The sequence below is a fragment of the Sinocyclocheilus grahami genome, unplaced genomic scaffold (genome assembly GCF_001515645.1).
Source record: "Sinocyclocheilus grahami isolate Dianchi unplaced genomic scaffold, SAMN03320097.WGS_v1.1 scaffold366.1, whole genome shotgun sequence".
Lineage (NCBI taxonomy): Eukaryota > Metazoa > Chordata > Actinopteri > Cypriniformes > Cyprinidae > Sinocyclocheilus > Sinocyclocheilus grahami.
In genome coordinates this window covers 503-67,879 of record NW_015505545.1, presented here as the reverse complement: position 1 = coordinate 67,879, position 67,377 = coordinate 503, and the positions used below count along the sequence as shown (strand labels likewise).

The following is a 67,377-nucleotide window of genomic DNA, read 5'->3' as shown; positions in this document are numbered from 1 at the left end:
TAAAATAACGAAGGAGTGGCTTCACAACAACTCTCTGACTGTTCTTGAATGTATTTTGCGATTAATTAGAATAATGAATCGACACATCATGTAATTAATTAGATTAGGCATTCGTTGCATTCAGTGGGGACATAATTATGGATTATAATGACTTATACTATCTTTTTACGCATTGCGTTTCATCGCATCGCGCCATGTAAACATAAAACCATGTCTGCATTTGTGATTGGAGAAATGACAAAGAACAAGCCTTACTTTACACTGCCCAAAAAACTTGCTTTAAATATATAAAATATAAAAACTCTTTAAATATAAAAAACGTACTTGCAGTCTTTGAGTCAGAACAGCCGGCATTGTAGTCTACTCTCCCAGGATCAGGAAACGGTCCTCCATAAAATGTGCTGCACACATCTGAATATTTGGGATGAAGTGTTCTGGAACAGTGTTCAAAAAGTTGTAGTATTTCCTCAGCAACCAGCACGGATCAGCTCTAGGCATGACGAAGCAGATATCGTCCTCTTTTGGAAGGCCTAACAAAGTAGTTTTGCTTTCACAACGAACCACACAGCGCCTTCACGACATGGCGGCGGCAGCAACAACAATACTACAGCGAAAATAAAAGTTACGCCTTCTTCTTTGCGTGAACATTTGGGCGGCATTATGTAAATCTTCCTACATAGTGATGTAGATATGTGGGGGTGTGTTAGAACGAGCTGTTTTAGTTAGGCGTGGCTGACTCTTAACTTTTATCTCTTTGGATTTGAGACTTTAGTCTTTGCAACTTTACAGATCTTCTTTATGCACCAAGAGCTTGTAACACTCTAAAGAGAAAGGAAAAATTTAAATCACATCATATGACCCCTTTAATTACATTAACGTTTATATAAAAATCCATAACAACAAACCTTTACTCTTAGCAGATTTTTATTCAAAAAAGATTTGAAAATTTACCAGCCCTAAATATTTTCCATAAAACTGTATTTTGCATGTGTAATGTCACTATAACAATATTTAGCTGTTTATTCCCTTATAAGGCTACAAGCCAACTGGCAAGTCATTCCATTTTATTTACTTGTAAAAGCCCATTTTTACTCACACTTGGTTCTTTTCGAGAGTTAATTTTGTACCCAGACTCCCATCTACGAATAAATTATCAAGCACTGTTAGTCGAGATGCTTAATGGATAGCAGAGCAGAGATAATGCGATTGATGTAGTAGTTAAACTGCTGATTAGTGAGCCTGTATGCTTTTTTGGTGCTTGCTGTGACAATGCAATTACTGTTCCCTACATCCACTAATAACCACTGAAATATCTTCTGAGGTAAACGGGTTTCCTCAGAAACGTGTGCATAAGAGATCGTGAAAACAGCTGCGGTGAAGCAGTGTCCAGGGAGACAAAGCAGTTCTGCTGGAGCAGGGAATGTTTGGGATTGGCCCAATAAATTGAAGTGTAGTTTATTTTGGTGTCTGCAAGAAGGAAACGGAAAGGGAAAGCATGAATAATTCTGTTATTATGCAGTACTGGCTCTCATTCTACTGTTTTGGGTGGTGAAAAACACGGAGAATGAGTCTCCCCTCCACTCTCCAAGTGTCAGAGGGATATTATTTTGTTTCCGCCATATTAAATTTACCCCGTTACAGACTTATCAGCTGAATTAAAATTAGCTCGCTTGTTGTACCATCACTGTATTCCTTGGCTTCTCACTTGTCTTTCTTCATCGCCCACTAAAATCCACACACACACACACAGAATCTCTCTGTAGAAATCTTCTAGTTCATCGAGTACATCAGCAGCTGCATTGACAGTGACAGGTAACATAACTCATATAAAAACCTCTCTCTTGAAGTTTGTTTATTGCAGTAGTGTGGCTAAATGTCAGAACACCCTGAAAAATCTCCAGGCTTTAATTAGTACTCTCAATGGATGGCTTCTCCTCAGCTTTGTACTCAAAATTAGAGCTCCACAACAACTTCATGCATACATTCACAACAACAGCAATATACACGCGCACACACACACACACACACACATAATTGTGATCCACTACACAGTAATTCATCTTGACACACAAATCATGAATAAAGACACATAGCTCTGGGATAAAAACAGTAAGGTGAGATGTAAGCATACTAGGGATGCACAATTTATTGGATACATTTCTTATCATATACATTACTGGCTGATAATAGATTTATCTGTAACAGGATATTTAAAGGGATAGTTCACCCAAAAATGAAAATTCTGTCATTAATTACTCACGCTCATGTCGTTCCAAACCCGTAAGACCTTCATTCATCTTCGGAACACAAATTAAGATTTTTTAATGCATTCTGAGAGCTCTCTAACCCTTCCATAGACAGCAATATAATTACCATGGTCAAGGTCCAGAAACGTAGCAAAGAGATTGGTAAAATAATCCATGTGACATCAGGGGCTCAATCGTAATTTTACGAAGCTATGAGAATACTTTTTGTACCAAAAAAAAAAAACTAAATATTTTTATTGAACAATTCATCTCCGCATCACCCTAGCGCCATTTTGGAGAGTATCCACTGAACATAAACAGCGTATGCTGTTCTGTGTCAGCTGCACCATGCGGATACGTTTTCCATGTTGTTTACTAGGGATGCGCCGATCCGATATTCATATCGTGTATCGGCTCCGATAGTGCCATTTTTCTCGGATCGGGTATCGGTCAGAGAGGGCCGATCCAAATCCGAGATTTTTTTTTTTCCCCGATTGTGCGAATTATTCTGTGTTACTTCTGAAGCCATACGATAGCTTAATGTGAGCTACTTATGAATATTTAAGCCCTTACATTAAAGTAAACACAAACTCTTTTCTCTGCTGTGGCTGTCAGTCATTCGTTCAGACTTTAAACCCTGGTTGCATTCGGTTACAGCAGTCAGCTCGGTAAAGCTCTCTCCAAGATCATTCTGTGTTCCCATTATACTTGATTTGTAAATACATGTCTATGATTTTGCAAAAAGGACTTTATCTTCTTGCCGGAGTTTAATGTTATTTTGTTACTTGCTACTGGGTGTCTGTGAGAACAAAACACGGGCATAGAAAAGACTATAAATAGTTTTTAACGTGCACAGTAACTGAAATTTAAAACTGTTAAAAGAAAGGCTCAATAACTGTTGCACAGATATAATACACTACACATAAATTTATCTTCCATTTGTGCTTTGCAGTTTTTAACACGAAGCGCTTACAATGTGCGCATCCGGTGTGCAAAATGATGCACTTGAAGCAACACGGCGTCACGGCATCTTCACCTCTTACTGTAGCAACTCACTGTTACAACTACTGTATAGTAACTGGCCTCCCAATTTCACCTAGAGAAGATTTTTACTCAACACAAGAACACACAACCTCAAGCATACTAACATATCTAAAATAAAATAAATGTTATTTTTAATGTTTACAAATTACAGTTTCTATTTTAATATATTTTAGGGGAAAATGGCACCTTGAATATGATTCAAATTAGATTTTTATTTTTTTTTTTTTTACTACATGAGTCAGCTGCCTCTGGTTTTCGGACAACGCAAGACTGAGATATGGATCGGTGGTTTGAGATGATAATTTAAATGATATTCTTGCTTTATCAGCTTCATATTCATTCCTCAAATGAAGCTTATCATTAACCATTGTTATTAGAAAAGATTTTCTTGGAAAGACAGAGAGTGAATAAGGCACCTTAGAGACAGATGTGAATGCGTTCCTCTGTCCCCCTCCCTCTCTCTCCTCTAGACCCATTTAGAAACACTTACAGGCCATTAACAATCATTCCCCCTGATTAGAATGGCCTTTGAGTGCCTGGATAAATTGCTTTCAAACATGTTAGAAAATCTTCAAGCCATTTAGACTATATTTTCTAGTACCCAGCCAGACCCATTCTGTCATTCTCTCTGCCTTTCACCAACCCTGTTAAAACAGTGTGAGGCTGAGATACTTTGAGCTGTGTCAGCCTCAGGCTCTCTCTCTCTCTTACACTTTTTCTTTCTCTCTCATTCTATCCTCTACCTCACCTTTCTTTTAATTCATTGCATAATTACAGTAAGTGAGGGCCATTAATGAACATCCAATTCTGCCTACGGTTTGAAAACAATGGATTCTCGTCTATTCTTACTTCCTCCCACGCTATGTCAGGATTTTTTTCAGCTTAAAAGCAAAAAGACTGGAGGCACAGGGAACCGCTGTTATGTGCCGCTGTGCGTATGCAAATGTAGGATGACCTCTTTGATTAATTAGACTCTCGTAAAGCATTTAATCAGTTAATCGGGCAAATTAGCACTGCAGAAATGACCCACAAATGTGTTTAAGTGAAAAGGGTCCATCTGTGTGTGTGTTAAGTGAAGTCTGTGTGTTTGTGTGCATGCTTTTGTTTGTATTTTTCTGCACCGTAAGCCGAAAGGAGAGAGTGATTCATTAGCGTTCCTGTGTGATTAGAGCTCCCTGGCCGTGTTAACGTCAGGACCCCAACACAAAGAGTTTCAGACAGGCAAGCTCGGAGGACGGCTGCGCCCGGGCCTGGGGCTGAATATTAAACGCCGCCTGCTACACTCCATTAGCACAGCAACAGCGCTAACGCTCCTCAAAAAGAGCTGAGCTAAGTACAGCAGTAGCCACTCATTAGCAGAATATCCGGAATCATTAGTAAGCCATTTGCAATGTAAGATCAAATCAAATTTGATGTAAGAACAAATAAAGTATCAAATTAACCTTTAAACATTCGAAACACAACTTATTTTAGAGCCATATAACAGCACTAACTATAACGTTATATATATACTGTAACACTGAACCACAAAATCACATGCCAAAAAAAGATATCCAAGCTTGTAAACTGAGTAAATATGATGGCCAAGGCGATTTTCATGTGCATTGAGACAGGAAAGTGTATATTATAGTGTGTATGTGTATATATATATATATATATATATATATACACACATACATACATACATACACGGTATATATGGGTCATTGACGTATAAGGATTTTCGACAGGCCAATTTTAAAATACCAAAAATAATAATAATGAAGTAAATAATTAAATAATAAAAAAATTAATAATTAAGAATGTTGTGTACACAAATTCATATTAAAATTTAAAATGAAGTGATTTTAGTGTTTTTTCATCTAGATGAATTGGCCGTAGCCTTAAAAAAAATGTCATGTGGTGCGACCATGATTTATATTAAAATTAAATAATTTCCTTAACATACTTAACATTTTTTTTTTAAATGTTCTCAGTAATTAAAGTGTTTAGAAACAAAGTACTTGCATTTAATTTGAGTTTTTGTAAATAATGATCTCTTATTTTTGTTCTATAATTTCAGAGTTGCCTTCTTAAATGTAGTTAACGTCTCGGTTACATATGTAACCCTCATTCCCTGAAGGAGGGAACAGAGACGTCCCGTAGGTGACCGACGAATTGGGATTTCGCTTAGAGAGACCAATCCACTTAGAGTGTAAACTAAACGAGCCAATGCACATTGGCATGCGATGATTGCATCCAGCTGCTGCTGATCACAGCGTGAACATAAAAAGGCAGCCGGTGCAGCGCATACCATGTTTTCGCTGAGGAGCCGAGCCGGTAACCCGGCTGCTCAGCGGTGGTACAGCAACCGTGGCGACGGGACATCTCCGTTCCCTCCTTCAGGTCGGTCACTCCGAGTCATGTCGGTAACCGACGAATTGGGATCCCTACCAAAGCGCCATGGATGCTGCCCCTTCCAGTGTCCTGTGCGAGCCGCCTGCGCCCCTATTGTGGTGTAGGCCGGGGCTCGCAAAACAAGAAGACCAGTCACTGTTGTCATAGCACTACCCACTCAGTGAGATTGGATAACACTGGGAAAACGTACCCATTCCACTTGGAACGGGAACGTTGCGGAAGCCCCATCCTTCCCGAAGAAGGTTTCGGAAGCGCTTACACATATGACATCCGTTTAGGTGCATATGGAAGGTTAGAGGTGATTGTAACCCTCATGGAAATGGCAGAAGTCTGCCGGGGAAACACGGGCTCTGAGGCTATACCGTGGACTTCACACATATGGGAACCACTTAGGCCTCTACATATGGAACCAGCCCTCTACCGGTTCTCACAGATTCAGCGAGCGAGGGCCTGGCGCCGGACGTTCCGCCACGTCTGGCAGCCGAGGGGACGGAGGAGCTCGACAGGGCCTACAGTACGGACACTCTGGAGCAGCTTTAGCAGGCCGACACTAAACCGGGGCCTCTCAGCACCTCTACCCATTTGAGGTGAGAAACCAGGAGGATACCATCTCCACACGAAGGCTATAGAATCTAGCGAACGTGTTGGGGGTCGCCCAGCTAGCAGCTCAACAAATATCTGTGCCACGAGCCAGCACCCAGGAGGATGCAACACTCCTAGTAGAGTGAGCTTGCAACCTGAGCGGGCAGGGCACACCCTGTGCCTGATAAGCCAGGGTGATGGCATCCACAATCCAGTGGGCCATCCTATGCTTAGAGACGGCATTCCCCTTCTGCCGGCCTCTGTAACAGACCAAGAGCTGGTCTGAGGTCCTAAAGCTTTGTGTCCGGTCTACGTAGCATCTCAAGGCTTGGACGGGTCAGAGCAAAGCTAGAGCTGGGTCTGCCTCCTCCGGGGGCAGCGCTTGCAGGCTCACCACCTGATCCCTGAAGGGAGTAGTGGGAACCTTGGGCACATAGCCGGGCCAGGGCCTCAGGACTACCGGCGAGTCAGCCGGCCCAAACTCTAGGCACGAATCGTCGACCGAAAATGCGTGCAGGTCCCCTACCCTCTTGATGGAGGCCAGTACAAGCAGGAGCAGAGTTTTCATTGAAAGAAACTTTAACTCGACTAACTGCAAAGGCTTAAATGGGCCCTGCTGTAGTGCTTTCGTTTTTTCTTTTTTAGCGACATAGACTTAAAGGGTGGAGGGAGACAGCCTTCACTCCAACCCTTGCTGAAAAAAGGAAAGCACTACCCTGATCGGGCGTCTTCTTGGTGAGAAGAACATCACTCGATGAACAGGTGTGATGATGTCAACTACCTCTTGGGGTAGGTCACCTAGAACCTCCTCGTCCCATCCAGGGACCAGACTTGAAGTTTCCAGAGGTCTGGACGTGGGTGCCACAGGGCGCCCCGTCTCGGATTCAGTAGATCCTTCCTCAGAGGAATCTGCCAGGGAGGGGCTGTCGCGAAGAGCATTAGTTCGGGGAACCAGGTCCGAGTGGGCCAATACGACGCCACAAGCAGGACCTGCTCCTCATTCTCCCTGACCTTGCACAGCATCTGTACGAGAAGGCTCACTGGGGGAAACACATACTTACACAGGCCCCGTGGCCAGCTGTGTGCCAATGCGTCCATGCCGAGTGTTCCCTCGGTCAGGGAGTAGAACAACTGGCAGTGAGAGGTTTCTGGAGAGGCAAACAGGTCTACCTGAGTGGCTCCGAAACATCTCCAAAACAGCTGGACCGTCTGGGGATGGAGTCTCCATTCTCCCGGGAGCGTAGCTCATGACAGCTCGTCGGCCATACGGTTGAGCAGACCCGGAATGTGAAGGGCACGAAGTGACCTCAGAACCTTCTGACTCCAAAGGAGGAGGTGGCGGGTGAGTTACGGCATGCGACGGGAGCGCAGACCACCTTGTCGGTTGATGGACGCGGCGTTCGCCATGTTGTCCGATCGCGGCAGAGGCAATGGAGCTCCACCCCCCTGGAGGAAACGGAGCCTGGCCTGCAGATCCGAGATGGTCATCTTCCCGCAATGGGAACATGACTCATCCACGAATGCCACCTCAGCGTGTTTAATGCCCAGACACGTGAGGCAGCGATCGTGACCATCACCTGGCACCAGGTAACGACCGCACCCAGAAATGCACGGGTGAAACGGCATCTTTAAAAAGACGATCCGTCGTCTTTACAAAGACGCGCCCGCTTATTGTACTCTTTTAGAGAAATTGGCTCTTTTAGGGAAATGCTCTTTTACGTGCTGAGATGCACAGGGGAAATGGCCGTTTGCAGCACGACAGGGGGTAGTCCAGCCTGAAGTGCGCAACCCACTCGACACAGGAACGACCACCGCTAAAGCGCCGTCCGCCAACACAAAAAGCTCCCGAGAGCGCGCTAGACTCGTCACACACGAAGCAGTTTGGTAGGAGCAGAACGATGTTGCCGGCGGCACCTGGATGCAATCATCACATGCCAATGTGCATTGGCTGGTTTAGTTTACACTCGAAGTGGATTGGTCTCTCTAAGCGAGATCCCAATTCGTCGGTTACCGACGTGACCGACTGAAAGGGAACAGACTTATTTTTCCTGTAAATTGCATAAAACTGATAAAAGTGTTTTAAAAATACCATTCACTTAAGCATACTGTAGCAGTGATTCAAATTTCAACCACAGAAATTAGATATTTTATTTTTTATTTAATACAGTTATTGCTATTATTGGTCGCACCACATGAGTGGTTGCTCCAAATGACACAAAGACCTTATATCATTAAAAATATATTTAAAGACACGTGTGAAAAGTGCAGCGCATGGCATTAACTGCAGGCATTTCTTTAGCCCCAGTTATTTCTGTACTTTGCCCAATTTTGGCTGCTCACTTGACCCTTTCGCCGGGAGTTTGATTAGCAGGCAGTCTGACATATTATAATGCAGAATCCGTAATTTGTCCAACAAACAAACCAGACAGGAGAGTAGATTAACGTTAATGGACTTGAACTTGAAAAATATTGTATTGACATCTTTTCACGGTTGAAACAAGATACCTTCTGATGTTCATTCATGTTTACTTCGTGCTATGAATAGCAAAGATGAAGAGATGATCAGTTCATGTGCCACTTGAACTGAGGCACCACAGCGATCTGTCACAACACGTTAAAGAGCCACAAAACAGTATTTGTTGTTTGAATTTCTTTTTTTTTTTAAAGACAAAATTTGAACACTGAGACTTTGTTTCATACTAAAAGTAACCAGCTCTGTCTTGTCTGTCAGCTCATTGTCGGTGTCCTCTTTGCTCCGTGATGTATTTTTCAATGTATGAGAACATGATGTATGGCATAAAAGTGCCATAGTTTGTCGGACGTAGCAACAGTAACTAAGGGGGGCAGGTCTTTGCGAAAGGTCAATTTAGAGTAGGGGGAGGTTGCTGGCTCAGGTTCTGAGATAACAACATGAACATCTTTCTTATAGTAGAAAATGACATCTGGAGTTTGTGCTAGAGTGCAGGGTCAGAATTAACATGATGTCTATGGTGAGTGTTTATTTTACTTTGCTTGGCAGTGGAATCTGTCAGAATAGATTTAAATAGTTATTAATAAATAAATAATAAATTACTAATAAATGCATAATTGCCCAACTAAAATGACATGCTCTGAATAATTTTTTTTTTGCATTTTTTCTCATATTGTCCAAAGATTAAACAAACCGTCTGAAATGACCCAAATTGCATAAAAATCTATTCCAAATTATACTAAAATAAGATATTTTATGTATATAAACCATCAATTTAATATAAAAGCACAAAAGCCAATCTGGGACATATATCTATAATGGAAAACACTCTGCAGTGGTCGCACCACATGATGTTTTCAAATTCAGTAAAAATTTACAAGCACAGAATTGGCCACCTAAACAAAACAAGCTAGCTTCCCACAAAAGGTCACTATGGAATTTGTAATGAAAATAAATACTTGCAGAAATAACTTAATATTCATTATTTTTTGAGGTCATACCACATGATATCCAAATGTGGCAACTACATACCAGCCATTAAAAAGGTTCTTTTTTTCCAAATTTGAAAGAGACTTATAAACCTGCTTGATGTTTCCATGGGTCCTTAGCAAATTGGTATATGATACAAAGTCCTATCTTTGAATGGATTTCAACATAAAAGTCCCAAAATGGTAGTTCCTTGATGGTTGCACCACATGATATTTCATAAAATGGAAATTATCAGTTTGTTTGTATATTATGATGGAAATATAAATACAAATGCTTTGCAATTTTACACAGGATTACAAAACACTTTGGAAATCATGCCAAATAGTGCATAAAATTAATCTGAATAAATGTAGGGTAATTTCAAAGACGTTTACAAAAAAATTATGGCCGGACTGTCGCACCACATGATATTTTGACACTTTGAATAACAGAAATATTACAAATAACTAATATTTTTTGAAAAGTTAAAGTGAGTTCATACATGGGAGAGGTCCTTCATATATATGGCAGCTTTTTTATGCATTTAAACCAATTTTTAACTGAAAAAATGCAATCTGACAGAAAATGTAGGCGTCACGTCATTGACCCATATTATATATATATATATCTATATACAGTGGGTACGGAAAGTATTCAGACCCCCTACGTATGAGTGTTGCCAGCATTGCTGCAGAGGTTGAGGGGTGGGGGGTCAGCCTGTCAGTGCTCAGACCATACGCCGCACACTGCATGAAATTGGTCTGCATGGCTGTCGTCCCAGAAGGAAGCCTCTTCTAAAGATGATGCACAGGAAAGCCCGCAAACAGTTTGCTGAAGACAAGCTGACTAAGGACATGGATTACTGGAACCATGTCCTGTGGTCTGATGAGACCAAGATAAACTTATTTGGTTCAGATGGTGTCAAGCGTGTGTGGCGGCAACCTGGTGAGGAGTACAAAGACAAGTGTGTCTTGCCTACAGTCAAGCATGGTGGTGGGAGTGTCATGGTCTGGGGCTGCATGAGTGCTGCCGGCACTGGGGAGCTACGGTTCATTGAGGGAACCATGAATGCCAACATGTATTGTGACATACTGAAGCAGAGCATGATCCCCTCCCTTTGGAGACTGGGCCGCAGGGCAGTATTCCAACATGATAACGACCCCAAACACACCTCCAAAATGACCACTGCCTTGCTAAAGAAGCTGAGGGTAAAGGTCTTCAGACCTAAACCCTATTAAGCATCTCAATGTCTCTAACATCCACCTGCTCCGTGATGTCATCATGGAGGAGTGGAAAAGGACTCCAGTGGCAACCTGTGTAGCTCTGGTGAACTCCATGCCCAAGAGGGTTAAAGCAGTGATGGAAAATAATGGTGGCCACACAAAATATTGTCACTTTGGGCCCGATTTGGACATTTTCACTTAGGGGTGTACTCACTTTTGTGGCCAGCGGTTTAGACATTAATGGCTGTGTGTTGAGTTATTTTGAGGGGACAGCAAATTTACACTGTTATACAAGCTGTACACTCACTATTTTACATTGTAGCAAAGTGTCATTTCTTCAGTGTTGTCACATGAAATGATATAATCAAATATTTACAAAAATGTGAGGGGTGTACTCACTTCTGTGAGATACTGTATATATATATATATATAAAGCAACTAAGTCATCTTATATCTGGACTAATTTAAAAAAAAAAACTACTACAGTATACGCTCATTAGTGTGTGTTTGTAGTGTGCACTTGGACAACTGCCTCTCCACATGACAGCCCTATGGGGCCAAAAGAAACTTAGGAGCACCTGTTCGTTTTTAATTAATTTCTTTATTTGGTACTGTGTCAAAATGCAAGTTGTGGCATCACAGATAACAGTTTCTCTGGCAGCTCTTAACTAGAAAGCACAGAGTGCTATCTATCTAGGAGTGCACATTTTAATCATTATTTTCGATATGCATTTTGACCACATCATTTTGTGGAAAACAGTTTAAATGTTAGTTATAACAAAAGTGAAACATTTTTATTAAAAATATACACCACCATTTAAAAGTTTGGATCCATTAACATATATTATTTTTTTAAATTATTAAAATACTGCTATTCAACTAGAATGCAGTAAATTGATCAAAAGACACAATAAAGACATTATTTAGGGGTGTAACGATTAACCGCGAGCTGGTTGAAAATCGATTTAAATGTGTGACGATTCAAATCGGTTGAGATGCTAAACAAATCGCGATTCAGCTAGGTGTAGGAGTTTATATGAATGTATGTCTGAGGGGAACTTACTGTCTTTAGAAAAGTTTAGATGGTATTTTTTCCTTTTCATCTTGCCTCTGTATAAAGCATATTAAAGTTCATAAGTACAGCGCTGCTTTGTTTACAGCGGAAACCAAGGAAACACTTTAAGCGCCACCTCCTGGCAGAGAGTGAATCTGCATCTCATTCATCTCGTTCGGTCCTAATGCACGGTGAGGAGGAGAGTTTGAGTGGCTAAAGACTCTCCAAGGACCACAGCTGGAGAATTGCAGAAAATGGTTGAGTCTCAGGGTCAGAAAACCTTTAAAAAAATTTTTTTAAATCAAACAGCACCTACGCCACATGTTGTTTGGGAGGGTTTCAAGAAAGAAAATCAAGAAAAGAAAATGCTCTCATCCAAAAACAATCCCCAGCATATTCTGTTGTCAGACACGACTGGAACTTCAAATGGGACTGGCTTCTATGGTCAGATGTAACTAAAAAATGAGCGTTTTAGCAACAAACACTCAAGATGGGTTTGGTGCACACAGGGATAAAAAGTGCCCCATGTACAATTAAATATATTGCTGTATTTTTAATGTTGTGGGCCTATATTTATGCTGGAGGTCCTGGACATCTTGTTTAGATACATGGCATCTTTGATTCTATCAACTACCAACAGATAAAAAAATCAAAAAGTGACTGACTCTGTTAGAAATCTTATAATGGGCCATGTTTGGATCTTCCAACCGGACAATAATCCAAAAACAAACCTTAAAAACAACACAAAAATGGGTCACTGGGCACAAAACCAAGCTTCTGCTATGGCCATTCCAGTTCCCTGACCTGAACCCTATAGAAAATTATTGTGGTGAACTGAAGAGGAGAAGCACCGACATGGAGCTGGGAATCTGAAGGGTCTGGAGAGATTCTGGATGAAGGAATTGTCTCTGATCTCTCGTCAGGTGTTCTCTAACCTCATCAGGCATTATAGGAGAAAACTCAGAGCTCTTATGCCAAATGGAGGTTTCAAAAAGTATTGAATAAAAGGGTGCCGTTAATTGTGTCCAATGTGTATTAAATGTTTTTCTCTATGTCATAATGATATTTCCCCCCATTTTAAATTCTTATTCTCCAACGAAAGGTTAGATTTATGTGATTTTTTTTTTTAATAAAAGATCAAAATTATTAACAATGCAGATTTATTTTCACAGCCTTCTTTGATCATATTTACCAAGGATGCCAATAATTCTGACCACAACTGTATTTATTTGATTTGGGGCTTGTTTTAAAATTTAAATTTAGTTTTGTTATTTACATTTACATTATATTTAAATTTGGTCATTTAGCAGATGCTTTTATCCAAAGCGACATACAAATAAGGACAATAGAAGCAATCAAAATCAACAAAAGAGCAATAATATGCAAGTGCTATATTAGTATATTATTATAGTGTTATATTTCAATTTCACAAAGAAATGTGCAGCATTTTGTCCAAGCAATAATAAAAGGACACATTTAATTTATAATTTGCCTTAAATTTCATTTTGTTAAAAAAAAATTGTGAATCGAATCATGAATCGAATCGTGAGTTGAGTGAATCGTTACATCCCTACATATTATGTTACAAAAGATTTCTATTTTAAATAAATGCAAAGAAAAAAACCGGGTGATCCCCCTGAAAAATTGCATTTTTGAAAAATCTTAATATAATGCACACAAACCAATGAAGAAATGCCTCTTTATCTCAGCAGCAGCTAGCACAAACCGACAAGCCCCTTCACTCTAACGCAATAGCTACAATGTTTCAGAACTAATTAAAACTCATTGACTCTGCACATAAATTGTGCATTTGTGTCTCACTCATGCTGGCAGACCTATCAACATATGCCTCTTCAGTGGCATACATGTTTTAAAAATGCGGTGGGAGATGGCAATTTGGAATGCAAACCGGGTCCCTGCTGCAGCTCAACATCAAACATCCACACAGCGTCATGGGCGGAGTGAGAGGGAATAACCCAGATACTGAGCGAGTTCAGCATAAGATCTGCTTGGAGCCTCTCCACAAAAAGCTGAGATGGAGCCCCATAAGACGAGCTTGATGGTACTGGCTGAACCACAGGGCATACGAACAGGTGTTGACTGCTGTAGCGGAAAGCTGATCCAAATAACTACTCTGGGACACCTCACTGAGACTGAGACATTCCAGTTCAATGAGTTAAACAGGAGACTCAATGATGGGGAACATTTCGGTAAGGTTTAGTTTTGGTCTTAAGGCTACTACGCCATGGGAAACAAAGGAAGATTCAGCTGTTTTTTGCTGTTCTAAAGACATTAATGAGCAGAATCTGCACAGAATCTCTCATTTATGGCAATGTATTCTGGTCTAGAGGGGAGAGAACTTGGATTAATCAAAGAATACATAAAAAAATGCAATTCATACATGCAAGAGCTTCCAAAAGAAAGAAAGGAAAAAAGTTCTGCGATTATTGTAGGTACAAAATTAATAGTGGGGTTTTGCATACACTTCGTTAGAGAAATCAGTACAAAATTTAATTTAATATTATTTTTTTAGCTTTTTCTAAAGCTGACGTTTGCAGATCAACCAAAATCTTTGCACACAGGTAATCTGTGGCTCAGCTGCGGCATGTTTTTTTTTTTTTTGAAGGAAGATAGAGAACAGCCTCTATTCACAAAATGTGCTGTCAAACGAAGAGATAGGGTACAATTTTTGCCTTGTGGTGTCCAGTACTTATGTTTTAAATTCATTTGTTTCTATAAACTACAGAATATGTGGAAGACTGAGTCCATGCAGGACTTAAAACTTTCTTAATATTCTGGAATAGCGACAGTAAAAATGTTAATAATGTATGTTTCTGCTTCAATTCATAATTTAAATTTGAGAATCAAAATGTTCTTGATATTTACACATATAACAGGTTACTCTACAATAAAAACATACTTCATGTTTCAAAACTCAAAATTAATCCTCCAGTTTAAAATATGAATTATTCTGTCTACCTTTCTGAAGCTTCCGGATCTGAAATGGGGAGAATCGTATCTTCAGTCTACCAGTGATTTGATTTCTGCATTTTCACCTAAACTCCCTTTATAATCATTGACAAAGCTGACACTGCTCAACGAGTCTCTTATTTACATTGTGTTTTCACTAGGTTAGTTATAATAAAAATATAGGTGAAATCACGTTGCAATAAGGAGATTATAAGGAAATGATCTGTAGACATGACTGTGTTCGGCTCCAGTGAAGCACTGCAACATTTGATGCTACAGGAGTAGTTCTAAGAATAAGGCTGTAATTAACACTGGCAGCTGTTACAGTAAAAGCACAACAACAACTTTCAAGAGAGTTTCACATGTAATACTCATTTCATATGCAAAGATGTTAGCCAATCATAGCAATGGGCATTTACAGTGAAGTCTCACAGAAGACACGCCCCTTCCAATGGAGCGATCAAATCTAAATTTATAATTGAAAATGACCATTTATAATCAAAATTATGACCATTTTTTATGAAAAAAAGGTATCCTAAGATTATAAGTGCACCTCAGGAAACATTCTAAAATAATTTTAAAAATGCATTTCAAGACCCATGACCTGCCATGTGATTTAATCTAGATTTTTCCTTTTCTTCATTGAACCTTGAACAAAAACCTGACAACTTTGCACCAGTGAGGTGCCCTCTAGTGCTGGGCTAGAGAACAACTGGAGCATGACATGCCCATTTTTTGAATCACCACCAATGTTTCTTCCTCTATAAATGAGAACAGTTCCCACAGCTTTCTTACAGCTCCTAATCGTTTTACACAAAGCACCCTAAATGTTGTATAGTGCCCGGATTATTATGTTAAAGACATTTAGCAAAGCTTAGATGATTTATTGCATATCTGACATTTTTAGAGCACATCGCTGCAACATATGCAAACAATTATTAATGTGCATGTGATGAAAGACAACAGAGGCTGTCAGCCAGAGCGGCTGAGAATCCCGAGCATGTCATTCTGCCATCTTTGTATGTTTGAATATGTGCCTGCGTGATCGTGTGTGTGTGTGTGTGTGTGTGTGTGTCCTCCTCGTGCTTTGAGTTAGAGTGAACATGGCACTCTGATTTAAGCTGGAGCAAATGCACCCTTCACAACACCTGCTCTGAAATTACCCATCAAAACTATCACCACTGAGCCCAGCTTCTTTCCAATCAGCCTGCACTGTCTGTCCGTCCTATCGGGCAGACCAAGTAGAAAACACACACACACACACTTACCTATCACAAGGTACAACAGGTACAAGTCTCAATTTGTGTATGCTGGGTTTTGAACAAGTAATAGTCTTCATTAGTATATATAATTTCCCTGGACCGGACACAAAGTTTAGGCTCATACAACAGCAGAGCCTCAATTAAGCATGTGAATGGAATGGATTATAATGCTGGCTGAAATGGCAGGTGAAACTACCAGAAAAAGACAAAAATGTTTTCTCTCACCTCTTGTTTCTATCTGCTCTCTTTTGGCTATAGAAGCACTAAGCATCCTGTTTTGTCCTCATTTCATCTCATATAATTTCTGATTAGCTGTGCGTTCTTTTTGAAGCATAAAACAACAAATGGAGACTTTAAAGTCATTCAATATGCTGACTAAACAACTACAATTTCATCAGCAGAAGAGGCCAATGATGCCCTCCAAAGAATTATACATACATATGGATGACAAATACAGCTAAATGATTTTTCAAAGTTGTAAAAAAAAAATTGTATGTTTACAAGAAAAAATTTTTTTAGCCTTCCTAAAATTTTGTTACATTCAATCTGTCATATGCCATTTGCCTTTTTACAAGCAATTTCTGAGTGAAACTGTTTCAAAGTAAATACTATACCAATTTTTTTCAGTGTACCCTGTCATTTTTTATGTTGTAAATAAAAGAAAGATTATTGGATTATTTTTTATGAAGAAAAAGAATTAGTCATCTTACTTCATGTCAGAATGTCATGTTTAATTGTATTGTATTTAATTGTAAATGTGTTACTTGCCGTTTCTTTGTAATTATTTGTGCAATTTATGAGTGAAAACAGTTTCTAGACCAAATTTTTGTTTTTAGTGTAGTTTTTAGTGTTGGTGACAACCTCAAATATGACAGACACACACTCTGTTTTAGGATGGTTAGGATCATCAGTGAATTTCCCAATCAGTTGCTGAAGCTTCTAAGCACGGTGTTGTGGCATCCATAGGTGGGTTAGTACCAGAACAGTGCTTTAGGTCAAAGTTTAACATACAGCTCAATAGTCTGAGCCCAACAGAGCAAGACCTGCCATCAGTCTCTGTTAACAGAGCGTCAGGGGTCTGTGATCACAGCACAATAAAGTCACAAATGCCTCATAGACTCACAAGCCTGACATCTAATATATATATAGAGTGATGCTTTACGCATTGCATACATACAGTAAACTCCCTCATCCCTACTACATAAAACAAAATGCTTTTAGGATTTCACTGTCTAGTGCAGTTTACAAGTGAAGGTCATGTTGATGGCATGAGTTTCATAGGTCATTAAATCCTCTCTTCTTTACATTTCATTCAAAGGTGTTCCCACGTAAGTATATGTCCAGATTTTGTCACATGCGTTTTATAAACATACTTTAACTTAGACAACTGGGAACTAAAACGTAATCACAATACAAATCAATAAAGTGTGCTTAATGAGTTCCTAATAGCGCATCGTGCTGATATCTTTAATAAACAAAAGCAACGATTGAGTATTATTACCGGTGATTCGCCTCCGGTGGTTTTGCAGAGCGGACCCCGGAAAACTCCTTTGATTCTCCGGTAGTGGCCATTGCTGAGGTGCGTGGAGCTGATCACAAGATAGTAACACGCCATCCGGTCCAGCGTCACCCATGAGCGGGCTCCAGGGACGGCCAGGCGATCAAGTTAGTTTGGAGGTGATCTCGCAGGGGTTACACCGAGCGGAAGAAGCCGGAGGACGCTGGTCTGCGCGCTGGTCCGGTCGCTTCAGTCAGTACAGGACGGCGTTACAAGGACAAGCCGATAAAATACGAATCTGCTGTGATTGCTAATCGGAAGCACTGTTTCAGTGTCTGATTCAAACACTGATTTAGTGTGGTGATTCAGTGTCTTTCAGGAAATCACTGTTCAAGGAAATACTCGTGTCACATCCTCTGTCTGTTTTCCTCTTTAAGAAGAGACAAGCACCTGCTCTCCAGCCCAGACGTCGTTATTGGATGTTGCTCTGGAGTTACTCTTCAGTCCCACAGACTCAAGCGTTTAGCATTATTGTTTATATCCAGTAGTATAAGAAACACTTCAACTGAGTTCATGTCTTCCTCAAACAGCCTCCAAAAAGTCAGGTCTGTAGAGTGATGGGAAAATAGACATTCCAGTGCTAATTCATTACTGTGGTACTTTTTAATCTGAGTTATGTTTTAGCTCGCTTGATTTCAAACGAGTACGCGCGTCTTCAAATGACCGGTCTCTGACGAATTTGCTGCATGTCCGATCGCAGATGCTCTTTCCCTGCGCCGAAACGATCCGCACTCTGAGCCGAGTCCAAATGAGTGTAAAGCAGAGGTTTCCTCTGTTTCTCTCTCTCTCTGCTAAGGGGGGATTTGAGGGAGAGTAGCCTAAAGAAGCTTTCAGCGGAACGTGGGCAGTTTTTGGCGCTGCAATGCAATCAGTGCGTTAAGAAAACCCCTTCACACACATGTAAGCATTTTAATATCTATCTATCTATCATCTATCTGTAATTAGTAAATCTGTGGTAACTATTGTCTTACAAATAATACACTTAATCTTAGAGGGTCATGATGCTGATGCAGAAAAGCTAGTTCATGCATTCATGACCTCTAGACTGGACTACTGTAATGCACTGCTAGCTGGTTGTCATGCATCTTTAATAAACAAGCTACAGGTAGTCCAAAATGCAGCGGCTAGAGTCCTTACCAGGTCAAGAAAATATTATAGCACTGGCTACCTATTAAGTTCAGTATCAGCTACAAAATATTATTACTTACCTATAAGGCCCTTAATGGGTTAGCTCCTGTGTACCTAACTAGTCTTCTACCACGCTACAATCCATCACGCTCCCTAAGGTCACAAAGCTCTAGACTTTTGGTAGTACCTAGGATAGCAAAGTCCACTAAAGGAGGTAGAGCTTTTTCGCATTTGGCTCCCAAACTCTGGAATAGCCTTCCTGAAAAAGTTTGGGGTTCAGACACACTCTCTCTGTTTAAATCTAGATTAAAGACATCTCTTTGGCCAAGCATTCAAATAATGCATCTCATAATCTTTTACTGCAGTTATATCTGATATGCACATTATCATTCTTTAGCTTGGATTAAACAAATCAATTTTGCTTGGTTGGAACAGCAGCTATGCTAATTATGTCTCTATTTGTTTCTCTGTTTTTGCCACGGGATTGACATCCTTGACACAAGCTTCAGTCTGGATCCAGAACACCTGAGAAGAGATGATGCCAACCCCTCAGAGGACCTCAGATGATGCCAACCCTGAAACAACATACAGAACTACCACATTTTGCTATAAGTTTGATTGCATCATATAATAATTGCTGTTAATAGTGTTCATCGTCTGTTTGATTACGTCTTTAATTTATTTTTCCGTACATTTCTGCCATATGTACATTAACTGACAGTTACCACTGATAAGCTACTAGGGTCAGGAAACCTATTGATTTAATGTAGACTAGTGTATTTTATATATTTTAAACTGATGCTTGCGAAAATAAATGAGCTCGCTTGAAGAGGTAACACTGGTAAGAAACACTGTCAAAACACTGATATTGACATGTTTTCATCTAAAATTTTCATAGATTATATCGTAAAAACGTTTGGGTTTTGTTTAAAAATTGAAAATATTCTTGGTGTTACTGCTAAAAAACATTTTGAGATGAGCTTTTCACAGACTGTGATGACTATTTTCAACAGTTGTTAACATCGTAAATCTAGCATGTTTAATTCATTTTTTAATTAAATAAATTTTTCCTTTCTCTTTGGAGTGTTACAAGCTCTTGGTGCATAAAGAAGATCTGTAAAGTTGCAAAGACTAAAGTCTCAAATCCAAAGAGATATTCTTTATAAAAGTCAGCCACACCTACCTAAAATGGCTCGTTCTAACACGCACACCCATACCTACGTCACTATCTGGGAAGATTTGCATAACGCCGCCCAAATGTTCAAAGAAAGAAGGTGTAACTTTTATTCTCGCTGTAGTATTGTTGTTGCCGCCACCATGTCGTGAAGGCGCTGTGTTTTGTTGTGAAAGCGAAACTACTTTGTTTGGCCTTCCAAAAGAGGACGATATCCGCTTCGTCATTCCTGGAGCTGATCCGTGCTGGTTGCTGAGGAAATACAACAACTTTGCGCTGTGGATTGCCATATCGGCTTTCACCATGGATGAAGCAGAGTTCAGCCCGGGGTCGTCACATGTGGTTGCCGCAAGCCTCCTTCGTCAAATCCACCGGCCGCGCCGTTGTCAAGCCCGCCGCCTCTGCTCACTCTAGCCCTCCGGCCGTTCCTCACTCTAGCCCCTCAGCTCACTCCAGACCGCCAACGCTCACTCTAGGCCGCCGTGTGTGACGCTGTGTTTCGTTGTGAAAGCGAAACTACTTTGTTTGGCTTTCCAAAAATGGACACGACTAGAAATCAGTAGTTAAGTTGTATTTACAACACTGTTCCAGAACACTTCAACCCAAGTATTCAGATGTGTGCAGCACATTTTATGGAGGACTGTTTCCTGATCCTGGTAGAGTAGACTACAATGCCGGCTGTTCTGACTCACAGATTGTAAGTACGTTTTTTATATTTAAAGAGAGTTTTTTTGGGCAGTGTAGAGTAGGGCTTGTTGTTTGTCATTTGGCACAAATGCAGACATGGTTTTATGTTTACGCGGCGCGATGCAACACAACGCGTAAAAAGACCATATAAGTCATTATAATCCATAATTATGTCCCCACTGGATGCAACGAATGCCTCGTTTATAATGGGTTTTCATATTTTTGAATCATCGCTCCAACCTGACGGGCATCCTCACAATATGGTAGGGGCGTAACATTTCCGTCACACGCTTGAGGCATTCGGCCAATCATAACGCACTGGATAGCTGGCCAATCACAGCACACCTTGCTTTTCAGACCGATGAGCTTTGTAAAAATCGATGCGTTTCAGAAAGGCGGGGCATAGAGGAGAAACAATAATGTACAGTATGTGGAAAATAATGTGTTTTTTGAACCTTAAACCGCATAAACATTTCATTACACCAAATAATGTTCTTTTTAGCAACATCATATGACCCCTTTAATGTACATTTATAACACTTTGTGTTATATTACCTTAATGTGCATTAAAACTGTTAACGCTGCTGCATAAGTGTAAGTGAGAGAGTGACGGCAAATTTGACATGTTTATCTATTCCGACCAGTGTCTATATTTTCTCCTCTTTTGTATGGTTTTAGAAACACTATCATAGATTTTTTTTCTCTCTTTTGCAAATGAGAGCGCAAAAATTATATTTGTTGTAGGCCTACTTTCTGTTCACCATTGTAGAAGTTTACCCAACTATGATGACTTCTGCTTCGGTGAACCCCCTGGAAATGTGAAAAGGGTTCATTAAATTCCATTTAAAGGGGTCATATGATGCGATTTCAATTTTTCCTTTCTCTTTGGAGTGTTACAAGCTCTTGGTGCATAAAGAAGATCTGTAAAGTTGCAAAGACTAAAGTCTCAAAACCAAAGAGATATTCTTTATAAAAGTTAAGAGTTAACCACGCCTACCTAAAACGGCTCGTTCTAACACACCCCCACATACCTACGTCACGATCTGGGAAGATTTGCATAACGCCTCCCAAATGTTCACGCAAAGAAAGAAGGCATAACTTTTATTCTCACTGTAGTATTGTTGACGCTGCAGCGAAGTCCTGAAGACGCTGTGTGTTGCGTTGTGAAAGCGAAACTATTTTGTTTGGTCTCCCAAAAGAGGAAGATATCCACTTCGTCATGCCTGGAGCTGATCTGTGCTGGTCGCTGAGGGAACCAGTCCAGCCCGCCTCAGCTCACTCTATCCCGGCCTCAGCGCACGCTAAGCCGGGGCTTCCCCTCACGCTAGGCCACTGTGTTTTTCGTTGCCACTGATGATTCAAATGCTGGGCAGTAGAGTAGCACTTGCTGTTTGTCATTTCTCCGATCACAAATGCAGACAGAGTTTTATGTTTACGCAGCGCGATGCAATGCAACGCAACATGTAAAAAGACAGTATAAGTTATTATAATCAGTAATTAATGTCCCCACTGGATGCAACAAATGCCTCGTTTGTAATGTGTTTTAATGTTTATGTCTCATCGCTCCGGCTGGACACGGCATCAACAGTATGTGAGGGGCGTAACATTTCCGTCTCACGTTTGAGGTATTCGGCCAATAACAACGCATTGGATAGCTGGCCAATCAGAGCACACCTCGCTTTTTCAGACTGATGAGCTTTGTAAAAATCAACGCGTTTCAAAAAGGCGGGGCATAGAGGAGAAACAATAATGTACAGTATGTGGAAAATAATGTTTTTTTTTACTTTAAACCGCATAAACACATTTCATTACACCAAATACACAAAATAATGTTCTTTTTAGCAGCATCATATGACCCCTTTAAAAAATGTCAATCCCCCTGAAAGTATAAATATATGTAAGTATAATATTGTATAAATTGCACACTGCATGCTTAATCTGGCCCTTAAAAATGACATTAGGTGGTCCATCCATCCAGGTTGAAATAGTTAAATAAAATACTAATTTTGACTTCAATAAAACCTGCCGATTTAGACATTACCACAGGAAACACATTTTTGCATTTCTTTGCCCAAAACTAGTAGTATAGGCCTACTCAGCACATAATTAGCAACTGCACTACAATAAACTGCCATTTTAAATGAATACACTCTTTCAGATGCTACAGTAGCAAATTAAAGTAATTTAAAACCATTGAAAAAGTAATAAGAAGTGTAATGCTGGCCCGCAGGGAGCACTGACTGGCACTGTCCACTGACTGTGGTGCTGAAACCAGAGAAGCTCCTCAGGATGAGAGAGATCCTGAAACAATTCATTGTAATTAAGGGTAATTAAAGCAACACCTTTTTTTAGCTGGAGGTCTGGAATATAGATGCAAGTCAGCATGTCTTGACTTCAATAGACTATACTGTGCCATCAGGCAAGGCTAATTGGTCATTACATTGCCCTAAAATTGGTTCAATCGATCTTAATGAGCTTTTGTGAAGGTGATTTTTTTTTCAACTTGCAGGCTCAAGACTTTCTCATTCAACAATACATGGATTACCCAAGTAAGCAAATCTTGCATTGGCTTATTTAAACAAGGTTTTATTGTATCTGTATAAGGTTTAAATGTACTTGTTTGTATTTGCACAGGAAGCACTTCTTTTCCTAGCAGATTACATTGTAAATTACAAATTGCCATCTGTTGATCAAATCAGTTTCATATGTGAACTTCTGTAGGGATTAGAGCATCTGCTAAACACTTTAAATGTAAATGCAACTATTTATTTCTTTCACCCGCTCTCTACCAATGAAACAATATTTTGCACAAGTATACAACACAAATGTGTTATCATCGTGCACAGGAGCCACTGAAGTTACTGTGTGCTTCAGCAGCACTCTGAACTGCTGATGTGCCATTATCTCCAGGTCACAAATTCTTTTGTGTACATTTCAAAAAGAAGAAATACCAAATACCAATTCCCATTATGAAAAGATGCCCATGCAATCATTATGAAGCAAAGACTTGTCTGTCATTTAAAAGAAAAAGGCTCTTTGAACTGTATTCATGAGTTACTGGATATAATCTTTCTAAGTTTTGCCCCCAGCTGGGTTCTCGTCTCCTAATCTCTTACACTCATCCAACCCCTTCACTCTATCTGCTCTCCATTTCCTGTCACTCTCTCTCTTTTTCATATATCCTGATGAAATATTAAACATACTTTTTTAGTCCACATTCCTGCTTTCTTCCAATTGCTTTGTGTGTTTCTTACTATGAGGCAAAAAGGAGACTGGCATGTCATGACACAAATGCACTGAAACATGCACATACAGACACACAAACACACACATACATAAAGTGTCATAAACAGTATATTTGGATTTAAACATACTGAAGCGATGACTGTAACTTTCTCAGCCAGTGTAGACTGAGAAATAAAAATATTCAGCAATCTAAATGTAAATGTAAGAGAAATTTATTATTGGGTTTTCTGCACAATTACAGCATGCTAAATTTATTGGCCATTACTGCTGATAGTGTGAGACAGAAAAAGAGCTAACTTGAGAAAGGGCAAGAGACGAGCCACAACGAAAGCATGACATGAATCTATCAACACTTCCTTTTCTTTTGTTACTTTATATACGTGAATACATACTATATTCATAATGTACATAAGAGTACATGAGTTCACATTTTCCATTACTTTTGAAACACATTTTGCTGATCCATTACTATGAATCAATGGTTCTCAACTGGTGGGTCGCAGAGGGACCACCTTCCACCTCCATTACACTGTCATCGGTTGCCAATTGAGGTTCAATGGGTCTTGAAGCAAAACCAGTTGAGAACCACTGCTCTAAATTACATTGCAGCCAAGCTCTCAGAACTTCATTTCACACACAAGTTGGAACATAAAAATGAATAGTTCAGCCAAAGATGAAAATGTTGTCATCATTCCTATGCCATTTCAAGCTTATAATATTTTCTTTCTTCTGTGGAAAGGTCATTTTAAGAAGAAGCACAAGAGTCATATGTAGCGCTGTTGAGATACTGTGGCAATAGCTTGTCAGCATAAATCTCCATCTAGTTGGGTTGTATAGAAAAGAACAGCTCGGAAATTTAGCTTAACATCATCTTTTGTGTTTCTCACAAGAAAGGCCATCAGAAGGATTTGGAAATTAATGAACATTAGTTTTTGAAGACATTTTTTTTTATTTTTAACTAAACTATTTTACTAAAATAAAAACCTGGTGCTATTATGAACTGCACAGGTTGAACAATAGCTTTTTTAATACTGACGTTTTAGTTTTACATTAGTTCATTTTCTAATACTTATTTTCTAAATCTAAGTCTCTTGAATGTGGTCAGCACAAGTCATGTTGGGAATTGTTCTCTCCCCTCTTGTAGTCGATAAGCCTATTAATTTTGATATCCAAAATGAGCACAATTATATGATTTGTTGCATTTTATTATTTCCATTTAGCATTGTTTTTCTTGCTGCTTGTGACAACAACTGTATATAATCTTAGGTAGGCACATGATTCTGTTCTTCCCCCTAGAAAGAGACTTTTAATGAGTCTCATTATACTGAATTCAGCTATGCAAACACAAAGAGAGACAGAGTGAACTACCATCCATCAGAAGCTGAAAACAAAACACCTACAGACCCCCCAAAATCAGGTCACACGCACACATACGCACAGACACACGACCATTAAATATAGACACAAACACACACACACACACAAGACAGAAAAGTGAAGCTGCAGATAAAAGGCTGGGATTCCAGTGGTTGAATTTCATTCCGGCTGGCTTTATGTGCCCTGACTCCGACTGGGAATTTCATTACAGAAAACCACTCCTGTGTGAGAGACAACCCTAGGTTATACATCCAATAAGGTGAGTGTGTGGGTGTAAGAATCTGTGCTTGTGTGTGTGTTTATTGCAGGCCCAATGACACTCAGTAAAAATACATAAAGTGAAGGTCAGAAGACAGCGGACCCCTCTCACACCCATACAAAGGCAGTTGTCTATGAAGCGACACACACGTTGTGTCTTTCAGTTTTGGCTTTCTGAAATTTCAGAGAGTACAAAAAGCATATTTCCAACACACTAATATTTAAAAAAAATAGTTTTAAATGAAAATCTGTCATTTGCTCACACAGAACCAAATTAAGTGGGACAGAAAATAAGATCGTACTGTATAAGAGTACCATATCAATTGTTGACACATTTGATATTACTTCATTTATTGGTATCATTCAATATTTGTTTATATGCGCTCATTTAATTTTTTTTATATATATATTTTTTTCATTTAGTTTTCCTTTTCATCGTCTAATGCTCCCTTAAAAGTTAATCTTTGATAACAATAACATTTAATAACACTGTTAAATGTAATTTTTAGAAAACACAAAATGAGTGTCCACTTTTCATACAGTACATAGTGTTTTGAATCCTAAATTTACTTAAAGGGTCATATGACCTACAATAATGTACAGTATTTGAAAAAGAATGTGTTTTTTTAACATTAAAGCATGTCAACATATTCTGTTACACCAAATAATGATCTTTAAAATAGCATCATATGACCCCTTTAAAGCATTTTAATGATCCATTTTAGTTTTTATTGTTTTATTTTTCATTTATTTAGACAAAATAGTATAGAATTTTAATATCAGCCATTTAATGGTTATTGGACATAACAAATAATTACTTAACATAATAAATAAACAACATAATAAAAAATGACTGCTTATTGTATTGACCATAAATGTAATAGTGCATGTCTACACAATATAAGATTTTCCAATCCAAGCTACAGTTGTCAAACACGTTTTCTATAGAGGAAGATTTTTAGTTAATAACAACATCAATTTGTGTAAGTTCATCATATGGCTTCAATACGCTTTGAATATAATGTATTTGTTGTATGAACTACTTTTATAATGTTTTTATGGCGCTTGACATCCCTGGGTCCCCATGTGCATTTATATGGTAAAGAGAAAAGTGAAAATTCTTCAAACCTTCTTTTGTTTTACAAAAAAAAAATATGTCATACAGGTTTGGAACAACATCAGAGTGAATATATTTATTTATTTATGGCTGAACTAAATCGCTTTAAGATGGAAGGAAGGGTATAAGAGTGACCCTCTTCTTTCTCCCTTTTCCTCTTTCCTGTTTTCAAACCATGGCAAACACAATCACTCACACAAACAACAGCATAATCAGTGCGTTAGTCTGACCTTCATGTAGGACCAAACCGACAGGTTATACAAACACACATCATTCTACACACCACAAACACATGTGTGCACAAACATGGCACTAAATCAGTGATAATGTGCTCATTCAGAGATGTGTCATTTTAATTGGTTCTATAAAAAGACAAACATACATTCCCATTTACACACACACACACACACCAGAAGAAGAACAGCAGAGGGTCTTCTAATCAAGTCTGACAAGCGTGCCGTATACGCAAGGGCTGAGTTAGCAGAATACAGTCTTCCGTGTACGTCTTACTACCTCTGAAATAAAGTATTGCCCCCACACATTAAATCAATGGCTATGTTTGCATTATCCCCCTGTGCTCCTCTGACCTATTGCTCTGAAACATCCCAGCCAGAGGAAGCCTCTCATTCCTTGTCAATTCCCCACTGAGCAGAGCCCTGCATATGAACAATTTTGGACTTTATCCAGAGGAGCATATTGCCTCATCCTGAAAATATATTATTTATCTGCTGTAGGGAATAATACTGGGTTATGATTCTTCATGATTAATCGCAGTTTTGGCTATTCCCTTAAACCTCTGCATTCAACACAAAAACCACTGCCATGAAAGATAAGATACAAGTAGAATTTTTTCCCCCCTTTTTTTAAAATGCCTTTTATGAAATATCTCAGTGGTGACAGTATTATTTAATAGATGGAGATTATTAAATACTATTATTAGAAGGCAAACATCCTACTTGTTATAAACCAGACTTAATAATTACCTCTTAATAAATCAGATTTACCATTCTAAGGATGCACAGATATTAAATTTATGGCCGATACATATAATCTGATATTTTTAATGATTTAGCTAATAATGATAAATAGCTATTTTGGCTAAATAAATTTAGAAAAATAAGGCACTAAACACTAAAATCAATAATTTAAATGATACAAGAGAATTGAAGCATTATATAACATTATAAAAGTACATTATGAAAATTGAATATTCATTTTGAGATTTGCTAAATATTACATTCAGGAGTGTTATGTCAGTGTTTTTATAGATTAAGTGAGCGTTATAAGTCAAAAAGTAAAAAGTACAAAAATTAGCAAAAGTACTGTGCTCCAAATGTAAAAATATGCACAATTAAATATTCAACACAAATAAATAAATAACAATATGGTACTAATATACTTCACTATATTATGTTCACCATATACAACATATTTTCATATTTTTAGTACATTGTTAAAGGGAGTACAGTTAAAGTAAGCTTCCAAGCAAATCATTTAAAAATGTACCTTGTAGGAGTGTTATGTCAGTGTTTTTATAGATTAAGTGAGCGTTATAAGTCAAAAAGTAAAAAGTACAAAAATTAGCAAAAGTACTGTGCTCCAAATGTAAAAATATGCACAATTAAATATTCAACACAAATAAATAAACAATATGGTACTAATATACTTCACTATATTATGTTCACCATATACAACATATTTTCATATTTTTAGTACATTGTTAAAGGGAGTACAGTTAAAGTAAGCTTCCAAGCAAATCATTTAAAAATGTATGACAATTCATGTCAGACATAGGATTCTCATGTACCTATGCAGAGGAGGACACAGACCTACCAGATGTCACCTCTGCGATCTTTGAAGTGTTGTCATCTATTTGCCTTTTTGAAATAACTGATTTTATTGCAACATTTGTACTGTAGAATTATTTTCTGTTGTGCAACATTACAGTAACCCCTCTACAAACCAGTATTATGACATTTAAGCTTTTATTCATTTAGAAAAAAAAAAATATATATATATATATATATATAAAATGTTCTATCATTCTATCTCACTCCATGGAGAATCAGCTTGTCTTTCTTTCATCAACATCTTTCCTTGGTGAACCATGACAAAAAAGTCACACTTTTACTCTCCCTCATATTACAGTAAAAGCACAAAAACCAGTATAATGCCTTAAAATATTCATACTTCATATCAAAACAATTCACATATTGAAATTAATATTACATAGAACAGAGCTCTGAATATGTGGATCTTTGTTAAAGCAGATGCAACCAGTCACCTTTTGACGGGCCAAAAAGTGGTCTTTTATTCTCCGCAAAGTGAGAGGTTTAATTTTTGGCTGTTTTCTAAGAATACTAAAAGCACTTCAATGAAGCGGCAGACCACTTGACAGCTTAAAATCATGCAGAGAAATCGCCTAAGATGGTGTGAAAGCTAGGAAGAAGTTCAAAGAATCTCATTGTTAAGCTGATATTATGAATCACCAAACAGCCAGGGGTAATGCAGAATAAAGCATGAATTCTCCATTCAGAGCACATGTATCTTTCAATTACTGCAGGAGTGAGTATGAATTTGTAACACTACATAATTACACTGCAGGTCATGCTCGTTCTCACTGCATAAATATAACCTGGGAATGAACAATGGCAATTTCCATTCCACTGTTCATTATCAGGCTAATATAAAGTTGTTCTTAGTCTTACGGGACCAAACGTGTAGCTACAAAGAGATTGTGATTTCTGTGCACTAGAACCACTGCTGTGGTGTTTGGGCAATTCCTCTTGGCTCATCAGGGTGCATGCTGAATATGAAATACATCACTAATGAATTACTGCCAAAGATTATTACAAGGTATATTAGTATCTGGAACGTCCTCCTGAGTGCGGTTTTGTTGGAAACCTGTAAGAGTTTGTGCTAGTCCGCATGAATGAGACAATGACATGCAGCACATAAAGACTGTCTGTGCCATTTAAACAAATTAGGTGTAAAAGCGAGCAAAATGCAAGTAAAAGTTATAGTCGATCTGAATTAAAGCTCATTTATACCGAAGAGGGACTCCATTATCTTTTAATCTTCCCTAATCTCTTCTTGGCCATGTGTTTCTCAGAGTTCTCTGAATAAATTGGTGCAGCTACATTATTACGCCCCCTGCCACCAAAGATAACGAGCTCAAATGATTGCTGGAATTCATGTCTAATCAGACGTCTTTTTGAGGGGAGGGAGGAGTGAAGTCTAAAGTGAAGTCCCATGATTTAGACATTTTGATATTTCGATAATTCTTAAGAATAATTATTGCTTTAATTAATATTGCCATAACTAAACTTAGATATACTACATAAATAGATGTTTCAACAAAAGCTATTGGTTAATTTTTGCAGGGATCTGAACTTCAGACTTATAATGAAATAGAATCCCTGATGTTTTTTAAATTCATTCTTATTAAAATCATTATGGTTTTTAAAAGGCTGTTGAGTCAGTGTCTTAAGTACTTCATTATTAGTATATTAGTAATTGTCTTCATATACTAATGTTCATTAATTTCCAAATCCTTCTGATGGCCTTTCTTGTGAGAAACACAAAATATTATGTTAATTGTTACATTAGTAATAATTTTCACTCTTAGTTCTTTTTTTTATAGCAGAACCTTTTAAAATTCCACAAGGAACTTTTAAATTAAAATAATGAAATATCAAATAAAATATCAATGTATTGGTGTTTTAAAGAATCCAGAAACCCAAACATGCAACTGAAGAACCTATAGATGGAAAGTCAACAGCTTTGGTGCTCAAAAAAAAAATCAGTGCTGAAAACAATATTTTTGGAAACTGTGATAATACGTAAAAGACTTTGTGTGGGTCACTAAGTATGTTGTTGAATCTGTCTCTCTTGTCTGCTGTGATGGGCTAAATAAATAACGTGCCTAAACAACATTTTAAAAAATCAGCTTTATCATCAAAAGAATATGAATAAGAATTAGGAACAAGCAATTCCAAGTGATTTTGTTTAGTTATTGCATCAGCTCTTAATAGATGACATTGAACAGAAGGGCTGTTGTGTACAGAACATTTTTAACTCAACACCAGCAACTTTTACAGAACAACACAAAACAAAAGTTACTATGATTGATTTCAATAACAAAAGACATAAATGATCATCTAAGACTTGAACGGAAGAGTATGTATGTGCGCGCAAATGTATGTTTGTGTGTAGATTTCCTTGACATTGTGTTATCTCGCTTCTTATATAGGATATAATGAATGAAAATATGAGTCTGTGTGTGCTAAAGTCAATGTTTTGTGTGTTAAATGATTGCATTTGTTGGTGTGTGCTGTATGTATGTGTTGGGGAGGTTGTGGGAAGGCTGTTAAGATTTATTAATATTAGTAGAAGAGCAATGAGGCCTAATGTGACGGGAGGCGATAGGAAGAGAAAGTAAATGTCAGCCTTTGTTCACAGTTACCCATAATGCACTACTATCCTCCAAAGTGACAGACACTCATCTATAATGCACAGAAAATTTTACAGTTTCTCTCTCACTCACACAGACATATAACTGTCTTTGCTCTATCTTTCTTATGTTCATTCATACTCTGTTTCCTATCAAAGGAATTTTTAAGCTGAATTTGGGACCACAGTTCAATCAAACCTAGCAATTAAAACACAAATGATAATTTTTCTTGCACTCTCTTTTCTCTCAGTGTCAGTGAAATCAGCAATAAGAGAGTGGAAAAGCTTGTCTGAGAAAGAGAAAGTTATAAAAAATAAATTTAAAAAGTCAAAAGAAAAAAGGAAGAGAAAAAAAGAAGGCATGTCAAAAATGAAAGAAATGGTTCCTCCAAAAGCAAACATTTTTCAAAAAAGATCATCATAAAAATGCGTAACACCAAAATTGAAGTGGTTACTGACAATCTTCCCATCCATTAAGCTGTTAACAGCTGAAAACATCTATGTATTGGTGCTTTAAAGAACCCAGAAACCAAAACGCTCATAATGGAACATCAAGAATGTTTAAATCTCCAGAGAACCATATGATTCAACTGTCTGCAACTGGTTCATTAGGTGCATCACAAATCACGTACTTATGCACTAGGCCTATTCTATGATGTTTTGTAGTATAACTACTGCGAGTAGTGTGTTCACATTGAACATTTCAAAAAGAAAAAGTGCACTTTAAATACCTGGATGATGCACTTAAATAACTGAAAAAACTAATGTTGGACCACTCAACTGTCACAGCTTTAATCATGTCGCGATGTGGGAGGGGCTATCAGACTCCAATTATTAATGACAAAATAACCTTATAAAATTCATGCACTACATGGTTGAATACATAATGCATAAGTACATAGTGTATAAGTGCATAGTGTATAGTGCGTCATTTGGGACGCAGTTATTGAGTCAGTAAGTACTCAAGAATCAGATCAGTTAGATTTGTGAGAGAATCGGTTAGACCAGTTTTGTGAACTGAGAAACCAATTAATCGAAAAGAGTTTGGCATACCCAGTCTTTATTAACTTTCTTTATATAGAAAAGGATGGCCAGAATTAAATATATGTTACACAGACAAAAAAGTGTAGAAAAGGGTAAGTAAATTCATTTTTGGGTGAACTGTCCCTTTAAATGTCTCATTTTACCTGCATTCGCCATATCATGGACTAAAATCACATAATTTCTATTTCATGGTGATTTGTAATAGCATAATCCAGATTTCCCCTCTTCCAAAATGAGGTGTATTTGCTCTTGCTCTCTCTTTCTATGGTGCAATGCATTATGAAATCATTAATGGGGGGGGGGGGACATTTCTGCAATTTTCCACCAAGAATTGCTCTCCCAACAAAGGGGGCCAAGCAGTTAAATCCCTTCAGGGCTGTTATCATGATTATGAGAATTCTGGGACTCAAGATTGAAGTGGAAGCATTTCAGCTGTCCATTAGGAATTTCCCATCTGGACACAAACTCAGCACAGCTGCAAGTCCCGCAGAGAAGCGAGCAGGGGGTAGATGAGGTGAATTTAGTGGGGATGCTGTGATTAATTGTATTTTGAATAAGAGAGACGTGCAAAGAGAGGTAACATGAACAAGGGAGGCAATGTGTCTTGCTCACAAATGCCACTATTAATCACTCCTATTCTGTTATTTATATGTAGCTATATGAAGGAGCCTGTTAATCCAATTCTGTCAATAATACGTCAAGGACATTTAAACGGCTGCTTCAATAACTAGCCTATATTTTCATTCTGAAAACAAATTTTCTATCTATTAATATCTCCCTCTTGCTTTAATCAAAATCAAGGAGAGATCTTAGAGTTCAAGTTAAGTATCCCTTTATAATGTCCCTCCATAATGGATACATAAAATCGGTTTATTAGCCACTTTGTTAGGTAAACCTGTTCAACTGCTCATTAACGCAATCTAATCAGCCAATCGCATGGCAGCAACTCTAAGCATTTAGACATGGTCAAGACGATCTGCTGAATGGGGCAGAAAGGTGATTTAAGTGACTTTGGCATGGTAGACGTGCCAGACGGGCTGGTCTGAGTATTTCAGAAACTGCTAATCTACTGGGATTTTCAGGCACAACCATCTCTATGGTTTACAGAGAATGGTCTGAAAAAGAAAATATCCAGTGAGCGGCAGCAGGCGAAAATGTCTTAGTTGATGCTGGAAATGGGCAGACTGGTTTGAGCTGACAGAAAGGCAACAGTACCTCAAATAACCAATTGTTATAACTGAGTAGAGCTGCATGAATAATTGTAAAAAAAAAAAATAGCGTAAACTCAATTCAATCACTGACACAATGATTCAGCCATGTCTATCAAACTTTTGGCAAGTATGATCACATCGGAACATCGCGTTGCCGTCTTTAATGGCAAAGTATCATTACTTCTGTGTTACAAACATTCAAATAATCACAGAGGCACTGGGACAATAATTTATAGTGTGGATATAAAAACTGATGTCTACAGTAGATATTTAGTTTGTAACAAACAATAGTTTGGTTATCAGGCTTTTATTATTTAACATTGCCCAATAAATAAGTCGTCAAGTAAAAACAAATGGATTTAGTTCTGCAGTAACAGAAAATAAAAAGCAAATGTTTGCACAGAATGTGCTTAATGTGACAGAAATGGTCACAAATGTTTTCAACAATAAGTCCAACACATTCTCAAGGATTTCTGAAATGCTGCACACACACAGAAAAGAGCATCATCTTTTCTCTTTAGAGAACACAGGGCTATCAGAGCTTTCAAAAAGATGTACTTTTCCAAGCAACAACATTTCATTACCATTTAGTCAATAACAAAATTACATATTCAATATTCGTTCAGTTTTCCACAGAAATTAAGTCAATAAACTAAAGCAATAACAAACGACACATATTCTTCAGATAAGTCTAAGTCTAAGGAGATAAGTCTAAGTCTAAAAGTTAACAGCTGGCCATCCATAATCTTATACTGAGAAGCACAGCAGGAAGTGGTTGATCCACCATGAAAGCAGCCTTATGTGTGTGCGGACCGTGAGAGGTTCATGTCCGCCTGGCATTAATGTTAACATTTGTGCATGACATAATAATCTAATTATGTGTGATGTATTCGATAAGCATAACAAGACATCCTTGAAGATAGGCACGGTAGAATTGACCAATCAAAGCACAGAAGAGAACGGTCTGTGAATGTCAAGCAGAACAGATTGCATAAAGGGAGCTCACCTAAAAACACTGAACTGCTGTTCAGAAGTAAAACCTGAAACCACAGACATGGGGACCATTTTATGATCCCAGTTTAGGAAAAACAGCTCAATTAACAGACTAAATAATATAAACAGAAGTGCAAAAAGGTTTCTGGGATGGTTAGAAAAGTGAATGTGTGGGTTTACTTGGCAGTATATACTTTGGGGACAAAAGAGTCTCTAGAAATTAGCTAAATCTGCCAAAATCTCCCTGTGTGGACATATGGAGATGACATTTTAGTTGGAAAAAAAAAAGCAAGAAAGAAAGAAAGAAAGCAAGAAGAAAAAATATTTTTAATAATTGTATACAGAATACATCTTTTCTAAAAATGCCTTTCTTAGGGCTAGTCTGTAGTAATTATAACAATCGGATCTCATTAGAAAAAGTAACTATTTTACGATTTGGTAATTTTGTATGAAATTCTGTGATTTAGTTTGTACAAAAACAAACATAAATGTAATATATAATGGCCAGTAAAGCCATAGCTCTCTTCTGAATGTCCATAATCCAAGAATACATACCTCAGCAGCATATGGAATAAATAATACAGAAGTGTCTTCAAAACATTGTCCCTGTGGACTGTTTATTGTGGTTTCTTCCCCTTTTGTTGGTTTAGCCTGTTCAATCATTAGTTAATTATCCTCAGTGTGCTCACCTGTCTGCCCCTCGTTATCTGCCCTATAAGTTCCTGTCTCTTGTATTCTAGTATTGTTGGTTATTGTGAATGTTACCCCGAAAGTGTGTCTCATCTACCCGAATCTGCCTTGTTGTCTCTACATTAAATTATCCTTATCGTCCTTGTCATCCTGCCGGCCTCCACACACCTTGTCCGTGACACTATGCAACCATTTTGATGGGAAAATGTAAAATTGACATGCACTCAGGTCTTGTCCTTGAAGGAAGCTATATTTATTTCTGCTCCTTATTAATTGCTAACAGCCATGCTAAAATAAACCTGTTCACATTCCTATAATGTGTTTTTTTTTAATATATATATATATATAAAGTAAATGTACAATCAGTTGACAGATCTACAGAATCTAAAGCACGCAGCAATATTTGCATGAACAATTAAGCTGCCAGATTTCTGCAAAGGTCAATCCCAACAAGGTCACAGGGAGGGGTCACTGGGTTAAAACACTTGAAGTGTGCAATTAACCTTGTGTGGAGAGAAAGAAAGAGTGATACACATAGAGACAGTGAGTGAGTGAGAGAGAGAGAGGGGGATGTAAAAAGAGGCAAATAATTACACTAATGGAGAGGAATTAGATCAGTAGCATTTAGTGGAGAAAGCTGAGTAATTGAATTAACCGGGTTTTGAATAATTCCTCTTTCATTCTACCTATTTGCTCATTAAATGGATTTGCCATGGATAATTTAACCTGCTTCACCCAAATTAATCAATGTGGTTGAAACTTCTACTTCCGCTGTTGTAGTGCATCCCTTATCCGAGACAAAAATCTGAAATCTCTGTCCTATTTCATCAATTACACAATAAAAGAAAACAATAAAATACAGCCAATGATGTGATAATCATACTCTCTTCCTTTCCTCCATTCTTTTCTCTCTCGCTTGCCTTCCATTGGGTTTTGTCATATTGCTTGTTGCCAAATTCCACCCACAACCGTATGAAACATTTTTATTGCCGGAGTAAATTTAGAATAAGTTTGTACTTTAGTGTTTATTTAATAGTGTGAGCTGGGAACGTATTTTAGGTGTCTATGAGTGTAGGCTGCTGTATTTAATAATGGCATTGCTCCATATTGGCTGGATTCCACCACCCTCATTCTTGTCTGCTATTGTCTGTCTCATACATTGTTCTATTGTTTCTTTCCTCAGCCATATACATATGCATAAACAACACACACACTACACATTTAGTCCCAGCAGGAACAGTCAGATGTTTCTCTTGCCCACATCTGTGATATCTTGTAAACATGAATATTCTTTGTACACCTGACATGCCTTCGCTTCCCTTTCATTCAATCCAGTTCGACTCAAGGTTTACTGGTGAGCATGATAATTGGAGAATAGTATTGGAAAAGCACTGGTTATGAACACACTTTTTTCAAAAAGAATAGGCCTATCACAAGCGAATTAACTTACTGCCAAGTATGTCTACATTGTTGTTATTTTCTGTAATTTTTAATATACATTTAATAAAACATTTCAGTTATAGACAATGGCTATTAAAATATAAAAAATTAATAAATGCATAAATAAAAAGTGGTTAAAAAGGGCTAGTTCACTGGAAAATTTTAAGGTTTTGTTGTGGAGCACCTATGATATGGGAATTTCTGAACTTCCGAGCTCCAAAACTACAAAAAAGGATCACAGAAATAATTCTACGACACTATATTCCAAGTCTTCTAAAGTCATACAACAGTTCTGTGTGAGCAAAAGAACGGAATTTAAGTTGTTATTCCCTGAAAATCTCCCCTTCCACCATTAAAACCTGCCATATTAATTGCACACACGAGAATGTTATTGTTTACTCAAGTGCAGTGCAGTGAACTTTACCATATAAGGAGAAGAGGGAGGACACTGCTCACAAACGTCATTGCTTCTCTTTTGTTTAAATGCTGCAAATTGAAATGTGAGGTAGTGCACAAGATGTGAGAACTACTGTATTAGGGAATTCTCCCGCGCTCCACTTGCAATACCTCTACAGATCTCTAGGGGTCGCGCCACACAACTTTGAGAACCACTGATGACTGATAGTTAGTAGCAGTTTCTTTAACATTCATATTTCACATACTTGTATGTCTTATTATGTTTAAAATGTAAAACCTGTTCATTTCCAACTGCCATTACCATTACTGATCAGGATCAAAAATAGGCCTAATAAGCAGTGTCTTTTTTTTTGGTGGGGGGGTGTAAAGCACATATGCAGACAAATACATTCACAACACACAGACACACACATTTAATAATAGTTTGTGTCATTGTTGAGATCTCTTCACAAGGCAAAGTCTCCATTTGCTCTTTCGTTGTTGTCTAGGAGATGCAAGTGAGATTTCTTTCAATATTTTTTTCTTTCCATGCTCTCTTCCTTCCTTGTGGTTTTATCTCTTTCTTCCACCAGAGAATATATACATGAGCAAACTTTGTGAGTGTCTGACTACTTAAAGGCAGAAATTAACACAATAAATTCTGAACCTAAGCTGACTTTTTACACAGCTCCAAAAACACATTTCCTAAAAAGAATGAACCCCCCCTTCCAGTTCTTGGAATTCATAGTACACAGTTCAAAATCCTCCCTGATAAAGCCAAAATTGGTGTGCTTCAGATTTTACTAGGCAGATGTCATCTGTGTTCTCACAAACATTCTCTGCTCATACAAAACAAATGGGGGGATTCATGAGGTGGAATTGCTCAGCGACAGAAGCCAGGAAGAACATATTCTGACCAAAATCTGTTGTGTTCTGATGTCTGTATCTGTGAGTCAAAAACTGTATCAGAACAGAGGAAGCAATTCCAGCTCTTCACATCAATTATGTAAGAAGATAACAGTCAGTAAACACTTCACACAATAAACGCTGTATTCTCCCGATACCTCCTTCAAAAACATGACAATATGTGCAAATGAACTCCCATGTTCATCAAGCTGTCAGAGAATAACACACCACCATGTTTCTTCTCATTCTTCTTATGTAAATTCGTCCCATCACGTCAGTGTCAATCCCACAGTGAGTAAATATCATCCGTGTGATTACTCTTCATATGCAATACTGCCGTCACACACTGTTTAGCAATATTGGACTAAAATGCATTAGGATGATGTCACATTCTGAACTTAATGAACCAAATAAACCCCAGATTTCAACACAGGAGGCAGAGCGGGAAACATTCCGGGTCATGATGTGCTGAAGAGGTTTGGGGGAGAGGGACATGACCTTAAATATTCCAGCTTGTGAATGCCAAATACATCTGTGTTTGTCTGACAGAGAGAGAGAGAAAGAGAGCATCTCTATTTTTGTTCAGGGAAAACAAAACCTTTCAAAATGTGTTTTTTAAAAAGAAAAATGTTTTGAAAAATGCAAGAGGTCATTAGGGTGGATCAGTTGAAACGATCGAGAGAGAAAAAAAAACATGAATTATAACCCCAGGTATTTGTACCTTAGGGGATTCAGTACACATACAGTATATACTTTATATAAATACTGAAATGACTTCTGGTCGCAATGAAAATTGTCTTGCCCTTGCGCTCACATGTACGCAGAATTCTCCTTGAAAAACTCCTGCAATTTTTCTGTGGAGAATCTACCCTGTAATTTCTGCATAAAACCATTAGCCTTCCATATCTGTCCTTGGTTTACCAAGCATCATAACAAACATTTCTTTCGTCGTCTGCGGTAACTATCATTGCTGTGCCTCCGCATTTCCTGTTGACATCTCGGAAATTACTGACATTTTTGGCCAACGTCATCCAAATATCATAATTGCCCATTCTTTCCTGTGAGTTACTCTGGTCTCATTTCCTTATGATACCAGATGCAAATGAGAAGATCTGTTCATGGCTGGGAGAGCTAGGAGGCGAACACTGTATTTAATTATGTTTGAGTTCAAATACTGTAGACAGACCATGTTCCAATTTAGAGTTTGTAACAGCTAACAGTGAATTTCAGATGCTTTCTTTTCAGACAGGTTTTCTGAATGATTCTCACCACTCATGCCCTCACTAATGAATGCAACCATGACTGTATACAGCTCACAAAAAAATAATTAAATTAAAAAAAAATTTGTATCACAGTCCAGCATCACAGAAACACACTGACACATGCTAATTAATCAGAGTGTAATGCAACACTCAAAATGTCAACACTGAGCAACAGTCCACTTTTAAAAGAATATTCTGTACAAATTATGTTCAGTCAAAAGCATTTGAGGCACAATGTCAATTACCACAAAAATACATAATTAAAAAAAGCCATCAATGGAAGTAAATAGGGGCCGATTTCTGGAAGACTTAACAGCAGAAATGTGAACCTAAATGAAAAGCACTCACCTTAATTCTTCTATTAAAACCTGTAAGGTAAGAGTTGCAAATCATTCCTTTTAAATTTACAATCATTTTTGGGTTCTGGGTGTTCCTAAAAGGTAGTAAAATTGCATATGACTTCATACAGAAAAGTAGAGAAGTTATTTTCCCCACATGAATATATAGTACTTTTAAACCATAGGTATTTTAACTAGACTTTAAATAGACTAGCCTCATTTACTTTTACTGTAAGTGCCTTTTTAATTTTTTTTTTTTAAAGAGAAAATAATTTTTAAATTTTTTTAGAGAAAATAAATAGTGGTTATCAGCATTATTCCACTACCATTTTAGATTGCACTTAACTTGTACTGAATGTGGAATTTTCCTTTAAAACCACAAACGTTCCGTATCATCCATACATAAATATATGTACATCTGTGACATTTTAAGACACCAATCCCATGCATACCTGTACCATGTGTGCTTATTTAGATCTGGGTCAACGTTTCATTCAAAACATCCTTTAGAAAACAATTATCTGGATTCCATTTCTCATGCTTGCGTAGCATAACACACACTCCAATTCAGGAGAGGCAAGTTGAGGGTGGCCCAGACTGCAGGTAGGAACATGCAGTTATAATTATAAATGACAAAGAAGTCTCTCAGCTCTCAGCCAGCAGAACAGGAGTAATGAGGAGCTACAGTATGTGATGTATTACTGATCATGCAGGACTGGAGTCATGCTGTGACTGTGCCCCTTAAGTCTTAACCTTGGTAAGGTAGTCTTAATGTGGATACATATGAGAGGCCTGCTGATCTATTAACGTCATCATAAATAATCTCCATGTGCTTGTTGCTGTTAGATGACACATCTGTGGGTTTCGCAGATGGGTGGAGGTGTGCAGCAGATCATGCATGCTGTGATAACTGTATTCAATGTATCTTTAAAGATTCTGGGAGTAGTAAATGTCACACAAGTGGGGTTTTTTATGAAGCGTATGAAGAAAAAAGCTCACTCTGTTTATGGAAAGTCTTCTGGATGAATTTACAAACAACAGACAAATTATTTTTCCTTTTTGATTTATAGCAGAACAGTGCTGATTCAGGAAAACAAAGTGTTTCTGAAGCGTTGAGATACTTGGCCAGACCGTTGCAGTTATTCCGCTGTTGCGCAACTTACTTTCAGGCAGGCCTTGGCCTCAAAACACACAGGAGGTAAATCCAAGCAAACATTATGTGTCTTTAGAGAGAGAGAGAGAGAGAGAGAGAGAGAGAGAGAGCGAGAGAGTGAGCGAGAGAGAGAGAGTTGCAGTTGATCTGGAATTTCCACATTGGACTTTATCCATTACCAAAACAACCTCTCTCTCTTTTCTCAAATCTAAACCCCCACTGAGCTGTGGGCAGGTCACAGGCTCATAAAAAAATGCCTCTCACACTCACGTGCTTATAAACAGACCCCTACAGGAGAGAAACAGCCTCAGTCCCACAAAGAAACGCCAGTGGATAAAAGGGAAATTGCAGAGGAACTAAAGAAGAAGAGTAAAAGCTGGTTTTGATGATCACACCACATTGCCAATCAGCTTTTGGGGATATGATGATAGTTATTGGCACAGGCGATTCAGAAATTCTGCAATAAAATCACACTATTAGACCGTGATTTCAACAGTCAGGATCTGACTCTACAAGAGGTCTGTCGGTTTTTCAGAGACTGGTGCACAAATTCCTGAAAATATATTTCTTGCATCTTTATCGGTGAGTATTTCTTGATTCCTTCTGAGCAAATTTCATTTAAAATAATTTGCTAATTTTTTTCTTTAAGGTTTTTTGGGATTATTTAGGTTTTAGTTTTTTGCCTTTAGGTTATGATCTGTGTATTTTGCATTATATCAGCCTATGTACTTTTGAAGTAGCAAAATAAACCATAAATTAAACGGTGCACTCAAATGTACTATGTGCAGACCATAATTAAATTTGATTACACCGTCATCGCCTGTGGTGGCCCAAAAAAAACAAGCATTTAAATCACTCAAGCAGAAATATAATCATCTACAGCCACAGCACTTGCACCAAATCTGAAATTAAAAGTGTGAATGGTGTTCTTTTAGTGCACTTTGTAATAGCCATTACTTGTGGGTTTAATTTAACTTTATTTTCCTTACGGTGTATGGTGTTGTCTCTTATTTTTCAGAAATGAATTTAGACTCGGTTGCAATGACAGATCTCAGTGGAAAGATGCATAAACCGGAGACAGTGTGCGTCTTTGGAACAGGTGATTTTGGACGCTCACTGGGGCTCCGTTTGCTCCAGTCGGGATACAGTGTTGTATATGGATCCAGGGCCCCTAAAAACTCTCTGTTGCTGCCTAAGGGGTCAAAGGTCATGACTCATGCAGCAGCAGCTTGTGATGCACATGTGGTATTCGTGGCTGTGCAGAGGGAGCACTATAGATTTTTGAGCTCCCTGGCTTCAGATCTTGAGGGAAAGGTGCTGGTAGACGTTAGCAATAATCTCAAGAGGGGTCTGTACCCAGAATCCAATGCAGAATACCTGAGCAGGCTGGTTCCAGGGGTGACGGTAGTCAAAGCCTTCAACACCATCTCTGCCTGGGCACTGCAGTCTGGAGGACTAGATGCTAACAGACAGGTAAAACACACATAAACACAATTCATTCAGATGGACAGAATATACTTAGAGGCGGGTAAAACCACAAATAGCAAATAAATTTAATATTTTTTCATGCTTCCACAAATTCACAAAAATAAACACATTTTGTTCAGACGAAGCAATCAAAGAACTGTAAAATTAGTGAGAGAAAATTATTAAGACAGAAATTCCCATGCATCAATCTCCAAATTTTGCTGTTAATCGTTTAAGCAACAAGGGACAAAGCACAGAGAAGCTCTTTTGAACATTGTTTAAAATTTAATGAATCAAGCGGTAACACTTTATTTTAGGGTCTCTTGCCTAGTTGCTTATTAGCATGCATATTACTAGAATATTAGCCATTTATTAGTACTAAATAAGCACATATTAATGCCCTATTCTACATGATCTTATTCTACATCTCTAATCCCACCCAATACCTAAACCTAACAACTACCTTACTAACTATTAATAAGCAACCAATTAGGAATTTATTGAGGGAACAGTCGTAGTTAATAATGAATAAGTGTTTCCTATTCTAAAGTGTTACCAATCAAGCTTAACACACTCTCACAAAACAGCCTTGAATGAAGGTGTTTGTATGAGCTTTTGTCATTATAGTATGAACAAAAAGACAAATCAGACATGATAAATGGCATACCGCTGCACGTCATATTGTACTTCATTTCTACTGCGAGGCAGCTGGATGACATATATCATACAACAAAAATGTACAGCTTCTCTACAAAGTACAAAAGAGCCATTAATGCATGTATAAATGTCTGTGTCCATGGCATAATGCTCTGTTATAGCAGTTCATTGTTCGTGAAATTAGGCAAGAGTCTCCCTCTTAGCAATAGACTAGAGTAGAAAGAGTCTTTTTGTAGAAAAGTCATATTTACACCAGCAGGTGGTGGTTGAGAAACTGGCCAGATGGAATCTGAGCTCTGGCAAACTATTATTATCGCTATGTTAGTGCGTATGTTCTTTGACACCTGTTTGTGTGCTTCTCAATAAAAATGAATAGTCACACCCTGCCAAGCAGTCTATTTGTTATTATTTCTCATTTTGATTATAATTTCTTGTTCTTTTTTCCAAAGGCCAACTGTGACAACATATTGTATTGTTCAGGCTCACACAGCACATTGCTGTGAACTAAATTTAATTCCCAGAGGATATTTCACTGCTGTCTGAAACTATTAAAGAAGCATTTTGTTTCAAAAGGTTGTGTAGGTCAATAGAATGGCAACTTGTTAGAATAAGTCAAAAACAATCAAACCACTTGAAAATAATTTGCTGCATGAGTAGTTTTTGTGGTAACACTTTACAATAAGGTTCTCTTTGTTAACATTACTTAATGCATTAGGTATCATGAACTAACAATGCACATTTTGTACCACATTTATAACTATTTAGAATTTATAAATTAATTGTTAATTCACAATACATCAATGTCAATTTAAGCAAATCCTAAAAATGTATTAAAATTTGTCGTAATTAACAGTAACATAGATTAAATATGCACTATATGCAAGATTTTCTGAGTATGACATAGCAATGTTCCATTACGAAATTGAAAAAAATCAATGTTCAAAACTGGTTTCCTGTCTTTCCCCATTATCTGTGACAAGCCTACAATAATGTTTTTGTGCAATCGGGTCAGATTTGCAGTCCCAAGTTCTGTAGCAGTGCACCTAGTAGTGACTTTAATGTTGATTTCTAAATATAGTCTGCTACTACTTATTCTTAATTCATGTTCATTAACAATAAATTATCTAATATTAATGTACGCAACTAATAACTAAATTAATTGATACTATAACTTGAAATGTTAATAAAAATGTTTTAGTAACCAATACAAAAATCAACATTAAATGGTGTAAAAGTAATGTTCATTGTTATTTCATGTTAATGCCTTTGCATTAACTAATATCAACGTTTTTGGTAATAGCAGATAGCCTAGATAATAAAATGTAGGCCTGCACAAAATATTATGCAACAATGTATCTTAAGTGAATTATTTCTGTTTTCTGTGACACAGTTTTTTTTATTCTTCATTTATTTAGGTACTTATCTGTGGAGACTGTGCTGATGCAAAACAGCAAGTGGTGGACATTGCTCAAAGTCTTGGCTTCACTGCGCTGGACAGAGGCTCCCTCCGAGCGGCGGCTGAGTTAGAAGATCTACCCTTGCAACTCTTCCCTCTCTGGAGACTTCCTCTCAACATCGCCATTTGTTTAACAGCTTTCATATTCTTCTACGCACTCACAAGAGATGTTATCTATGAGCGTGTTACCAATGGTAAAGACATCGCTTTTCGCATTATGATCTCGCTGGCCAACAAGGCCTTTCCCATCGTCTCTCTGGTGATGCTGTCCCTCTGTTACCTGCCGGGTGCATTGGCTGGATTTCTGCAACTTTATAACGGCACTAAATACCGTCGCTTCCCTGATTGGTTGGATCGCTGGATGCTGTGTAGGAAGCAGCTAGGTCTGTTAGCACTGGCCTTCGGTTTTCTACATGTTCTCTACACTTTAGTTATACCTATCAGATATTATGTACGCTACAGGATAAATGTCTACACTATATCACTGGTAAGTTGAATACTTTTAAGAATACTATTCTAATATGGGCAGTTCATTTACTACCAAACAGCTCTTTAAACTCAATAAGAAGTCAAAATTAGCTTTCCCGAAATCAAAACAAACATCTTTCCCTATTTATGTCATAGGCCTACATAGGGTATTATTGGTATTCTTGTGAAAATTAATTTTTTCTTACTTGCTTTCTTTCTTTCTTTCTTCACAAAAATAGTACCTTCATAAATTTTCAAGGTGCAGTAAGAGATTCCTAAGAAATGCTGTTGAATGTGGATCGGATCGAGCGCCAAAGTACCTTGTAGCCAATCACCAGTAAGGGGCGTGTCCACATATAATGGGGGAGGTGCCTGTGTTGCATAGCATGTTTGTGAATTTGGGGGCAGATCTATCAAGACAGGGGTAGCCTACAATCCTTTTAGGTAGGGGAGCATTTGTTTTGGTGATTTCAAATATCAACAGTGTTTCTCAGAAATCACTTACTGCGCCTTAATGCACTAAATTTCTAAAAAATATAATGCTCTACATTTCAATCCTGGCTGACATCAAGAAGTATATGGAACACCCACTTTTTAAGATCCAACAAATTCACGAGTTCATCAAAATAAGTCCCGCCCTAATTTTTTCTTGTTTAAGATCCTGTTTCACTAATAATAAATGTCATATTACTAAAGTATATTGAGTTGCAAATGCTGTTTGATGACTTCACAACTTCTAGTTTACTACAGGCTACATTAGCTATGAAAAATTGTGACACAAACACAAAACTTGTACACTGACTAAAGGATAAAGCTAAGGAACTAACTCATGGTGTTTTTCAGGTAAAAGATAATAATACCTATGAGTTTGACAACACGGCGGCCTGGCGTTATGACTCCTACTATTCCATGGGAATTCTTGGATTTGGGCTGTTTGTCCTACTAGGAATTACATCCCTTCCATCTGTGAGCAACTCCCTAAACTGGAGGGAGTTCTGTTTTGTACAGGTATTACATTGTCAGTCTGTGGAAATGCATACATTTGAGTGTCACTGAAGATTATTTTACTAAGTTTAGAAAGCATAATACAATATGGACAATGTTGGGGTTTTTTGTCCGGACTGAGAGCTGAAAACACAGTATTGATCAGAACAAATGTATCCGGAATGTATTTAAAATTTCAATGTTGAATTTTTCACACATTGACAATGATGTTTGATCAAATAATTTTTCTTCCTTTCTTTTACAGTCCAAACTGGGCTACATCACCCTGTTGCTCTGTACTGCTCACACATTTCTGTATGGCTGGGACAGATTTCTGAAACCTGCATCATATAGGTGGTGGATGCCTCCAGCATACATGTTGTCTCTGGTGGTCCCCTGTGTGGTTCTGATTCTAAAGCTAATCCTGATCACTCCATGCGTGGACCGCAATGTCACCCGTATCCGTCAAGGCTGGGAGAGACAGGGCAAGATATCAGCAAATGGCAGAGACACAAAGACAAACCATCCACTCATAGCATAGCAATCGTTTAACTGTATGAAAACTGTGTGTTGGACTTGCCCTGATCTCTTCTGCTGAAAGTGAGTTTAAAATGTTGCAATGAAAAAGTGCAGAGAACTAAGACTTAATTGAGCAATTGACTTGGGACTCAACTTGGACTCAAAATTAGAGACAACACACATCTTTAGGTCTAAAAGAAAGGAGACATATTTCCAGAATACCACCATTGTTTAAGCAAGAGGAAGTCCATCAGGCACAAAAAGTATTTCTTGCTTACTTATATTTTGACTGTCCCATATTTTTCAGTGACTTTTTCTACAGGTTACAGTGTTACACCAGTAGGTGATGACATAGCTGTGTAACCAGTCACATGAAATGTACAATTTGTTAAAACATTACTTCATTTAGGCACAAAACAAGTCATCATCTTTATGAACAAGTCATTGCAGTCACTCTACTGATTCATTCAAAACACTGATTCAGAAACTAAACACATTTACTGCACAATGCACAATTCTGCTTTGGTTTTGTCTGGATTTGATCTTGTTGGCAGAGTCATAGACTTTAGACTTGACTTGGACTCGTGACAGAGACTTGAGAACACATCTGCTCAAGTGTATGGAAGCCCAGATGAGAGCTAGAGAGAGTTTGACTTCTCAATACACCTCACTACACTGCTGAGCGGCAGTTTCAAATTACAGTTAACCAACCGTGGGAAATTCTTTGGAGCTGATCCTCCAACTTACATTGGTGATTACATCTCACATGATCTCACATTACTCTATAACCTACAAATTGCATTTAAGGCCTCTTTACACTTGGGACATACTCACAAATGCATATATATATGTTTTGACCATATATTCATAGCGCATCGCAACATAACCAATCCATATCATCTGTGTTCATGTTAGAATTTGTCTATACCCTTTAAAGAATACAAAGGAATACAGAAATGGTGGGGCTTTTATTAGAGCACACTTTTCTGTATTGTGTAACGCACTTGTCTTTTTTATTACCTGCTTCCTCTGGGCTGTTTCCTCTCAAGAGCCTCCCAGTGGGCTTTTCGCTTTAGATATCATCGATCCAAAACTGAGCAGCAACTTACTTCTTGATCTGTTTCTGGGTCTGGGCTTTCCTGTCTGCAGGAAAGCTCATCTTTCTCGCTCTTGTGAAGTATAAAGGAGTTGTCAATCACATCGGCATTCACCTTCACCGGTGGATGGCCCTTTCTGTATAGTGCTTTTATGAAGAATTGCAAGCTGCAAAGAGTGTAGCTTAGACCAAAATAGCAAGGCTCATTTTGTGACAAATATAATTGAAAATATGTGGGCGCACCTTTGAAGAAAACTAATAACTTTATTGGTAACACTTTACAATAAGGTTCATTAGTTAACATTAGTTAACTACTTTAGTTAACATGAACTAAGCATGAACAATACTTCTACAGTATTTATTAATCTTAGTTAATGTTAATTTCAACATTTACTACTGCATTATTCAAATCAAAAGTTGTGCTTGTTAACATTAGTTAATGCACTGTGAATTAACATGAACTAACTATGAACAACTGTATTTTCATTAACTAACCTTAACAAAGATGAATAAATACTGTAATAAATGTATTGTTCATTGTTTGTTCATGTTAGTTAATACATTAACTAATGGAACCTTATTGTAAAGTGTTACCACTTCACTTATACTGAGCAAAACAGCACAACTCTGAGTGTGTTTATCAATGAATATTGGATATTCACTGATTTTGATTTTATTTTTGTATTACGTATATAAAATAAAAACTGAAATGCACAGCATTCTGACATTTACACTTGCATTAATTTTAAAAAATCATGTTTTATATGCATGGATGCTTGGAAGGACTTAGCCATCACTGGCAGGCAAAATCATGCTGAAAATAAATTTCAAATAAGGTCTGATTGCATCTATTTAGACAAATTGAGGAATACTTTATTGGTTTTGTTGGTTGCTAGTACAATTTCTTACATTGTATATGTTAGATTTAATATATTCTATTCTCTCTCTCTGTATACATATATGTTATAAACAAAGCTGAACATTATAATTAATAAATAATAGTACATGCAAATTTAAATATATAAAGTTAGTACAATAAGTAAAAAATATTTTTAATGTATGTGGGTGTGTCTGTGTCTCAGTTGGCATTGTAGTCTACTCTCACAGGATCAGGAAACAGTCCTCCATAAAATGCGCTGAACACATCTGAATATTTGGGTTAAAGTGTTCTGGAACAGTGTTGTAAATACAACTTAACCACTGATTTCTAGTCGTGTCCTCTTTTGGAAGGCCAAACAAAGTAGTTTCGCTTTCACAACGAAACAGCGTCACACACCGCGGCCTTGAGTGAGCGGATGCCTAGAGTGATCCGCGGCCTAGAGTGAGCGGAGGCCAGCTTGAGTAAGCAGAGGCAGGCTGGCTTGAGAACGGCGCGGCCGGCGTATTCGACGAAGGAGCGTCCGGCGGGCTTACGGCAACCACATGTGACGACCCCGGGCTGGATTCCTCTTCATCCACGGTGAAAGCCGATCCGGCAATCCACAGCGCAAAGTTGATGTATTTCCTCAGCGACCAGCACGGATCAGCTCCAGGCATGAAGAAGCGGATATCGTCCTCTTTTGGAAGGCCAAACAAAGTAGTTTCGCTTTCACAAGGAAACACACAGCACCTTCACGACATGGCGGCAGCTGCAACAATACTACAGTGACAATAAAAGTTACGCCTTCTTTCTTTGCGTGAACATTTGGGCGGCGTCAAGCAAATCTCCCCACATTGTAATGTAGACATGTGGGGGTGTGTTAGAACGAGCCGTTTTAGGTAGGCGTGGTTGACTCTTAACTTTTATAAAGAATATCTCCTTGGATCTGAGACTTTAGTCTTTGCAACTTTACAGATCTTCTTTATGCACCAAGAGCTTGTAACACTCCAAAGAGAAAGGAAAAATTTAAATCGCATCATATGACCCCTTTAAATGACACTGAATATCTGTATCTATACCCTGACATTTAAAACAGATTCAGAGTTTAATTATTAATGAAATTCTATTATCCATCTTAAATATCAGTTTAATAATTTAAGCTAAATCATTAACCCACCATTAAGGACTTTATCAGATACCTTGGTTATTGACCTTGCAGGATAACCATGAATAAATAAGACCAATGACATTTTTGGAGCAGTCCAAATACTTTTAATTATATCTCCTGTATGTGGTCCACCCAAGTTACAGTTATCTTGTGTTGTAATGCTGTGTTTTGCGCCATTTACATAGACATATACTTTGAGACAAAAGAATTATTACTCACATACATGACAGCATCACTAATGAGATGGCAGGACGGACTTTTAATTAGAGAGATTATAATGCGATATGAGATGTCATTTCTGTTTTTGGCATGAATGACATCAAAGACGAGCAGGTAGAAGAAGAGAGAAGTCAAGCCTATGGCAATGCCGAGATGACGTCTCCAGAGTGTGAAAAGTTACACAGGCAGGTCTTCCATCTCATAGCTGCTCAGAAGCAGCTACTGTCTTAACCAAAACTCAATGATCATCACTAGCCTGGTCTCCACAGATCAACCTCTGACCACGTTGAAACTATAAAACTATATAATTTATCATCAAGCACAGTTTGAGTTCACTTAAACTATGTGCTTTCACAGGAAACAATAGTCTTTTTGAATTATTTAGGCTTGAGGAAAAAGGCAAACGAGTGTCTCTTTGAATGAAACCGTGTGCCTTTTGGGACTGCGATCAAACAATCAGCAACACACACCAAGCACAGTTGTTGTGGCCTCACCACAGACATCTCTCAGGTGATACAAAGTATCGTCATAGATGGGAATGATGAAAGGCTGTTTGGGTTACAACTCAAAAGTGTGCGTCAAAAATTCTGTGAGCATCTGTGTTTGTCTCTATAGCCTGTGTATATTTCCTCAGAAAATTCAGCACTTCTCTTGCAGAATGAAACTGGCCCCATTTCATAGACACTTTAAAAGCAACTACAATACAGCATCTTTCCTCCTCTTCCCCATACACACACACACACACACACACACACACACACATCACTCTCTATATTGCACACACTCATGCCCATGTAACTCCATCACAGTGTAATCTATTCTGGATTCCATGCAGACCTGCCTCTGTTTCAAGCGATGGTTTTCAAAACTTCTACCTCCCAAATTCTCTTCCTCTCAATCTCTCTACAGACCTACTGCAAGTCAAAATATTGTCTCTCTATGTTGCTGAAAAGATGGTAGTTTGCTTTGACAGTCATATAAAACCAGCTAGTAATGTAAATCTAAAGTTAGATTTTCTTCCAGCTCTATTTAAAAAAAGATATAAAAGTGAACCAGATTCTAAGGAAATTCACAGAACAAAGGCATTATTAGACAATACAGAATTATTAGCCTCTAAGCAAATTGAATTACAGTAAATTGGCAGAAACAGAAAACCATTTTCTTGGCTAAATGATCACAGAACTGGCAGCAAAGATCAGAAGTATCTGTAGCACATCAGGTGGGATAACATTATGCTTTCTTCAATTGCTTTTAATCTCACCAGTATCTCCTGAAGAATGAATAATGACATGCTGCTTATGTAATCGACCCGATCTGGCCCAAAAATGTCTTAAAGGGGTCATATGATGTGATTTCAATTTTTCCTTTCTCTTTGGAGTTGTTACGGGGCTGACAAGACATGAGACATGCGGATCCATGTGCAAGCTTTATTAAGCAGAGAGATCAGAAACACAGGCAGGGTCGAACAAGGGCAAACAGGTATATGGCGGGCAAGACACAAGAATAATCCTAGGGCTAGCGAAGGTCCATGAACGGCGAACAGAATCAAAAGGGGCAAGACTAAAGGGAGAAATCCAGGAAAACAGGCGAAGATCAAAAACTGAGAAAACAGACAAGGCTAGTCTAGGCTAGGAAGCTAACGAGGGCTCTGTAGTGTAGCTATCAAATGATAAATGCTAAAACAATACTCGGCAGAGGGAAGGGATCAGAGTGAGTGTTAAATAGGGAGTGAGTCATATGAAACAGCTGTGTGCAATCAGTGCTGTGTGCAATCAGAGAAACAGCTGTGTACAATCAGTGCTGTGTGCAATCAGTGCAATGAATGATGGGATATGTTGTCCGGGGTGATATGCAACAAGGTGTAGTGCGAGAGTCAATGAAAATGGAAAGGGTGACCTCCGATGGCTAGCAGACGGAAGTTCATGGACCGGATTCGTGACAGGAATGTTACAAGCTCTTGGTGCATAAAGAAGATCTGTAAAGTTGCAAAGACTAAAGTCTCAAATCCAAAGAGATATTCTTTATAAAAGTTCAGACTTGTCCACACCCCGCCCAAATGTTCACGCAAAGAAATAAGGCGTAACTTTTATTCTCGCTGTAGTATTGTTGCTGCCGCCATGTCGTGAAGGCGCTGTGTGATTCGTTGTGAAAGCGAAACTACTTTGTTTGGCCTTCCAGATGAGGACAATATCCGCTTCGTCATGCCTAGAGCTGACCCGTGCTGGTCGCTGAGGAAATACAACAACTTTGCTGTGGATGTGGATGTAGATCGCTGGATCGGCTTTCATCATGGACGAAGCGGATTCCAGCCCGGGGTCGTCACATGTGGTTACCGCAAGCCCGCCGGACGCTCCTTCGTCGAATCCGCCGCCCGCCGTGTGTGAGGATGTGTGACGCTGTGTGACGTATTTTATGGAGGACTGTTTCCTGAACAGTTTCTTACTGTTTCCTAGCATACAATGGGTCGGTGCTCAAAGGCTGTTCTATAAAGTGGGGCAGTTCCAACTTTGCAAGGACAGTCTGGCGCTTCTGACTCACAGCCTGCAAGTAAATTTTTTATATTTAAAGAATTTGCCACTGATGATTCAAACGCGAGTAGCACTTGTTGTTTGTCGTTTCTCCAATCACAAATGCAGACATGGTTTTATGTTTACGCGGCGCGATACGCAACGCGTAAAAACACAGTATAAGTCATTATAATCAGTAATTATGTCCCCACTGGTTGCAACAAATGCCTCGTTTGTAATGGGTTTTATTGTTTTTTTTGTCTCGCTGTGCCGTTCAGACAGCATCACAGACAGTGTGTATTTGCACTTGAGGTATTCGGCCAATCACAACGCACTGGATAGCTGGCCAATCAGAGCACACCTCGCTTTTCAGAACGATGAGCTTTTTTAAAAATCGACGCGTTTCAGAAAGGTGGGGCATAGAGGAGCAACAATAATGTACATTATGTGGAAAATACTATGCTTTTTAACTTTAAACTGCATAAACACATTTCATTACACCAAATACACCAAATAATGTTCTTTTTAGCAACGTCATATGACCCCTTTAAAGGATAGTTCACCTAAAAATGAAAATTTGCTGAAAATGTATTCACCCTCAGGCCATCCAAGATGTAGATGAGTCTGTTTCTTCATTGGAACAGATTTGGAGAAATTTAGCATTACATACCTGCTCACCAATCCTCTATAATGGGTAGCGTTAGAATGAAGTTCAAACAGCTGATAAAAACATCATAATAATGCACAAGTAATCCACATGACTCCAGTCTATAAGTTAAAGTCTTGTGCAGAAAAAAGCTGTGTGTTTGTAAGAAAGAAATCCATTAGTAAGATATTTTAACTTTAACCGTTCTTAACTTTAACTTTAAAAAATACCAGTTAAATACCATAAAAAAATACCATAATCCATAATAATACTAAATTATAATAATAATAATACTAAAAATAATACTAAATACTAAAAAAAAATAATAAAAGTCCATCCCTGTTGTCCTCTAACATTAATATCCACTAACATCCTTGTTTTGAACAGTTTAGCTGTTGTTGCATGTAAATGGTGCTTGATCTGTGCATATTTCTCTTCGGATTCAGATGAGGTGACTTTCACTGGAGAAAGCAATCTTGTGGATAGAGGACTTGTGTTTTAGCTGGAAGCAATGGTAACCTAAAATTATCTTAAAGCAATAGTTCTGACAAAATTCTGGTATCATTTACCATGTTGTTCTAAACCTGTATGACTTTCTTTCGTTTGTGAAACATATATTATTTGAGAAACGTCTCAGTATTTATTTATTTTCGTCCATACAATGGTCCAAGACAAAGTCACCAGAACAGTTTGGTTACCAACATTATTCAAGATATCTTCTATTATGTTTCATGGAAGAAAGTCATACAGGTTTGGAACGACATATGGGGGTGAAATTTTCACTAGTCAATTGTCTAGTTCAATTAGTCTTGACTGATTTTAGATTTTTGGGGGACTTTTTCAGCTAGTCAAGCTGGGAGCCAGACAAATTAGTTTGACCATCTTAAAGGGGTCATAGGATGCTACATGCACTTTTACAAGTTGTTTGAACTGAAATGTGTGTTGGCAGTGTGTGTACACAACCACCCTATAATGATAAAAATCCACCCGGTGTTTTTTTTTAAATTTCGTTAAATGTTTCCCCCTTTCTCAAATCGAGCCGATCTAAGATGCCTGTCTGTGTGACGTCACACAGACAGGCCCCTCCCACGATAGTTTGATTGACAGTGGAGTTTCAGCACAGACTGGACTTATGTCTTACCTTAGACCCACCCTGAGTGAGCGATCATCAGTCCGCCATTGTTTCACCGCCGGAGCAGATGTAGACAAGAATGACTCCTAACAAGCAATTGAGGTGTTCTGTTGTTGGATGTAATAATGAACATAGCAGTCGTCATTTACTCCTGACATCTAAGCCGCCGAACTCGCAGTGGATTTTGTTTGTTTCTGAAGGGAATGCTCCCCCGATCTACCTAAATGCGTCTATGTTCGCGCGAATCATTCATGATCCAGCCTCATCTACAGAAGAAGTGAGTATAATGTTTTATAATGAATATTTTCAAATCGCCTTTCCTAATAATGTGCTAATTAGCAAGTTTCACGATGAATGCGGCTAAAGTAAACAGTCTCTCTGTGAGCAGCTCGGAAGAGAGGGGCGGGGGCAGCAGAGCTCATTAACATTTAAAGGAAAATGCTACAAAAACGGCTTGATCTGAAAGAGGTGTTTTTGACAGGGTAAAAAAAGGTGTTTTTGGTGAAAAAACACCTTTTTGTGAAATTTTAACCAAACTATGTTACAGACTTTTCATTAAGACCCTAAAGAATCATATCATCTTGTGGAAAATGGGCATCATATGACCCCTTTAAATTACCATTAACTAGCTAAGACCAGCAAACCATCTTAGGCTTGTCTGTTGTGTTCAGGAGAGTTATATAAAAAAATGTGTTTGGTAGCATTAAGAGGTGCCTGATTTTATACCTATTATTAACTATGGCTTATAATATCACAGTACGTGCTTGGAAAATGCAAAGAGGCATGATTCATTGTGCATTTGTCCACTCACTTGTGTTTATTGAGTTACTGTGTTGATATATGATGATGTAATTTTACCTTTGTGTCTGTTCCAAGTTGCAGGGTAGTCGCTCCCACTCAGGTATGAATCAACCCACTAAATAAGTCTCAGAATTCTCCATTCATCTAAACATAGATAAACTGTGCATATAAATAGAGCAAATATATAATGTGTGCCATTAATATAAAAAAATACAGTTAACAATCAATTAATAATCAAATACGCCTCATTCTGTGTAGCAACTAACATTTTTGGCATTATTCTCACGTCTACTCTTAAGTGAACAGAGTACATAAAGTCTGATATTAATAAGGCCCACCAATGACCTAAGAAAAATTTGTGTCCACTGCAGTTCTTAGTAGCTTTTACGTGTGCACTCTAGACTCAATCTACAGGGGCATTACATCCTGGCATAGCAGCTGCTCTGCAGAGGGTGTTGAAACAGCTCAACGGATCATGGGCACACGGCTCTCAGCAATCCAGGACATCTATTCTAAACGCTGTCTCAGGAAAGCTGAATGCATTAAGAAGGACTTCAGTCAGCCAGCACCAACACTTTTCTGCTTTCTGCCTTCTGGAAAGCGAGTCAGATCCATCAGCAGATGCACATCAAATTACAAGGACAGCTTACATCCCAATCCCATGCTGCACGCTGTTACATTGACACATACACTATGGACCCATCACATGTTCACACTGCAATAGGACTTAATTACTGCCAGTCACTGTACTCATTTTACCTCTTGCTCTGTCACTTTATACTTTTCCTCTTACTGTCTCTTATTATACTGCTGCAAATCAGTCTTGGCACATCTCTCTAGAAAAATAAGCGACCATCATCATAATGGCAAAGCAGACATATTTTATTGTGCTACAAGGGCCAAGCAAGCTCAAATACGTGACTGTATTTTGGAAATTAGCCCAAAACAAAATCCATGACTGCCTATATTTCTATGCCTATAATTTATGCAAAAAAAGGCCAAAGTACCTGTAATTATTCCTGTAATGGAAAGGCTGAATTTTCAGCAGCCATTACTCCATGCATTCTTCAGTGTCACATGGTCCTTCGGACATCATTCTGATTTGGTCAAAATTACCAGTACCGTTACTGTTTTTCTATATGTTTTTTTCTGTGTGTGAACTCCTTTATTCAAAAGGAATATTGCACAAACTTGTGCAGTTCATGCATCTTGGGTGTCAATAAAGCAACACTGGAACAGACCATATACAAGTTTTTTCAGTGCAAATTTTCTACATTTTAAAGTCAGCAAAGGTTTATGCTGATAATATGTGAAGAAAAATCTAAATAGTACCATTTTCTCCAGGAGCCCACACTACTTTCACTGTAGAATATAAGTGCATTATGTGGATTGCCCTTTTTATGCTGCTCTAGATGGTTTGCTAAAAGTGGAATAATTTCACTGATCTCCAGTCATACATCCTTTATTATTTGAGGAGCAAGCTGGATCCTGTTGCTTTGTAGAATGTCATAAAAATACAAAAGGCAAAAAAAAATTCATAATACAATATGTACTGTATTAGTTCACATTTACTTGAGAAACATTTTGTTAAGCTTGTGCAGATATGTATCTCTGATGTGTGTTTAGAATTAAAGACTGACAGCCTTTGAATATAAGGCATAACATCACGTTTCATAGCCTTGCGGAATGGTATAATGCATAGTTTCTACAGTAACACATTGTATCATTAGTTCATGATCTCCCATCAGTTCTGACATTAGACTGATTATACAAACCTGCCCTTTCCATCATTAAAAAGCTTCAGAGGTCAACGACTAAATAAGACTGATTATTTCTTTAACAGAAACCACAGTTAACCCCAAACAGACACTTCTGAAAGAACAGAAAGCACAAAAAACATGATTATTATTATTTTTTTATTTTTTTGACAGGAAGCACATGTAATTCACTTAATGGGAATATCATAGATAAAGATAACAGAATCTAAACACTGAACTAGTGGCCAAAATCGTCTGGATTTTTTCCTAACAACATGTTCCAATGTGCTAAAAAAAACAGTGGCAAAGGGGATGCATCTATAGCGCTCCTTCAATTCTTCAATTCTTGATTCCTTAAAACCTTAAAAAATCAATCTTGATATGTTTCATCTATCACAAATTTTAGAATAAAGTTTTTATCATGGCCTTGATCAACATTCAAGTAAATTATGATATTATGTATGATGATGTGTGACATTAGTTTTTGAAGAAAAACTTGGATAAGCCTTGTTAGATAGCAGTCAGTTTTGAACAAATTAAATTAAATTGACTGTTTTTAAAGAAAACAAGCTTTCATACTTTGGCACAGTGTTAATGACATCGGTGTTTCATTCATTTGCAAAGTAACACTTTATAAATTCATTTTGGAGGGAAAGTTAAAAAGTCACACTGAAAATTAAATAGACACCAAAGCTTTAATGCAGTGTACTATGTATTTAAAACGATTGAATGATTTATTAATAGAACAAAAAGTAACCCTGGGGTGGCAAAATAATAAATTAAGAATGACATCCAATCATCACCCAGAACAAAACTTTCAAAGTTAATTTATGTTATTTCCTATTTGACTGACATCAGAATGAGCGGTAACACTTTAGACTACTATTCCATCGTTAATGAATAACTACACAAGAACAAATGACTAGTGTTACCAAATCTAGCAAAATGAATTACTAACCAGAACCTTACAAAAACCTCAAACGTTTACAATGATTTCAGTAATTACTAGGGAGTTATCATGATTTTCACTTTAGAATACTGATCCAAAAAATTAGTAATTCCTTCAGAAGGATGTAGTACCACCTGAATAATTACCATCCAATACTTCACAAAACCTTCAAAAGCTTACAATGATTTTAGTGGTCAGGCTACTTGAGAATTATCATGTTATTGAATTTAGAATACTGATCCAAATAATTAGTCATTCCTTCTGAAGAATTTGGTATTCTATTTCGTATCATTACTAGTGGGTTATGACCTTCACTTTAGAATTACTTATACATTATGCATTACTCATTAATTATGAACCTGCATGCAGTAGTTCTTAGTAGTTCTTGGGGAGGTATGAAAAAATAGTAGTTACTGATTAGTTAATAGTGAACTACCAAATTTGACTAAGCACTATTACTTACTAATTCATTAATCAGAGTTTCTTGTTAGATACTAGTAATTACTAGAATGCTAATATTGCGTTACTCATGTGTTCTTGTGTAGTTATTCATTAAATGATGGAACTGTATTCTAAAGTGTTGCCGAATGAGATTGTTTGCTATGGCAAGAAATAGCCTACAACAAAGGACTTAACTGAATTTGACTCTATTGTTACAGAGTTGGGCTACTCCAAAGAAGAAAAGGAGATCTCCACCATTTTCTTGTCCTGATCAAGCTGATTAAATCGCAGCCAGAGTGGAGACAGGAGTATTTCCTCCATTAGAGCGCGCTGCGGCCTATGGCAAGCCAGAGTATTCATATACGCCTGGTCCGGCGTCTGATTGTACACTGACGCGTCAAAAGCGTGCGATTTGACAGCAAAACGCGCGTTCTTAACGTGCGCTTTGGGTTCACGGAAAACGGGTGTCGGAAACGTGCGTTTTTTGTATCAAAACGTGCGTCCTCCACATGTAATTTACTGTTAAAATGCGCGTTGTCGACGCGCGCTTTGGAGTCACCAAAAAACGCTCGTTTTTGGCGTGCGTTTATCATAACAGAAATGGGCGTCGAATACGTGCGTTTTGTTATGACCGTGTAAACAGGTAAACCAAACAGGCAGTGCAAACGTCTGTTTGAAGTGTCCAAATAGGCGAAAAGAAAGTGCTCTTTCCTTAGTGTTCTCAAAACTGCACGTCGAAAGCGTGTGCTCACTTTATAGGGCTTGAGTCTGTCATGTTTTGTCCACTATATGGGGTATTATGGTAAGGCATTACTACCACATACATATTTTTTCCTCTCAGTCATCAGAGATGTTATGTCGTTTAAACAACATATTTTTATATTTTAAATTTAGATTTTTAATAACGGCATATTATAAAGGTTGGTCTGCACTCTTTAAGTATTTTATTGGAATCAAAGCAGGAGATAAAAAGATAAAAAAAAGAAACGTTTCGGCTATCTGCCTTCGTCAGTGTGACAATTCTTGGTTTCTTTATTTATGATTATATAGGCTAACAAACGATATACATCAGATAATTATAGTTAATCAATCAATCCACAGACACTTAAACATCAAGAGTTAAATAAAGGGAATTCTTTTTTTACTTCGTTACTCTACTTAAGTACATTTTTCAAGTATCTGTACTTAACTGGAGTAGTTTTATTTTGAGTAACTTTTACATTTACTTCACTACATTCCAAAGCATAAGATCGTACTTTTTACTTCACTACATTTCATAAAACATATCGTTACTCCTTATAATATATCACATTCTCTGACATGCAGAAGCGGTGTCTGATTCAAGAACGAACTGATTCTTTTCCCGAATTAGAATGAACCGATTGCAGCTTTTCTCGAGTCGACAACTCACTGGTTCAAATGATCCGTTTAGTGCGAGTCTCCAGTGAACTGAATTCACAAGTAAGAACCCGGAGAACTTGTGAGTGTGCGCGCGACTGATGCTGCTAAAAGTAAGTTACTAATGTCGAATTTTAGAATTAATTATTGTAACTGAAAATCATATTTAGGTCAAAACTGTCACTAAATCTGCTGTAAAGGGTGATCTATTTAAGCCCACTGAAATGCTTGAATGCAGACACATCAACATCAGTGTCTCTATGTGTTAGGTTAAACAAACAAACAAATGAAACCTTAAAATAACACAGACTAAATAAAATAACTCATTCGCGTTCGTATTCCCCGCTGCCGTAACGTTAAAGGGGTCCGATTATGCTCTTTTACAAAGTCTTGATTTTGTTTTGGGAGTGTACTAGAACAGGCTCTCATACTAGGTTGTTCGAAAAACACATTATTTTCCACATATTTTACATTATTACAACACCTCTCTCCAATAAAAAAAAGTGTAAGCTTCACAGTGAACATTACTACATCACTCTCGTCAACGAAGTCCATATCAACAACAAAAATATATCTTGACTCCATATACTGGTTATTTTTGGGAAAATCCCAGGTATTTTCAGCAGTAGGATTATAAAAAATATGTGCTAATATAAAATTAAATTAAGTAGCCTATATAAAATTGCAAAATAAATCTATCCATCAGTACTTTTCTACTTAAGTACATAAAAAAATCAAGTACTTTTGTACTTTCACTCGAGTAAAATTGAAGAAGGAGTACTTTTCCTTTTACTGGAGTAATATTTTATTATACGTATCTATACTTCTACTCAAGTACTTGATTTGTGTATTTCGTCCACCACTGGTCAGTGTAGGAATCAGACGCCAGACCAGGCGTATGTGAATACTCTGGCTTGCCATTGCGGCCGGGTCAAGAGCTGTACGCCTCCGCGCGCAGTCACCAGCCTGACCTGCGAGAGCGCGCGCCAGATAACATCAGAAAGATTTTAACCCCAGCGATCCCTCGTTACCACGGCAACACGACACCTAACCCTCATTACCGTATCTTCCTATTTAATAGAGCCTCTTTGCCGCCTTTTCGCACGGAAACAAAACTCCCGATGAATTATTAAGCACTCATCTATAATGTATAGGAGCCCGTGCGCGAGTCACTATATGACCGTTTTTCATAGGAGACATCCGGCGGCTTCACCCTCTCATGGCTCTGATCGCACTTCTGTAATGGGCCAGAGCCCATTGCAGTTACGATTACTGGAGTGGCCCCTTACAAAATCTAACTGAATGTGAAGTTTTTATAGTATAGCTTTGTGCCAAGACAAGTGTGTTTGACCATGTTAAAGATCTATCTATCTATCTATCTTGTTGTATTGTTCTCTTGTTCTTTCCAGACAGATATAGACAGAACGATAGAACAATATATAGAACAACAGATAGATAGATAGATGATTTTCTTTTTCAATTTCAAATTTGTATTTTATCAGGTCACTCATTTGTTTTGAAACAAGCGGTTGCTATGCAAACATGTCCATCCAATTATCTTTGAAAAAACAACACAGTCTACATACAGAGACTGGCTGGCAGGAGCAGACAAATCTCATCTGAAATTTTACACAGACACTTTACTTCTTAAAGACAGCAAGAGACAGCCTCAAATAAGTGATGATATTCTCACAACAGGAAACAAGAATATATTGTTCCACTATGATCAGAGATGTGCTCCTCAAAGTAGCCCATGCACATATAAGTTAAACTCACAACTTTCTTTCAGATTCACATTATCTGTGTATCAAAGCATTTTACAAGCTTGCATGCACTGTTTACAGCCTCCCCAAAAAGAGCAGGAGCAGGTATCAAAGCTTTTACCAGCTGTGATGTGGCCGCACGGCTACACACCATCATGTAAATCTAGTTAGCCGGAAAGAGGAAACTAATTTTTTCTCCCCAATTTAACCTGCAATCCTTAAGAGGTGATATTCACCTCAGGTTCTCTCATTTTGGATGTACTACTTTTTACCCTTTAGTTTGATACCATGGTTACATTAGAACATACTTATGAGATCATACAGGCTATACATGTGTCAGATGTATCTTTCTTGAATGCTGCAAAGAGATCTGAAGTGCTAGACAGATGTGAAAGGCAGAAGGCATGAGGAGCTGACAGAGAACAGTATAATTTGGGAAATGCAAAAACGTATAAAGGTTCTACACGGTTTTCCCTTTAGAGCAGAGATTCCTAGATTTCTTGTTAGACAAACTCATTAGAACTTAAATATTTACTTGATGTACACTCTAATAAAATAGTTGTAAATATAACAAAGATGATTAGTATCAGTTTTATAACATTTCTGCTATAATATGTAATGTTATATTCCAATGTTACTTGCTGTTTCTTTGAAATCATTTGTGAAATGTACTTAAAGGGGTCATATGATGTTGCTAAAAAGAACATTATTATGTGTATTTGGTGTAATGAAATTGCTTAAAACCATGTCTGCATTTGTGATTGGAGAAATTACAAACAACAAGCGCTACTCTACACTGCTCAAAACTCGCGTTTGAATCATCAGTGGCCTGTTTTTTTAATATAAAAAAAATTACCTACAGTCTGTGAATCTACTCTCCCAGGATCAGGAAACAGTCCTCCATAAAATATGCTACACACAAATGAATATTTGGGTTGAAGTGTTCGGTAACAGTGTTGTAAATATAACTTAACCACTGATTTCTAGTCGTGTCCTCTTTTGGAAGGCCAAACAAAGTAGTTTCGCTTTCACAATGAAACACAGCGTCACACACGGCGGGCTAGAGTGAGTGGCGGCGGCCTAGAGTGAGCGGAGGCCGGGGGCTAGAGTGAGCAGAGGCCAGTGAGCTATAAAACGGCACGACCCGGGCGGGCTTGCGGCAACCACATGTGACGACCCTGGGCTGGACTCCGCTTCATCCACGGTGAAAGCCGATCCGGCGATCCACAGTGCAAACTTTTATAAAGAATATCTCTTTGGATTTGAGACTTTAGTCTCTGCAACTTTACAGATCTTCTTTATGCACCAAGACCTTGTAACACTTCAAATAGAAAGGACAAATTTTAATCGCATCATATGACTCCTTTAAAGTTGTGTCAGTCAAAAAATTCCTGAGATTTTAAATTAATATTTCAATAACTTAACAACTAATTTTCATGTTCACGGTCCTCTGGCGTTGGTTAATGGTCATGGACATGGGTAAACAATATTTCATCATTTTTAGTAAGCGTTTGATTTTGATAGTTTCTTTGATGATTTCTTTTTAGAAGGGAAATCTTTTAAAGCAAAAAAAAAAAGCACTGTTTGCATCTGTGTAGCTGCTGTTAAATAAACAAGTCAGTGTAAGGTCACATGGGTTTTGCTACAAAAGCACAGAGACATTATTAAATGCACTCTTAGGGGGGGAAAAAGCTCTCCCCGAGACAGTCATTGTCTGGTCAAATATGCCTGTGTTGCCTTGTTACTTTAAAGAAATGTTGTGAATTTTGCTGCAAACAGTTCAGTAATATGTGATTGTGAATGTGCTTACAAACTTCTGTCTGTAAAATTATGTATATTTACAGTAGTTTCTCATTGATCTGTTTTACACTGCACCAGCAACACTGCAGCATAAAGCAGTTTTCATTGTGCTTTCATGTTTCTGCGATGTACAGAGCTCTATACAGGGATCGTAAGTTACAATATTAAATATTTTTTTATTATTGTTATTAGATCTGCCTGTTGAAAATTATTTCAAACTTTATAATCTGATTATCAAATCCATCTGGCAGTTAATCTACACTGAACAGAACCCAACCCTAAAATGTAGCTATAAACTGCTTACATTAATTCAGATTTATTGAATAGAAGAGTAAATTATTTACATGTCATTATTTTAACTTTTCGCTAATAAATGAAATAAAAAGGCATGGCTCACATGTATGGTGTACAGGCCTCAGGAGGTCAAGAAAGCATATTCTTCTCACATACATGCACCAACAAACCACTATGTCTGTTGCTTTTTTAGTGCCGACCCCCAGCGTCTGTGAGCCATTTCATCCATTACAACCCGGGGGTCTAGGTAAAGAGCCCTATGATCACGCACTGACCTGCGAGTCAGCAAAAGCTTTTCCCTCACTCTCCCTCATACACACACAACACAGCACGTGTTGTCCGACTATCGGTTATTAGAGGTGAAAGTCAAACCCCATCAGCATGGACTCTCACATCTGTGGCAATCAGAGGATCCTGCTTTGCATCACTGACAGAATATTTGCTTATGTAACATGGGAGAGTGATCTGAAAGACTGAAGTATCATACAAAGGAGATAGCCTTTATCGAAGGGGGTCAAAAAAAACATGAACCTTTTGCAAGTCAGAAAATTGACCTTTAGGTTTTGAATTAATAATAGGAGGCAAGTATTCTAAGGGGCAAATATTCTTCCTAAATTATTTATATTATTAATTACCTATTAGAATACACAAAATAATAAATACATACATAAAAATAAAAAACAAGCTTTATTACATTTGCACTGGGCAAATAATTTAAAACATGCAAAAAATGTCATATTTCATAGTCAAGTATTTAATATAATTTATTGAAATACTAGGTTATATAATTTAATTTAGCTTCTTTTTCATTTCTGAAAGATCAAGGGTCGTGTTATTCACCATATTTTCCGAATGACCCAAAGGCTGATTAGGCATTTTAGCTGGGTCGTACTAGTGAACATTGCCCAGATGGTCAAGAGCCTCTTGAGCCTGTGTCTGTGAAGCAATTTAATAAGGGAAATGACATGTTTTAGATATATTTTAATGAGCAGAGGAAACATGGACCAACTTGGCACTGTCCTTTCCCTTGACAGTTTGTCTGTTCTCTTATGAAAATCAGCATGGATGCTTTTGCATGTGTGGGTGAGTGTGTGTTCCTAGCAGCTTGTCCAAAGGTTCTCTCTTTTGTAGAGAAGAACTTAGCTGTCCTTCATGTGTGTTTTTTTCTGATTATCCCCCCACTGTCATCAGCTCTGGGTTACAGATGTCACGCCGGCTTTTGGAACATTTTCTCCATGCCTTATCGCTCTCTCACCCTCCCACGGACTCTCTCTTTCATTTGAAGAGCAGGCCTTATCCATTTCAGACATCTTATTTTCTCAAGGGAAGGACATTGTCCTCTGCCCCATACCTAACCAAACTCATGTCTGTCTCTTATCAGTTACCTTTCTTTCACCCAAGGTTATCGCAATGCATCACAACCCCCCGGTTTGCTCTTCTCAGTCTTTTTCAAAAAATGCAGGGTAGAGCTCAATCTCTCTCTCTCTGCAGTCACTTTCATCATGTCTTCCTGCTGTAAAGGAACATCATGCGATCTCAGTGTTTACTGCCTTTAAAAATGTTCGTCCACACGTACCTACTTAACACTGCTGTGTTGAACCATTGAAGTTAATCATTCTTTTTTTTCAATCTTTTTTAAATAATGTGTCATTTATTTCATACATTATTCATGATTCTGCAGAGAACTACTCGTATACTTGTTTGTATATTAAAGCGGTTAAGTACAGTCTTTTACCTTTTGACATTTTCAAATACTTTTGTTTCAAATAAATATTTGTAATGTTTTTAAAAATCCATATTAGAGAAATACTTTAATAACAAAGGCTGAAAAAGTGGCACTGTTGAACTTAAAGGATTAGTTCACTTCCAGAATTAAAAACTTCCTGATAATTTACTCACCCTCATGTCATCCAAGATGTTCATGTCTTTCTTTCTTCAGTCAAAAATAAATTACGGTTTTTGAGAAAACATTCAATTTTTCTCCGTATAGTGGACTTCAATAGTGGCTAACGGATTGAAGGTCCAAATTGCAGTTTCAATGCAGCTTCAAAGGGCTCTACACAATCCCAGCCGAGAAATAAGAGTCTTATCTAGCGAAACGATTGGTAATTTTCTTGAAAAAATGGAAATGTATGTACTTTTTAACCACAAATGTTAGTCTTACGCTAGCTTTGCGATGCACGTCCACAACTTCACCGACCCAGTGTTTACAAAGTGAACACGCAAAGACGAAATCAAACGCCCTTTACATAAAAAAAAAAAAAAAAAAGGTAAAACTGCAGAAGGAGAAAATTAGATGGAGTTCGGTACTACTTCTGCCTATATCACGCATGACCTTTCCAACGTAATTACGTAATGCGTGAAGTCGTAGAAGCACATTGCAGAGCTAGTGCAAGACTTAAAAAGTATTTTTAGATTAGATTAGATTAGGCTAGGCTAGGCTAGGCTAGGCTAGGCAACTAAAGAGGGCTCTGTAGAGTAGCTATCACTGCTGGCGATAAGCGCATACAATACTCGGCAGAGAATGGTTGTTTGAGTGAGTGTTATATAGTGAATGTGTGATTGATGACAGCTGTGTGCAATCAGTGCTGTGTGCAATAAGTGCTGTATGCAATCAGTGCAATGGCTGATGGGATATGTAGTCCGGGATGACATGCAACAGTTTGTGTTGTGCGAGAGTCACTGTAATGGAAGGGTGACCTCTGGTGGTGATTGAATGGAAGTCCATGGACAGGATTCGTGACAAGTATATACATTTTTATTTTTTTAGAAAATGACAGATCATTTCGCTAGATAAGAACCTTATTCCTCAGCTGGGATCTGTAGAGCCCTTTGAAACTGCAATTTGGACCTTCAACCCGTTGATCGCCATTGAAGTCTACTATATGGAGAAAAATCCTGGAATGTTTTCCTCAAAAACCTTAAATTTCTTTTCAACTGAAGAAAAAAAAGACATGAACATCTAGGGGTGAGAAAATTATCAGGAAATTTTTCTGGAAGTGAACTAATCCTTTAATTACACAATGCTCTGAAACTCTGAATTCCCCTGTCATGTATACAAATATTCATCTCAGTAAATAGGGATGCACCGATACCGATACTGGTATCGGTATCGGGCCCGATACTGGCCTCCTGTACTCGTACTCGTTAAAATGCCCCGATACCAAACGCGATACCACACAGCATGTGATAAGTGCCATATTCAAACAAAGAAAAACTGACAACAGAAAGGAGTTATGGAGGTCTACTACGAAGTATATGTGTGCAATGAATATAATGTTAAACAATCAGTATTAAAGCCTGTATAGCTGGTGTGTGTGAGCTGATAAACAAAGCACGCTGAGTGGATTGAGCGCGCGGCGGCGCAGATGTGCGAGCTTGTCGAGTGAATATACCTTTCTCACAGACTTTCTCATCACTGGAAAGTTTGTAGTTCGGTCGGATTCGTCAAAAACAAGCAAGTAAAACAATGCACAAGTTACTTAACGGTAGGGAGAGGGAGAGAGAGAGACAGAGACAGAGAGAGAGCGTGCGCAATTCTGTTGTGTGATCTTTGATGTTCACTCACTTAGCACACGCATCATTTGGATTAAAACAAAATCAAAAAAATAAAACCATTCATAGGGGCATTCACTATAAACATCATTTATTTTCAACCTTAGGCATACACGACTTTCTAGCAAAAGTGAATCTAGCAGCCTGTGTGAAATGCACTCGGCTGTACTATTCTGCACCAGTACAAATACGTGCAGGCGTTGCGCGTGTTTTGCTTGCTTGAGTGTTTGTGCATTATATGAGTGGCTTTGGAATATAAATCGCAGCACGTTTCAGATGAAAAAACGCGACTTCTATTTCTGAAAATATCCCAGTTAGGAGATTTATAACGAGTGGTTCCCTGCATTATTACAGCAAAGCGCATGATTACAGTACTAAGCCGCTGCATAATGCTATTAAATTAAAGATGATGTACCATAGAGCAAAAAAAATTAACAGTGAAAGTAACAAAAACTTGTAAAATACATTTTAATGGGCATAATTAAGTGTGAAAATAACCGAAGGATATACAGTGAAACCAAAAATTATTCAGAGACCAGATATAATTTTTGATATTTTTTTACTAGTGGGTGCAGGACACTATAGTTCATTTACGTAAGTGAGGATAGCAAAATAAAGTAAACTGTGACAAATCATACCCAAAAATTCTTCATACAGTGGACTACCAGTAAAATGTATACAAATTTGGGTCCAAAAATTATTCAGACCGAATCTGGGAAAAAAACTGAAGTTGAGGTTTTCATGAAGCTGGATGACAGCAGGCCCAGGAGACTACAGGCTGTCATTAAGGCTAA

The 67,377-nt window shown here is 37.9% G+C and overlaps 2 protein-coding genes across 2 annotated transcripts in view; one reads left to right on the top strand and one right to left on the bottom strand.

Annotated features, from left to right (window-relative positions):
* Positions 1-18,551, bottom strand: part of LOC107549223 (zinc finger protein 804B-like) — a 109,580-nt gene extending 91,029 nt beyond the window's left edge. Inside the window, exon 1 of the mRNA XM_016230224.1 lies at positions 17,719-18,551. Within this exon, the coding sequence (XP_016085710.1) occupies positions 17,719-17,832 (114 nt within the window). The 5' untranslated portion in view covers positions 17,833-18,551. The remainder of the gene's footprint in view (positions 1-17,718) is intronic.
* Positions 18,552-40,902: 22,351 nt separating this feature from the next.
* LOC107549222 (metalloreductase STEAP4) lies at positions 40,903-47,554 on the top strand. Its single transcript, XM_016230223.1, has 5 exons — positions 40,903-41,229; positions 41,666-42,120; positions 44,187-44,714; positions 45,539-45,703; positions 45,945-47,554. Exons 2-5 carry the CDS (start codon positions 41,668-41,670, stop codon positions 46,218-46,220), a joined length of 1,422 nt encoding a protein of 473 aa, XP_016085709.1. The 5' UTR covers positions 40,903-41,229; positions 41,666-41,667; the 3' UTR covers positions 46,221-47,554.
* Positions 47,555-67,377: the final 19,823 nt, after the last annotated feature.

Coding starts and splice junctions, on each gene's coding strand:
- LOC107549222 (XM_016230223.1), top strand. CDS start 41,668: ATGAATTTAGACTCGGTTGCAATGACAGATCTCAGTGGAAAGATGCAT. Junction 42,121..44,186: donor GACTAGATGCTAACAGACAG/GTAAAACACACA, acceptor TCATTTATTTAG/GTACTTATCTGTGGAGACTG. Junction 45,704..45,944: donor GGGAGTTCTGTTTTGTACAG/GTATTACATTGT, acceptor TTTCTTTTACAG/TCCAAACTGGGCTACATCAC.